Source organism: Balaenoptera ricei, chromosome 1, assembly GCF_028023285.1.
Source record: "Balaenoptera ricei isolate mBalRic1 chromosome 1, mBalRic1.hap2, whole genome shotgun sequence".
NCBI classification, from domain to species: domain Eukaryota; kingdom Metazoa; phylum Chordata; class Mammalia; order Artiodactyla; family Balaenopteridae; genus Balaenoptera; species Balaenoptera ricei.
In genome coordinates this window covers 189,784,757-189,856,845 of record NC_082639.1, presented here as the reverse complement: position 1 = coordinate 189,856,845, position 72,089 = coordinate 189,784,757, and the positions used below count along the sequence as shown (strand labels likewise).

The 72,089-nt window shown below is 39.3% G+C and overlaps 1 protein-coding gene across 1 annotated transcript; it reads left to right on the top strand.

Moving 5' to 3' along the window:
- The first annotated feature begins 23,890 nt into the window (after window positions 1-23,890).
- On the top strand, window positions 23,891-44,548 carry ATP6V1G3 (ATPase H+ transporting V1 subunit G3). Its single transcript, XM_059906080.1, has 3 exons — window positions 23,891-24,013; window positions 37,107-37,207; window positions 44,335-44,548. The coding sequence occupies exons 1-3, from the start codon at window positions 23,932-23,934 to the stop codon at window positions 44,506-44,508; spliced, it is 357 nt and encodes a 118-aa protein (XP_059762063.1). The 5' UTR covers window positions 23,891-23,931; the 3' UTR covers window positions 44,509-44,548.
- The last annotated feature ends 27,541 nt before the right edge of the window (window positions 44,549-72,089 follow it).

Genomic DNA, 72,089 nt, shown 5'->3' with positions numbered 1-72,089 from the left:
TAAATGCTCCTAAATCCTGCTACAAATTAGACTATTTGCTTTTCACTGAGTCACAAGTAGCAGTTCTCTCTTTTGCCTAGGATGAAAAATGATCAAACTAAAGAAATAAAATGGATTAAAATAAATGGATGATCCTGATTTCTTGCAAAGTCCCCCCAAAGTTAAAGCCAACACTTCTCTGTATTATCACCCTCACAAAATGACAGTCAGCCACAGCCTGAATTTAATAGAAATATACGAACATAAATAACAAGAACCCAAGGCAGTAGGAAAAGCCTAATACTCAAGGACAATCTTAAATTGCTATTTTCAATCATCATGACCTATATTACAATAATCATTAATAAACCTGCTTATTCCAACTAAATTTAATATGTGGATTTCAAGTAAGTGAGGTGAATACTCTACTCTGTTATACAGCTTACAAGTTAACACAAACAACTAATTTTTCCCAGTAAAATCTGTATAAAAAGATTCACAAGGGCATGCTTCCTGGGGCAAAATTCCACTTGCACGCTGCATGTCTGTCCCCTCCCTAGTTGTGTTATATTGGTTGGATCGCTTAAAAAATTAACAACAGAATTGTCATACAGACAAAATAGCTAGTCTATTGCCTTTTCCATCTTGGTCCTGTTGGTATCTTATATACACAGCCAGAGAGTCTTGGCAAAATCAAGGGCCCCCGGCTATAACAGAGGTCAGTAGTATAGACTATGAAATTCTGGATTCAATCACCCGTGGGCCATTAAAAGCTGACTTTATAAAATATAAATAAATAAAACCATGAATCTGTTGGCTGAGTTTTGCCAGCGCTTCTAGTACTGAACCTCCCACTCTAATCAAGGCTGTAAACCGCCTGTGATTAAATTGTTTTTTCTGTGGGAAACAAACAAAGATACATTGAAGCCGGGCAGGTAACAGCATCATTCTCCAGACTTCATGGAGCCAAATTTCGCGTTGCCAATCAATATGGAGACACACAGTTGTTTTTAAATGCCTTACCACAGGAACTGGCTTGCAGCCACCAGCGCGGAGTGATGGAAACAGAGCTGATGCGGGAGGGAGGGAGTGAATGCTTTTTGCCTCCCCAGAGTCTGTGTATTTGTATACCTTGCTAACAATCAGCATTTTAAAAGAAAGCTATAAATTTAAGATTCCCCCAAGTCAGAACTCTTGGAATATTGTTTGAGTCTAGAGAGGACAATTCTGATATGAAGCTCTTGCTTGAAATCTTGAATCACCCCACGTGTCCATCCTAACCATAAAGGGTTAGAGACCCAAAGAGCGATTTATTAAATTTTAAATATCTGGCTTGCTGATTTTATTTTATTTTTTATATTCTACCCTTCTGGAGCTCTGTATGCCCTTTCAACTTGGCGGTGTGTACAGTGCTTCCTCCAGAGAGGAATCCGGTTTTCAGATATCAAAATCCAAGGAAACAAAAGATAATTAAAACCAAGGCAAATATCAAAGGGAATTCAAGTACGTAGATTCTGCGCACTGCCTTTAGAATTCACTTTCTTGCCACAAATACGTATTTTCCGTCCTCACAAGAATGCAGTATTCTTGCTATTTTATAATGATTTTCCAGCAAATAAATCAAAACAGGTTATTTGGATTTTTTTTTTTTTTTTGGTGACAGAAGGAAATATTGATCAAAAAGGCCATTATGAGTAGCAATAGAAAGTAGAGAATTTATGTATGATTATTGCACTTGGAGATAATTTTATAAAGCAGAAAGCCAGGTTTTGGAAAATTCTATCCCCCATAAATAATCCGCCATAAATAATAGAGTATTTCCTGTCTTTTTCTGCTATATAAAATGCAAATCCCTCAGCGATACAATCAAAATATGCATTGATACTTCTCTTGTTGCATTTTTTAGCTTTTTATTAGGACTCTGGCCTCTGAAAGTTTGAGCAGGTGTATCTGGGAGTCAGGTAATGTGATGCTTCATCTACTCGACTTACTTTTCCTCATTCCAGACATATAAACGTTTATTAATTTTTTCTCTCTAGAGAACATTATATCCTCCATATATGTGCAATAAATGTCTGAGTTATCCATGGGAGGTGCATTAGTTGTTCAGATGAGGAGAGAGCAGAGTGCGGTTATATATCCAGGAGAGTCTGAAAGAGTTTCAATGTCTCAAAAGCATGTCCAGATGTTATAAATCTTTGCTAACCCTTGGAGCTAGGATCGTGCTCAGAAAACTTGCATTGGAAATACATGTTGCTTAACTGAGTTGGTGCTTCTCAGTTCACTCTCTGATGTACAGACACTATCAAGACCTGCCTTCAACCCACAAGTGGGAACGGCTGTGTGATCCAGCCCCTGCTTCTCAAATTGGGTTTATACATGCCTCTGCAGTCATCGAGGGGATGCAGGAGAGGCTGGGAAGGAAGCCACAGAATGAATCTGAAGGCTTTTCTGGAGTGGCAGTTTTACTTGAGGAAGGGGGAGAGGGAGAGTCAAAGAATTTAAAGTAAAAATTCCCACTCCTGGGCATATATCCGAAGAAAACCATAATTTGAAAAGATACATGCACCCTAGTGTTCATTGCAGCACTATTTACAATAGTCAAGACATGGAAGCAACCTAAATGTCCATCAACAGATGAATGGATAAAGAAGATGGGGTATATATACACAATGGAATATTACTCAGCCATAAAAAAGCATGAAATAATGCCACTTGCAGCAACATGGATGGTCCTAGAGATTATCATACTAAGGGAAGTAAGTCAGAGAGAGACTTACTTACAGAGAGAGAAAGGCAAATATAATATGATATAACTTATATGTGGAATCTAAACAAATGGTACAAATGAACTCATTTACAAAACAGAAACAGACTCACAGACATAGAAAACAGACTTATGGTCACCAAAGGGGAAATGTGGGGAGGAGGGGTAAATTAGGAGTTTGAGGTTGACATATACACACTACTATATATAAAATAGATAACCAACAAGGACCTACTGTATAGCACAGGGAACCTGGCTCAGTACTCTGTAATAACCTAAATGGGAAAAGAATTTGAAAAAGAATGGATACTTGTATGGGTATAACTGAACTGCTTTGCTATATCACCCCTGAAACTAACACAACATTGTAAATCTACTATACTTCAATATAAGATAAAATTTTTTAAATAAAATGAATGAAATAAAAACAAAGTAAATTTATTGGTAAGTTATTTTAAAAGATAATATTGAAGCAAACAGATAATGAAGCAATACACTAAATTTGTACAAATTTTAGGGTAATTTTAAGATACACAAGTTTTAGAGACTTCATAGAAATGTCATGCTTCAGCGGGACATGTCCAGCTACACAGAGCGCCCACAGCATCCAGGGCTGACAGTTTCTTCTGCTGTTAGGACTACTTGGTGGGAAAGTGTGAGAAGTAAGGCAGAGCAAAAGTCACACCGACCTGCTTTTCCCCCTGCAAGCGGTGTGAACTGGTCAAGTCCTGCTCAAAATATACATAAAATGACCAAAATGCTGTCACCAGCCAATATCACGGAGATTTGTAAAAAGAATCAAATATGATAATGTAGGTAAAAGCCCTTTGTAACTGAAAGATTTTTTTCACATATTTATTCTTTTATTTAGCAGACATTTATTGAGCAATTACTATGTGACAAAACTCCGCTAGGTATGGTTCTTTTTTATTTTATTCTATTTTATTTTTGGCCACACCTCATGGCTTGAGGGAGCTTAGTTCCCCAACCAGGGACTGAACCCATGGCCCCTGAGTGGTAGCGTGGAGTCCTAACCAATGAACTGCCAGGGAAGTCCCTAGGTATGGTTCTTATCTTCAAGGAGCCTCCAGGCTAAAAAAAGAGAAAGAAATGACTCAATCACTTCAATTCAGTGCATGGAGGCCAGTGATATAGTTTTCTCTGAATTTAGAGCTGACATTTAAGGGAAGGAATTCCTGATGGTAAAGAAATAGGCTGGAGAAGACAACTCGGGGAAGAGATTTCTGGGCAGGAGGGACACTCAGAAGCCCAAAGTGGGAGCACATTTTATTTATTAGAGGGATGCCGGGTTTGAGGAATAGCATTTTGAGGAATCACTCAGATATGTGTTTTTCTCCAGCAATGTTTCACATGGAATAGAACCAGTAGAATCAATTTTTTTTGAGGTTCGAAGTTTTACCAGGTGATCACAAAGAGGAATTTGAATGTATAAGCCAAGAAATGATTTAATGGAAGAATCAGGGAGTCAAAAGGAGACATGGGGGAATCCTTGGGAAAAAAACACAGCCTAAAGTCAATGGATGGGTCTGCACGAGGGTGGAGAATTCCCCGGGTGAGATGCTGAAGCATCCAGAACACATGAGGATTCGTCACAGAAAAACAGAGTTCAAAGTCAAGAGGGAAACACAGGTTACAAAGCAGTACAGTAAGTCCCCTACCTATGAACCTTCAAGTCGTGAACTTTCAAAGATGCGAACATGCGTTCACGTGTCCAGTCACGTAAGTTAGCTCACGGGTCTGGCATACGTTGTCACGTGCATGCATCCTCTATAAGTGGTGCTTCTGTGTACTTTACTGTACAGGATTGTGTAGAGTGCAGTAGTACAGTATCTTTATTTCAAGCCCAGGATGTCCAGAAGCAAGCATAAAAGCAGCCGTGATGTAGCTGGTACTACTGTACTTTTCAAGGTACTGTACTGTAAGATTAAAAATGTTTATTTTGTGTGTTTGTTTTTTATGCATTATTTTTGTGAAAAGTATTATAAGCCTATTACAATACAGTACTACATAGCCGATTGTGTTAGTTGGGTACCTAGGCTAACTTTGTTGAACTTAACGAACAAATTGGACTTACGAATGCACTCTTGGAATGGAACTTGTTCATGTGTAGGGGACTTAACTGTGTGTAGGGTATCAACCCATTTTTGTAAAACTAAATGCTCAGAAGGATGCATGACCAAATGTGAATAGCTACTGCAGGGTGACAGAATTAGGAGCCAGTGTGATTTTCCCTGTCTTCTTTATTTTCCAAATTGTCTTCATTGAACATATATTGCTTTTGTAATTGAGAGAAAATAAAAAGTAGATGTAGTAGCACAGAAATATGGGAGTAAAACCAAACAGGTAATCGAAAAGAGTCATTCCCAGACCGGAGGAAATGGAGAGTGTCACTGGGCACCCAGTGTGTCTCCGAGGTGGACAGACGGGCCACACTGACTGTCTCCACCCCGCAGCCAGCTTCGCCTCACTCACCCGGAAACACACACGAAATCTCACACACACAGTGAGAAACTCACAAGCCGGCGCTCACGCGCGCACACACACACACACACACACAGACTCACTCCTGCACTTCCTTTTTCTTAAGATGACAGGAAGCCGGAAATACCATTCACACAGGCGACCATGCCCAGAGCATCTCTGCACTTCTCTGCGCAGCTCTGGATGGTTTCGACTGTGCCCTTTGGTGTCACATGGTAGGCTTTGGGACAGGTTCATGTAGGGGGAAGGTTGATGTAAGTCGGGAAAATTGAAGTAAAGGAAATTAAGTAAAGCTGTTTCCCTCTCCTGTCTCCATCTTTCCACTCCTGTCTTCCCTGTTTCCCTGAGTAATTTGTCAGTGCCAAGATCCAGGCAACTGGAGATTTCTTTCCAAAAGATCATCCTGGTGAAATCCATGAACTTTTCCCTTATATTCTGGCAATCCCTGCTACCCGTGATTCTAGGGCCATGTCCACTGCATTACAGCACATGAGACTGGCTACTTAAACATTTTTATCTTCAATTCAACTCAAACAAGTAGTAATAGATACAAACCATGTGTACATCAACTCAATCTTCTTTATGAACTCTTTTTTGGTATCTCCTTTGCCTCTTCGAATCCTCCTCTTGGAATTCCATTCATTTTGGGCTGGTTTATTTCTCCTCATCCAAGGGCTACGTTTTTGCTTTAGTCCCACGTTGGTCCTTGGAAAGGCAGAGTTGTTTGGTTGAAGGAGTAGGTCCCATTTTCCATTTCATGTAAGCAGGATGTATCTTCTCCTCAGCCAGATGGGATCTTGTAGGTTTGTGGCACAGAAGTTTCCTGACACAATGTTGGTTTTCTTTCCCAAACCCTTCAGCTGCCATTCTGTGGTGACCTGCATTATTCATTCTGGAAAACGCAGGACACATGAATTCAAGAAGCACTTGTGACCTTAAAGGAAGCCAAGGTAGTGTGTACAGGGAGTCCTGGTAGCTGAGGCGGTGTCTGCATGAACAGGAATGATCTGCACTGACTCAGACTGTGTCCAAATTCTTCTAGAGTCACTTTTAGCTGTACAACCTTTAGAGAATCAAGTATTTGAACACTAATTTCCTCAACTAAAAATGGGGTTCTAATCATCTAGCACGGTCATTCTGAAGTTTTAAGGAGCTTATGAGGGGCTACACAGCTCCCAGCACAGAGACTGGCAACAACGCACAGACATTTCCTTGCCTTCCATCGGGGACTGATTGTCTTTTCATCCGTCAGACGTCAGCCGTAATATTAGCACACCTTTAAGTTAACTTAAAAAGAACACGCCCCAGGGACCAAACGTTTTTGAGAGAGAAATATTGTCCTGCCTAAGAATTCAGATGAGAATGACCACCATTCCAGCAGAACCACAACTTCTTGGGAACAATCTAAGGCCTACTCAAGGGCAGATTCAAACATCCAATTGGTTCTAGAATCAACCTGATTTTCTTGGGTAAGAAAGAACCTCCTCCAGGTCCTTTACAAGCCAAGCTCAGCAGAGACTCCTGGAATCATTCCCAGCCTGGGACAGAATCCCCCAAAAAGAAGAAGGAAGAGGAGAAGGGGGGGGGGAAGAGGAGGAGGAGTGGGAGAAGGAGAAATGAAGAAGAGAAGAAAGAAAACAGAATTAGCTGAATTTCTTAGAGGAGAGAGAAAAAAAATCATTCTGTTACTGTTCACCTCTGGACCCCTGTAATGCTGTCTTACACATCCAATGAAACCATCAACCTGTAGAGACACAAATCTCTCCGACAAAATAAATCATTTCTACGACTTCATTTAGACTTCAGTAGCCTTCCAAAGTGATCAACTTTTCTAAATGACCTAAAAAATCAGAATCTGCCTTTGATCATATTTTTTTTAGTGTAACCTCTCTCTCTTCTCTATCAGTGCCCATTTCTCTCTCCAACTCTTCTTTTCCCTAAATTAAGAAAGGAAAGCCTCTACCAGAGAAGATGCTCTCAGAAATAGCCCTCCAGATAGACCCTTCTGAATAAGAAATCAAGGAGGGATATCAAAATTAACTAAGAGTATAATCTTCTTGTCTTTGGATCTGCTACATTTTCTAACTTGCTGGTTTAGAGGATGCCCCATTTTCTTTTAGGACTTGGCTTTTGAATTGGAGCACGCTGAATTTTCCAGATTGAGTGATGAGGGGTGTCATGTGTTTATCTCCTTGTTCCTACTGAGATCACAGGAAACACCAGGAAGAGGAAAAAGAAATTGAGGTCCATTCTGGCAACAGACCCAGCAAGCGGTGGCGAAGGAACTAGGGTTGTGAAAGCGAAACCTTCAACACATGTGCCACAGTCAAGAAGTCTGCTTTCCTTTCATTAAATATTTAACTTTCCTTAATAAATCTAAATTCTAGAAAGCCACAGGAGATTCCAGGAAGGGCTAAGGTAAATTTTTCTGAGCGTTTCTTTGCCAGATCTAATGCTGGTAATCTCAGGCTGAATAGTCTGGAAGGTCTTTGGAGTCAGATGGGTTTTTCAACGTTGGAAGCTTAGGGCCAACAGGGAGAGTCAGTCCTGAGACCAACCTGTTCTCATGAATCCTTCAGATTGCAGATCACCGGTAGACAGGGTTACCTGCGTTCCCAACATTCTGCATTGCATGGGGTTTACTGGTCCATAACAGCAACCCTGGCATTGGCTTCCTGGCAATGGGAGACAGAGCATCATGGACAGGTAATTTTACCTAAAGCTTTCATATCTTATAATAATGATAATCACCTTGTTATATTCTTAACACCTGCTATATTCTTAGTGCTTATCACATAGTAATAGATACTTGCTGAATGAATGAATGAATGTAGTGCTTATATGATGATAGACACTTAGCTTAACTACTTTTTGTGCACAACTGCATTTTAATTACAAGCTCACACTCACCCTACAGGGCATTAGGTATGACTGTTCCAATTTTACAGATAAAAAGATAAGTCTCAGAAAGGTTAAGCAACTTGTCCAACCTAGAAAAAGAGCTGTTTGATTCTAAAACTCCTGTAACAATGCACCATCAACTCATCTCATCCTCAGTCTTAAAAGCAAGGATTATTGGGTTTCCCTGGTGGCGCAGTGGTTGGGAATCTGCCTGCCAATGCAGGGGACACGGGTTTGCGCCCTGGTCTGGGAAGATCCCACATGCCGCGGAGCAACTAAGCCCGTGAGCCACAACTACTGAGCCTGTGCGTCTGGAGCCTGTGCTCCGCAACAAGAGAGGCCGCGATAATGAGAGGCCCGCGCACCGCGATGATGAGTGGCCCCCACTTGCCACAACTAGAGAAAGCCCTCGCACAGAAACGAAGACCAGACACAGCCAAAAATAAATAAATAAATTTATAAAAAAAAAAAAAATCAAGAATTATTAAGGAACTATTTGTAATGGTCCTAACGGCAACAAACTAATTATCTCAAATTATTCTAAAATACCCTTTCCAGAAAATTTAACGTCCCTACGTTTATTCATGCATTCAGGCAACATACAAGGACACTGCCAGGTTCTGGGAAAATGGACAAAGAAGGCTTGAGTTCCTGTCCTCGGAGATCTAGAGAGACTCACACAAAAGTGGAAAATCACAATACAGAGGGTTGAGCATCATGTTAGAGAGAGGTACAGGGTATTAGGGCACATGGAAGAAGGAGATCTGTGCCCCCCTTCCTCCAAAAATGTCAAATGCATGAGAAGAAATAAGAAGCATGAGCTTGAAAGCACGTAGCTGGTGGCAGGGATGCACCTGAGACAATCATGTAACAATGCCCGTGTTCACTTGTTAGACTCATGGCCTCGGTCTCATTTGTCATTTCCAATTTTGGTAAATTGTCACTCATCCCTTTCCCAGTTTAAAAACTCTGTGGGTTTTCATTTTAAGGGCTAAAAAACTCTTGTGTCAAAATGCTTTGCTTTCAGGTATTTTATTGGCTAATCCTTTCATCATTTTTGCTGTTTTTCTCTATATCCATCACATTCGTTTTAAATTATGGAGTCAAAAATTAAAATCAGTTCCCCCTAAAAAGCATTGGAGCAATGATACATATCACATAAAAGAGAAACTCTCCTATGATTCTACTCCTGTTTATATATCCCAGGGTGTGTGCATAGATTTCTACGTGTGCAAGCAATTCTTGAATCACATATCATATTCTTGATATCCTGTCAAGTCCCTTAAATTACAGCAACTGCAATTTTTCTATTTCCCCTTTTTCTTTTAATCACCCTCCTCCAATCCAACCAGAGCTTTCGGATCTTCCGTCCTTAGAAGTGTCCACATGTTATAGGTTTTAGGCTCACTTCTAAGCAAATTAAAAGTAGTTTAGGAGAAGAAACTAGCAAAAGGAAACACACAAATAAGTTGCAGATTCTAATTAAACAACTCACAAATTCCAATGTAATTTTTTCTTATTTACAGTAAACAACCAGAAACATTTGTCTGTTTATACTACAATGCGGTGCTGTACCTGCTGGACCCTGCTTTGTGTGTTTAGTGTCATTGCAGTCACAAAACAAGAAAGCTCTATGGGAGTTCACGTTTTTAAAAGATTGTGAAACTATTTTGAGAGCTAATTGAATTATTATTATTCCATTATCAGCAATATACTTTAGATGCTTTCCATAGCTACAACAGTTGGCTGGAAATACAGAAATGCATTCCAATTCAACCCCTTTCTAAAGGTTCATCTCTGATTTGTAACTGTAGCTCACTGAAACTCTTTTGTGAAAGAAAGGAAGAAAGGAAGGAAGGGAGGGAGGGAGCAAGGAAGGAAAGGAGGAAGCAGGAAAGACAGAGAAAGAAAGAAAGAAAGGAAGAAAGAAAGAAAACTGTGATAAAAGCATTTCGTAATAGTTAATGCTTTTGTATGTCACTCTGGTGCTACACATACAAATACAAATGTATTTGTTATAGCTGACTGATAGATAATAGCTAAATTTTCTACATTGCAAATATTTTTCTAAGTGCTTTTCGTATATCAAATCATTTCATCTTCACAACTCAATTACTTTATAGTTGAGGCATTGCAGGTACAGAGAAGTTAACTAACTTCCCCAAGGATACACAGCAAATAAATGTCAGAACTGGGTTCAAGGGCAGCACTGTCCAATACAAATATAACATGAGCCACATATGTAATTTTAAACTTTCTAGTAGTCACATCAAAAACAGTAAAGACGCATAGCACAGGGAGATCAGCACGGTGCTTTGTGACCGCCTGGGGGGGTGGGATGGGGAGGGTGGGAGGGAGGGAGATGCGGGAGGGAGGAGATATGGGAACGTGTGTATATCTGTAGCTGATTCACTTTGTTATAAAGCAGAAACTAACACACCATTGTGAAGCAATTATACTTCAATAAAGATGTTTAAAAAAAACAAAAACAAACAAACAAACAAACAAAAACAGTAAAGAGATGGATTAAATTAATTCTCATACATTTTATTTCACCCAGGACATCCAAAATATTATTTCAGCATGCAATTAATTTTACAAAGAGATGTTTTTACATTGTCTTATGCACACTACACTCTCAAAGTCCAGTAGGTATTTGCGTTTATAGCACATCTCCTTGTGGGCTAGCCAGCCACATATGTGATCTCAATGGGTGGGTATGGCAGATGGCTACCATTTTGCACAAAGCAGCTCTACAGTCTGGGCTTTTTTTTTTTTTTTTTTTTTTTTGATGTTTGACATTGATCAATGTCAAATGATGAATCTTTGAAAATGATGAACCTTTCCACTGGGTTAGTGGATTTAACTTCCATGTACGTAACATCAGTTCTAGATAATAATCCAAGTACTTTATGTCTGTCTTGACTTCAGAGGGTGCCTGATGCACACAGCTGAGGGTTAAGGACCGCCTACCTTTTACGAGAATAGGAACCTATTTCATGCAGATGAGCCCAGGCTTCCCCTCGCTGCTCCCATCCACCCCACAAGCTTCAGTTCCACTGCTCGTCACCAGCCCCCTCCTCCTCCTTCCCCCACAGCTACCCATTTCCTTCTTTTTTTTTTTTTAACATCTTTATTGGAGTATAATTGCTTTACAATGGTGTGTTAGTTTCTGCTGTATAACAAAGTGAACCAGCTATACATATACCTATATCCCCATATCTCCTCCCTCTTGCATCTCCCTCCCACCCTCCCTATCCCACCCCTCTAGGTGGTCACAAAGCACCGAGCTGATCTCCCTGTGCTATGCGGCTGCTTCCCACTAGCTATCTATTTTACGTTTGGTAGTGTATATATGTCCATGCCACTCTCTCACTTCGTCCCAGCTTACCATTTCCTTCTGATGGGTGTGCAGCTCCTTCTGCCTCGGGATCTTCTTCCAACCAACCCTTCTTTCTCTGTGTGAGTTCCCAATGCAGAAGAACTTCTCGAGCTCCCTAATCTCCTTGAACTCTCTTTCCTGATGCTCTCTTTCATCCTCTATGGTCGGGTGCTTCGCTGGCCAAGGGGACATGGTGTCCTGGGAGCCAACGTTGCAGAACTGGGACTGTCCCAGGACCCAGAAGGTGTGCATGGGGACAGTACCTATTCCTGGGGAAAGGCTGCACCAGGCAGCCCCTTCTCTAGGTCTGCTCCTGGGCATTATTATTATGATGATGATTTTTAACCACCAAGCAATATGGAACCTTTATTTTAATGTGATTACTTAAACTCCTATGGATTCACATCAAATACCAGTTTGGTTTTGTCAGTAATAATTCTTCTAGTAATAATTCCATTTGTAATAGGGTTACTCCTGGGCACTTTCTCCCTGACACCTTACCTCCCTTTTGCTGAGGTTTCCTGAACATTCTTCAGGGTCACCAAAGTTTAGCTCAGTGGTTGTTCCTTGTTTCCCTCTCCCATATACCCATAAAGCAGGAATTAGGTTAAAGGAGCATTTAGGCAGTCCTAGAAGATAAAAAGGGCAGCCTGGGGCGAGGGTGAAAGGCAAGAGGGAGGCCGCCCCCCTCTTTGCCTCCCTGTGGAGTTTCTGGTGAGGCGGTCATGTGAAGATGATGTTGTGTGGTCTCAGTTCTCTATAAAACAAGCTGGGAAACACCCTCTTCTCCCCAGTCTTGTGATGTCCTAAGTCACCCAGGGGCAATTTTTACGCCGACCAAGACCATGGGGTCCCCAAGGGCTACCTCATCAATTTCTTTGGTTCCAGCCCAGGGGTGACTCAACCCCATTTTACCTCAAGGAACCACCTCAGAGGCTCTGCATCTTCAGATTCCACCTCAAGCTTCCTTGCTGCTTTCTTTTTCTTCTTTTTTTTTTTTTTTTTTGGCTGCGTTGTGTCTTTGGTGCTGCACACGGGCTTTCTCTAGTTGCAGTGAGTGGGGGGGCTACTCTTCCTTGCAGTGCACGGGCTTCTCATTGCAATGGCTTCTCTTGATGAGGAGCACGGGCTCTAGGCACGCGGGCTTCAGTAGTTGTGGTGCACGGGCTCAGTAGTTGTGGCTCACGGGCTCTAGAGCGCAGGCTCAGTAGTTGTGCTTCACGGGCTTAGATGCTCCATGTCAGGTGGGATCGTCCCGGACCAGGGCTCGAACCCATGTCCCCCGCATTGGCAGGCAGATTCTTAACCACTGTGCCACCAGGGAAGCCTGTTCCTTGCTTCTTTCTTCACTTTGCTGATGGTGGCAAAAGGCACAGGGAGAAGATAACTCCAGTGGTTGTCAATGATGGATGTCCACAAAATTTTGGATACCATGCCCACCTCCAACCACCTCATGCCACATACAAACAATCCAGTTTATCTGCAGAATACCCAGTCTTTTCCATGCAAACCCAGGCATACTTTATTCCTAAACCTCTTAAGAGTAAGGCAGCATATTAAGTAGAAAGAATATTAAAAGTCAGGGTCAATGTCAAATCCTGGTCCTCACTTGACCTTTCAGGAGCCAGATAACTAGGACCAATCTCCTGAACTCCCTGCATCTTAGTTTCTTCATCTATAAAATGGGCAAAATGATGCTTGTTGTGCCTACCTCACGGTGTCATTGTGAGATTCAAAGGAGGTAACACATACGAATGTGCTCAGCAAAGTGTCAAGAACTATGTATATATTATGACTGTGTCAAGTCCTCTATCTTATTAACATCACGTGAGCGTGGGTACTCCTTTGCTGCAGAGTCCACTGTGGTTGCCAGTAGCACAGTGAAATTTATGGAGTTCAAGTCAACTAATTTGCATCACAAAAGGTTCGATGGAGGATTGATTGATTTTCCAAAACCTGTAACCTCTAGGCTGGTCCAAAATAGGTCAGATAAAAAAATGCATTTTATACCATTTATTTTCCTTTGATCTAGAGCTACCTCTGGAAGATCAAGGGTGAAGTCTCAACGTAAGTCTACTGGCCTGACATTAAAATCTAACTCAGTGACTATCTCCTCCATTATCTTGTTTGATCTTCGCAAAACCAAGCACATCTAATGGCATATGTTATGGTTAGAAATTAATAGTAAAACAGAGTAAAGCCAACATTCCAGGCAATCAGGAACAGTTCCCAATTGTCCAACCCACTCCACTCACCATTAACCATTTGATAGTTGTCCGAAAGCCAGAAAAACTGGAAAACCCAGATACTCTCTCCTTTCGTTCTTCCCTTCAGTTTATGTCAGTGGTTTTTAAACTTTGGAATTCAAGGAATTACTATCCACAGGTTTTTTTTCCCTAAGCAAATTCAAGTAAACCAAACTTCACAGGACTTCAAAGGTTTTCATTCGTATCTTGACATGGGCAAGCCATAGACTTTAGGACCTAAAATGGCTTTATAAACTGCAAGTCGACCCCAGGACTCCCAGTAAGACTATTTTTTACTTCTGCCACTGCTATTTCCTTCATTTGAGCACTCCAACAGCTGACACTGATAACTACCATTTGCCGGGAACCATCTCTATGCCATTCATTACAATAGGCATCTTTTGTGATTATCTCTGATATGTACAATGACAGAAAAAGGTGGATGTAACTATCACCATTTACAGAAGAAAAAAGAGACGTTCAGCTAAGGAAAGCAACACTTTGGAGGTTCCTTGGCTAGAAAATTGTGTTGTCAAAACCTAAGCCCGAGGTGGATCCAATGTGTATGGCTCTTTCCACTAGGATGTACCACAGTAATGATGACCTTAAAAGGACTGCCCGGTTCAGAAGTCTGCTAGACAGAGTCACTGTGATAACCCATGCCGTGTAAAAGTCAGGAAGGTTGCACATTATTTCTGCTTTATCCAAGGGCTACCAATAATAGCAACACTTACGGAGTGCTTTCTCCATGACAGGCATTTCTCACACTTGATGCAATTTAATCTTCAAGATATACTCATGACACAGGTACTGATTTATCTAATGTTTCATGGATCAGTCTAAATAACTTGCCCAAGATTACCAACCTTATCAGTGACAGGGGTGTGGCCCTAGTGTCTTGAGCTTTGGGTGGCATTTCTGAGCCACTGTACACCCTAAGAAGCCAGGGTCCAGCTGCCAGGGGTTCAGCCTTTGGAGCAAGGGATTCGGAAGCAAAAAGCATGTAGCGTATCTTTGAAGAAGAACTCCACTGAAATCTGCCCTTTTAGTTGGAATACATTTCAAACGTTGAGGACTAGAAAATATCTTTAATAAAAGTGTCTTGCTTTTCTTTCAGCCCTTCCCTGGAATCCCATTTAAATCCTTTTATCTTATCTCTGAATTGTCTATCTGATAGTGAGAATTCTTGCTTGAAAACAGAGTTTAGCAATGTATCTTAGCTAATCCAAACCCTAATTTTTCATAATTAGAAATCAATAGAGGTTCTCACAGCAAAATTAGGCCAAAAGATAGGACTTTTTACTGTTATAAGTCACAAAATGAAGCACTGTATCTAGATCATTATTCCACAGACAATTCCTTTTAGCCACAGAAGTTTGTCTTGAGAACAAAGATTCTACTTGAAATAATAAATTTGATTAAAAAATAAATACAGTAGGTCCTGGCAGAGTAGGGAAGTGAGTTCTCTTGGTGGGCAGATAGCAAAATCATAAGGATGTGAGCTGTGAGGGTGATGAGATAAAGGGACTAAATGTAAGGTTTTGAACACTTTTTATTTAATGATTCAATTTTTAAACATGTAGCAGTAACTTGTGCTAGATACTATTCTAAGTGCTTTATAAATATTGATCAGTTTAATCTTCACAACAGCCCTGTAAGGTAGGTACTGGCTTTATCTCTCACTTTCCAGCTGAAGAAACTGAGGCACAGTGAGAGGAAGATCTGAGCTGGGACCCAGACTAAACTCTCTGCTCCCAAGTCCCTGCTCTTAACCAGCTTTATGCTGTTTTATTAGTGGTGATGCATAGTCCTAACTAGACAGTGAGGGCGTGGAAACTAAGATATAGTCACTTAATGCCTTGACCAACAATTTTGGAATATATTATAGTACAGGTTAAATCTAGTTGAATGTCTTCTCAAAGAATGATTGTACAGTAAATTTTTAAAACATTGCTTTTCCTCCTGGTAATAGAAACCTTGATCTACCTAGTTTATTAAAAAGAATCTCTCTTCTCTCTTTCCTTTTCTCTCTCTTCCTTCTTTCTTCCCCTCACTCTTTTCTGCCTCATTATGCTTTAGGTCTGTGGTTGATTAATATGTACAGGACAGGGAGTAAAGCGGTAACGTGGTGGTGAATGTACTTTATGAACAGACCTCTTACACAGAAACATTCACACTTACTATGGGATAGACCAGTTGCAGTCGTCATACTCTCCCTGGAAGCCCCATATACCTTTGCTCCTGTAGCCATATTTGAGGACATACTGTTTAGCAGATACAGTAAGTCTCCTACATACGAACAAGTTCCGTTCCGAGAGTGCATTCATAAGTCCAATTTGTTCATAAATCCAACTAAGTTAGCCTAGGTACCCAACTAACACAATCAGCTATATAGTACTGTGCTGTAATAGGTTTATAATACTTCTCACACAAATAATACATAAAAGACAAACAAACACACAAAATAAACATTTTTAATCTTACAGTACAGTACCTTGAAAAGTACAGTAGTACCAGCTACTTCACTGCTGCTTTTATGCTTGCTTCTGGACATCCTGGGCTTGAAATAAAGATACTGTACTACTGCACTCTATACAGTACTTTACAGTAAAGTACACAGAAGCACAACCACTTGTAGAGGATGCACGCAAGTGACAACGTACGCCAGACCCGTGAACTAACTTACGTGATTGGACACGCAAACGCATATTCTCATCTTTGAAAGTTCACAACTTGAAGGTGCGTATGTAGGGGACTTACTGCACTGTTATAGAAACTAAGTGTAAAGGAATGAATTAAACAGGTAATATCTGTGCCTTCATGGAATGTATTATTCTAGAGGGAGGAGATGGGTAATAAGAGAAATAGAAAAACAAAATGTGAGATGGTGCTAATAGCTATGGCGTAAAATAAACAGAGAAGCAGAGTAGTGAGTGTCTGGGAAAGGGAGGAAGCAGGGCCTGCAGATTCAGATGGGAGGTCGGAGAAGCCCTCCGTGAGTCAAGACAGGAAGTGGGAGGACCCAAGCCAGCAGATACTAGGGGAAGCACTGCAGACAGAGGAAAGGGCAAGGGCAAGGGTTCTGAGGCAGCAGCGTGCCCGGAGCGGGAGCCTTCAGATATCTTGGTTAAGGATCTGATTTTTTTTTTTTTTTCAAAGTATGTCCTTTTTTAAAATATTTATTTATTTATTTTTTTGGCTGCTTTGGGTCTTCGCTGCTGCACGCATGGGCTTTCTCTAGTTGCGGGGAGCGGGGGCTACTCTTCATTGTGGTGCGCGGGCTTCTCATTGCGGTGGCTTCTCTTGTTGCGGAGCACGGGCTCTAGGCGCATGGGCTTCAGTAGTTGCAGCACGTGTGGGCTCAGTAGTTGCGGCTCTCAGGCTGTGGAATGCAGGTTTAGTTGCTCCACGGCATGTGGCATCTTCCCGGATCAAGGATGGAATCCTGTCCCCCGTGTTGGCAGGCGGATTCTTAACCACTGCACCACCAGGGAAGTCCCAAGGATCTGATTTTTACTCTAAGGGCAACCGCTATAAGGCCTTGAGCAGAGGAATGACATTGTTCTGGCTGTTTTAATAGGATCACTCTCACTGCTGCACTGAAAACAGATTTAAGTGGAACAAGAACAGACATAGAAGAACAATTCGTAGACTAAGGCCCATCATCCATCTGAGATGATGGTGGCTTTGCCCAAGACGATGATGAGAAGCAGGTGAGAAGTCAGATTCTGAATTTATTTTGAAAGGAGAGTCAACAGGTTTGCTGAAGAACTGGATATGGGCAAGGAAAGAAAGAATGACTCTGCCTTGATCAAATATGTGAAGGGAAAGACCATTTTCTTAAATGGGGGAAAATGTAGGAGGAGCACGTTTGCTGGGTTTCAGGAACTCTGATTAGGACTTGTTAAATCCAAGATGACTTTTAAACACCCAAGTGAATACGGGGATGGTATTCAGGGCAGAAGTGCAAAGTGGAGATTTCATTTATGAGTCAGCAGCATGTAGATGGCATTTAAACCCGTGAGACAGGATGAGATCACACAGGGAGGGAATATAGATAAAAAGGGAAGTGGTCCAAAGACCAAATCCTGGGCAGCTCCAAAACTTACAAGAAAATGGGAAGGAACCAGAGAAACAGACAGAAAGGGAGCAGCCAGAGAGGTGGAAGGAAGATCAAGATTGTTGGTGTCCTTCAAGGTATGTAGAAGGAGGCTTTCAAGTGATTCAACCAGGAGTCATGGCCAGAGATGCCCATGCCTACCCTTCAAAGCAACATGGGGTACTGAGGACTGTATCCTCCATCCTTTTGAATAAACACTCAGATACTTCAGTACCAACAGTTGTTGGTAGAACAGGGAGTAGAGGCGGTGGTAGACAGTTACACAACATTCTCAGGACAATTTCCTTAGACTAGAACCATCAAGATTTTTCACAGAATCCATCCCAAGAAGCAACATCAGCTTCACAGGGGATGGGGAAGCCATTAAATACTGCGAAAGACACGGAAAGACATGAGTGACAGCACTGTACGTTTCTCACAGGAAATAGGGTTATTTGTTGTACTGCATATGAACGAAAGTGTCAATGTAATAAATATATATATATATGTGAAGTGAAAATATATATGTGAGGGCAAGTGAAGCTTGAGAAATGCCCTCTGACAGGTCAGCACAAGGTCCTGCAAGGTGGAGAAGGGATCAGTGAGGTCTGAGAGGATCCAGAAAGTTTCGTTCTTTCAAGTTGACATTGGAAATGGACCTTGAAGGCTTTGTTTTCCAGGCAATACAAGAAAGCTATTCCAGGCAGAAGGAAGAGTCTGCATAAAGGCGTGGAGGAAGGTTTCTGGGGGTGGGAGAGAGGATGAGTAGTAGGGTGAACGAGCTAGAGGAAGAAGAGGGTCAGAGGAGGAGAGACAGGAGTCAGGAGGGCCGCCTCCCTATCAAGTGACAGATAAAGAAAGAGAAGAGGATCATATTGGATTGGTATTTGTTTTATGTATCACTGCTCAGCTATAATGAATACGTGATGTGAATAATGATTCTGGGTTCTGTAGAAGCCTTCAGACCAAGTCTTGGTGCTTTGCCTAAAAAATTGCAGCTTACAGTTTTGAAATACCTAGAAGCTCCAGGCCTACAGGAAACCAGGAATTAAGCTACTTTTCACTATTATTCAGACTCAGGGACTAAACCAACGTGGGCAAAAGGAGGAAGCATCATATAATTAGCTGAAATATGCAGGGGATGGATGGATGGCGAGAGGAAGTCTGAGCAGAAATGAAACTTCAAACGAGAGAAACCAAAAAATATAGACTGAACACTCGCTAAATGTATAATTTAGCTATTCAAAACTTTCAATGCTACATTTTTTTCAAGCTAAGTACAAGCAAAACTAAGAGGTATTTCACTGGAATCCTTCAACATTCAACAGTGAAACATTTTCAAAGGGCACATGTTTTGTTTTTAAGAGTTTGTCATTTTTTGTACCTTTTTTTTGCATTCTGCGCTAATAAAAAAGAAATATGAAAGTATTTAGAAAAGAGAATCAAAGAACAAAGACCTAAATCTACACTACACTAATTCTTACACTTCCTTTTTACAAAGTTACTGAGTGCTATGTCTGATTTCTCTACCTCATCTGAGAAACCAAATCACTTCTACTCTTTGGAATTTGTATAAAAATATATAACTTAAATATTCAATTTATTATTGAAAATAATAATAAATAAGAATAAAATAACATCATATATATAATCAATAATATACATAATAATAAGTAATAGTATCAGTAAATTGTGTTTCTTATATGGTTACACATAGAAATCAACATTAACACAGAAACAAAAAATGATTCATACCACTCAAATTAAAGAAAACTGTATTATTTGGTTTAATTTTTAGGCATAAAAGGAAAGATAAAAGAGAATAGAATAAACAATAAGACCAGAACAAGTGGTCCCAAATAAATAGGATAGGAAGAACTCTAGCTGCCTAAAACAAGTATTTCTGAGGAGGAAATTTTCACTAATCAAGGAGATCTAAATTAAGCCAAATCCCACTTTGTTTTGATATCTTTGTTTTCAATTGTTAGAGCACCTAGCATTTTGTTTGATCCATATTTTGATCGTGTTTTATACAGAGGGAGATGCCAATTGATAGGCTTGTTTTCTGTTCATCTTTTTCATGAAGAAAAAAGAAATACGGAAGGAAATTGTTCCTGGGAAGAGAGAGGATTGGTGGGTGGGGTGGGAGGGAGATAGTTGACCTTGAGATCAGTTCAGTCCTTCCACTTAGGAGCCCCTGACCTTGGGGCTGCCTCTCAGATTTTCTGAGCCACAGTTTCCTGACACTAGTCTTGCTTATTTTATAGATGCCCTAGTCTCTTTACTGATTAAATCGATGTGATATGTGACAACAATACCCATTTCCAGGACTACCCAGAGAATCAAATGGGTGAATGTAAGGAAATATGCATTGGAATTGTGAAGTCTCAGACCCAGTTTTGTTGCTATTTTGCTGGTGAACAGAAAAAGAAATGCTTGTCCATTAATGCCTCAACAACACACAATATTTAAAGAACAACTCAAATCTGGGTTATTAACAGATAAAATGTTTAAAGTATGATTATCCTCAAAATGTTAAATTTTATAAATGAAAAGTCACATCTGGAATTCACTTTGATTTTAAAAGGGACTAACACAGTTACAGTAAGTAACCCATTCGTATGAAAAAAACGAATCCCCTCCATTTATGATAAAGTTCAGATTCCCCTCCCAGGCTTCCGGCGCTGCCCACCTCCACACTGCCCACTTCCCCTGGACTTTACCTTCCCATTTATTCTGCAGTTTAGATTGTAAGCTCCTGTTCAGCATGGTTTTATTTCTACAGAAGATCCTGTTAATATACCGTCAAATCTACACAAGTGTAGGCCTGTAGTTCCTTTTTTTTTTTAACCCAGAGCCCAGGCTGAGATGAGATCTTTCTCTGCTTATGAGTAGATTTTTCTATCCCTCCTTCTAACTGGGACTGTGACCCTTTGAGAGTCAGGGGAAGACAAGATGGAATCATTCTAACTCCCTACTTTGAGCTACACTCAAAGCCCTTTTCTCCTGTGTAAGTGGACACCTCTCCCAATATTCCACTTTTCATCCTTTTGTCAAGAAGGATCGTGCAATGTCCTGTTGGTATTTCTGGTCCCGAGAAAGACTCCTCTATTAATTAAATGAAGAGAAGGAAAACTTCTGTCATAAAATTTAAAATTATGTGTGAGATCTTAAAGGAAATATGATACAATTTTCTGCCATGGATATGTTCACTGTAAGTTACAGGTATTTCGAAAGTATCTGACAGTATTATTGTGTTAGTAGCATCTAACAATGGGTGATTCCTCTGTTCTGACTGAACATCTAGGTTATTCAAAACTTGTCATTACTACAATATACAGTTGCCATATGATCCAGCAATCCCAATCCTGGGCATATACCCAGACAAAACTATAATTCAAAAGATACATCCACCCCTGTGTTTATAGCAGCACTATTTACAATAGCCAAGACATGGAAGCTACCTAAATGTCTACAGACAGAGGAATGGATAAAGAAGATGTGATGTGGTACGTGTATACAAGGGAATATTACTCAGCCATAATAAAGAATGAAGTAATGCCATTTGCAGCAATGTAGATGGACTTAGAGATGATCATACTAAGTGAAGTAACTCAGAAAGGAAAAGACAAATACCATATGATATCACCTATATGTGGAATCTAAAATATGACACAAATGAACTTCTCTATGAAGCAGAATCACAGACATAGAGGACAGACTTGTGGTTGCCAAAGAATGGGGAGATGGGTTTGGAGTTTGGGATTAGCAGATGTAAACTATTATATAAGGGATGGATAAATGGCAAAGTCCTGCTATATAGCACAGGGAACTATATTCAATATCCTGTGATAAACCATAATGTAAAAGAATATGGAAAAGAATATATATATATGTATAACCGAATCACTTTGCTGTACAGCAGAAACTAACACAACATTGTAAATCAACTATACTTCAATAAAAATTTTAAAAAGAAGTTATCATTATTGCTATCAGAGTTTACATACAGGATTCTGATAAGTGTTTGAGAACTTTGTAGACCAAAATTCAATCAGGGCATTGATGAGTTCTGAGTGCTTGAATTTCTACAATTAGTCCCAATGTAAATCACTGGTGGACATCACTTTGTGTTAGTGGCAGGAAGTGGTGTTGAACACCTTTTGTATTTCACATAATACATATTTTCTGTACTAAGTTTCTGAAAGTAAAATGTTCTCCAAGTTGATTTAAAACACACACACATTAATATTATATTATTTGGGCAAACTGATTTGAATGAAAAAAAAAAAAAAATGAAACACCCAGGAAAGGAGTCTTAGAATCAGGCCAGGAAGGTGTTTATTGTGGACCAGAGATGCCTTTGCTGGTGAGAATCTAGCTAAGTACCTTGTTCAAATGATGACAAAGTCATAGCTGTCTCTTCAAGCTTTTAGTATTTTTCTATGCTAGTATTAAAAAATCATCTTTCTTACCTAATTCCTCTCCTGTAATCTCCCTCCAGAATCACCCTTTCTCTGTAATTCAAGATCTGATTCTCCTGAATTGGCCTCATTTGGTGCAATGCATTCAGGAGATAGTCAATAAACACTGTTGGTATAAGATTAAAGCAAGTTTCTTATAATGACCTCCACCTAACCATTCACTGAAATCACTGATGATCTCCATTCTCTCAGTTAGTAAAAAAGTACTAAAACTGATGCCTAAGACAGACCAAACTTGAAGCCAATGAACGAGTTTCTAGTTCGCCTTCAGTCTTCTGCTCTTACAATTGAAATCTGCGTTTACCAAGAGCTGTGTTTGTTCACATATCTGTTTATCCCAGTTGGATTGTAATTATGCAATAAAAATTAAATTTTATGAAATGATTAAATATGAATGCAAAAAGAAAGAAAGGTGCCCTTGTGAAAAAGACCTTTTTTTTTTTGTTTGGAAAGATTTGTACACATGATGTACACCTGGTGCTTTGATACAGGTATGGACGATGAGATATTTTTAAACTGTTAGGAGGAAGCTAAAATCTTAAAAGATTTAGCTCTCAGAATGTATTCTACTTGTCTTTAAATTCATTCATCTATTGAAAGAAATTGCACCTGGTATTTACAGATGAGGCAACAGAGGTGTAGTTTATGAAAGCAATAGTACATGACACTCCACTCTGCTGATTATAAAGCCTTGGCTATATGTCAAAAGATTAACTTTTCACTTCAAATAAAACTCTTAGATATGTGTGAATGATATTTTATGATCCTCTACTGTGATGAACGTTCCGATTTGTCCAATCACTAGTGGACTGAATCAAATCAAATATGATGGATTTTATCGGACTGTCTTAGGACAACCCCCAATGCAAGCACAAAGCAATTAACATAAAATGCATGTTTAGATGATTTTAATTTAAACTCAAAAGCTTCAGTAATATTTCCCTTAATGCTGATTTAGTCACTGTACTAAGATCGAACTCTAGCAAACAGCACTGCTACAGAACAACACAAAGCCCCAAAGAATCCTTTTCTTTCCTATCACCTGAGGCCTAGGGAGAGAACAGAATAGATGTCTATCATAAACCCAGGAAATCCCCTTTCCTCCCCAAAATGTTAATAAATTTGTCCTGAGGAGATAATTGAATCACTAGAAATAAATAAAGACCTGAAACTAGAACCACCAGGACAAAGAACAAAGAAAGATGTTGTAACTTGAAAGAAAAAAATCAGTAAATAAGTCAGTATTCCTAGGAAGGATAGGGACGCTGATCTCCCTAAAGACATCTTACTCGCTCTTTGTAAGTAGATGCAACACCCCTTTCATAGAAAAGAGCTAAAGTTGGCAGAAATAAGTTCTCAACTTCCTTGACTTAACTTGTTCTTCTGGATTCCACCCTTGGGCTCTCCTTGGAGCCCAACTAGCCTACTCACTCAGGCCATCTTGGAACCCACAGCTGTGCTTAGAACTCACTGTTGACACAACAATTTGAGCTATGCGGTGATTTCTCTAAGGATAAATAGATCCATCACTTCCCAGAGTCACAGAAGCCGCCTGACTTGGAGCCGCCGCCATGACCAGCCAGTCTCAGGGGATCCACCAGCTCCTCCAGGCAGAGAAAAGGGCCAAGGACAAGCTCGAGGAAGCTAAGAAGAGTAAGTCTCCATTCTGTCTGATTTGTGAGGGTTTTGTCACAAAAAGGGACGAGGGGGGCGCAGTAGGATGAGCACGGATCTCAGGGGCAGGCAGGCTCTGGTTAAATCCTGGTTCCACCACACTCCCTGGGAGACCTTGGCCAGTTCATAGAAACTACCCAGTTGTCTGTCTCCCATCACTGTAGTGGGGATGGATTTTGCCAACTCAGATCTTTTGGACAGGCCACCTGCTAAGTGAAATGATAATGGACATTGAAGTTATGGAGACACAAGCTCAAGCTTTGCCTCTGCAAGTTCCTTCACATTGCCCAGCCTCAGTGTCTCAATATTGTGACATGGTTCAGAGACAGACCACTGGGAATTCCCTGGCTGTCCAGTGGTTAGGACCTGGTGCTTTCACTGCCAGGGCTGGGTTCAATCCCTGGTTGGGGAACTAAGATCCCACAAGCCGTGCAGTGTGGCCAAGAAAAAAAGAGAGAGAGAGAGATAGACAACTTCCAGATTGAATCTTCTTACTAGGGAGTGAACTTAAGCAAGTGACTTAACCTCTGTAAGCATCGGTTTCTCTTTCTGTAAAATTGTGATCATAACAGTTAATGTCTCATTCTCCTCCCTCTCTGGATAGCTTTTAATTTCTAATCTTTAAAAATATTTCCATTTTATTCTCATTTTCTAATATTCTTGCTATTTAGCCCTGCATCTACTGACTTAACAGGTAAGATGTTCTCAATAAACCTCAACCCCCTTCCTGTTCTCCTTGATACTCACAACAACAACCATATGAATTAGGTATTACTATTATTTCCATTTCACGTATGTAGAAACTGAAAGTCCATAATTTGCCATAATATTTTTTAAAAATAGAAAATATCATCCAAGCACCATGCTCAAAGCTTATCTTATTTACCCCTCACACAAATCTATTTTGCAAAAAGGGGAAAGTGATGCTTAGAGAAATTATGCCCCTTTCCCAAGGTCTCACAGAGGGTAAATGGTAGAGACTGGATTTGGATGGGGTCTGATTACCCAGCCGCGATCTTAACAACTGCATGGTACAAAACGTACATGATTTTTATAATGAATAAACTAAGATCGCAGATCTGCAACCCAAATTCAAGTTCCCTGGGCCAAGACCTCTGTTTTTCCCACTGTCCCATTTCATATCACATGATGACTTAATCTATAGCAAGGTATGTCGTTTACCTTCTCCCTGATCACATGCCCTGTCTCTGCAATTAGATTCAAAGCTCTGCGAGATAGGGATCATGTCTTAAAATCGTTGCTTGTGTAAGTCGTTGGATGTATGGAGTGATAGGAATAGGGTGATACTGGCAGAAGCTAGTTTCAGTGCTAGTTCAAGTGCATGAAAGGCAGGCACAGGACATTACAATGAGAGAGAGGAAATCGGGCTGAGGCACTGCTCTGTCCCTTGGGGTTTTCTACCGCAGGCAAAATCATTTTCCTTTCTTAAGATAAATTGATTTCCTGAACACTCAGCAAGGTGGGCACCAAAAACAAAAAAGAAAAAGACCCCATGTGGGGGAACTAGAAGAGAACAGGACGGCGAAAGATAATGAAAAAGAAAACTTTACCTACTTCTCCATTTCTTTTTCTATAAGAAACCATGCCAAGGATGGCAAAATGGTATGAATGCAGAGTACTTGTACAGGAAACAAAGCAGCCCGGGACCTGCCAGCTGAAACAGTGTAGAAAACTCCCTTATTTTTTATTCAGATTTCTTTACCACATTTAAAATATCCAGAACAGAAGACCAACTTATTTTAAGATGTGATCATTATGTTATCTTTGTTTTCCATTATGGAAGAAATGAAACAATGATAAAGCACGTACAGAATTGATGTTATCAATAAACAGCAAGGTCCTACTATACAGCACAGAGAACTATATTCAGTATCCTATAATAAACCATAATGGAAAAGAATATTTTAAAAAAGACTGTGTGTATATATATATATGTATGTATAACTGAATCACTTTGCTTATACAGCAGAAATTAACACAGCATTGTAAATCAACTATACTTCAATAAAAAAATAAGTAAACAACAAATGAGAAACCAAAAAAAGAAAAAAAAAGAATCAATATTATTATAGGATCCAAATGATTTTTACCAACTACCTCTCCTTTTTCAACATCATTAGAGAAGTACTGTGAATCATACAAGTTGTTTGAAAGTGGGAACCAGTCAGAGCAATCTAAGCTCAGATTTCATAATAAAGATAAAAGCCAAACTTCTTTTCCTTTCCTCAAGTACGTATGCTGTCCTTGGGCAATCTTTCCTCAGAAGTAAGTACTAGAAAATCCATACTGTATTATTCGTATACAAAATGTTCATTTTGTTTGCCGGTCACTTGAAGTACTTGTGTACTTTTTTTTTTCTTCGTCTTTGTTCTTAAATATTCAAGCAAATATCAATCAGTAATATTAAATACCCAGACCTTAAAAACATTTTGGAAAATATGTTTCCAAATGTTATTTCAACCAACAACCTCTGCACTCAATTTTACAGAGAATGTCTCTCCTCTGCCTCAAAGAGCTTTGAGAACCATTTTCACTGGATAGAAGCTGTTTTCTTGCCCAGCTATAATTGGGCATCATACTTACTTCTCAAGCATGCTAAGGCAAAATAAAATAATACCTTTGCTACCTGGTATTTTGTAGCTTCTCTCATATTTCACTATGTTTTATTTCATTCATTTATTTAATTCAGTAAGTACTTATCGGGCACCCACCATTTCCAAGCCACTCTAATACATATGCTGATGAGTAGACCTAGACCTTTCCTTAAAGAATTCCCCAGTGACATAAATGTAAATGACATGAGAGGTACAGATAACCATCATTTTTATAAACCCATATGTTTCACTTTATTTTTTTCCATAAAGAGATTTATTTGAAAATCTGACATACGAAGGCAGAATAGAGATTCAGAATGAGAACCAACAGATCACGATAGTGAACACCATTGTAGAAGGTCTAGAATCACCATTTCTTTCTTAAATCCAGTTATTTGAAAGTCCCTCAGAAACTTACACATAGAGTCTCTGCTAGAAAGAGACTTGGGAATATTCATTTTAAAAGGGAGAAAGAGAGGGAGGGAGAGACAGAGAAAAAAACAGCAATTTACATGTTAATCCTTTTAGAAAAATATAAGATTAATAAGGTGGAAATGTTTAATATTATGTTGCAAAAATATTGATTTATTCCATTAAGGAGGCTGCCTCAGATCCCGGTGAAGCTGTTACATAATCCAGTAGATGGTATAAATAAATGTTAAAAAAATAAAGGTTTTGCCTAAAGGGGTACAGATTAGGGGTTGGAGGCCCCGTGTATAAGGATCACAGGTCCCCACTTACCAGCTGCTGAGACAGATGAGTCTTTTTGTTTTGTTTTGTGGGAGGGGGAGTGCGGGGATGGGGGTGAGTGAACAGACTTAAAAAGTGAGGTAACAAAATAGAAAAAACATTGGCTTTTTCTTGTTTCTTTGTACAAGTTATTGAGCATCTCTGAGTTTCAGTTTTTTCTTTTCTAAAATATATAAATATCTTTTATATTTCTTAACATATAAAAATATATAAGAATAAAATATTATATATAATATTTATATTATATATTATGTTTATAATATTAAATATAAATATTATATTTTATATAAATATTTAATACATATATGGCCAAATTTTTTTAACGATCAGAAAATGATGCCTAAGGCAGTAGAGTACAAACTAAATAGTTATTGTTGTTTTTAACTTATACTATACATATTGCATATTACTATAAGTAATAACAATAGAAGAATGAAATAGAAGAATAGAATACACAGTCTAATTTCATTCTTTTTTACAACTGCTGCAACTTCTGGGTCAATTTTTCTTATAATGGGGGAGACTGGGTCTGCTTCTAGATATTTACCTCTATTCACTGATTATGGATTCCATTGTATTTATTCGTTAAAATCCTTACCTAAATTTTTATTTGAAGAACTCAGATATTTGCCTCTATTCACCGATTATGGATTCCATTGTATTTATTAGTTAAGACCCTCACCTAAATTTTTATTTGAGACACTGTTTGGTTGAATTTAGATGGAATCACAGTAGGTTGACACTATTTTAAATAATCTTACTTGAAGTTAATACCTTTTGCCTAAAAGTTGTTCATCAATCAAACATCAAAGTGGGCGTGTTGGCCGAAGACAAACTAAATACATTTTTGCAACAGAACTGGGACCTATCCTGGAGCCCAGGTTTGGGGAATTGAACTGCATCTTTGATCAGAATTAGAATAGAAATTCAAGGTACCATTATCAACAAGATGAATAAGGACTTGTGTTTCTTTGGAATATGATTTTTTACTTTAAGTTATGACCTTTTATGAGAGCAGTATTTACTTCACGTATACCACTGCAATCTTGGAAAGCGACACACCCGCAGGGGTTGCAACCAGACAATGTGGGCTGAGCCTCCAACTGGCTGGGTGGCACTGGGCAGGTCGTCTCTTAGGATCCTGATGCTTTGGCTTGCTTAGCCTCAAATTGGAGGAACAGTATCTACCTCGTGGAGTTGATGTCATAATCAACTGAGCGAATGCTTATAAAGGACTTAAAACACCCCTTGGTACCCAGAAGGGGCTGCACAAGAATTAGCTATGAGTATTCTTCCACTACTTAATAACAAGGATTCTGAGTTCAACTGAGTTCCCCTGACCTCCTCAGCATCTTTGATGAAGTCCCCATTGAATTATACTTTAGTGCAAAATAAATAATTTAAATATTTCTACTTCTTACTTAGATAACACATCAGTGAATACAATAATGCAGGTTTGTTTAGATCTCTAGGAGGCCTATCAACAATATTTTTGTAAATCAACATTTTTAATTGTTTATTTGTTTCCCAGTATACAGATATTCCAAGTTTATTTAAACAAGCACCTTGATTTCATCAATTTTCACTATGCAAGTGTGTGTTCTGATTCATGAAGATACGACTTCTACTGAACTAATAAAATAAAAATTGTTACAGTAAAAATTCATGGCCCTGTTTTGTATGTTTTGTAGGCTTGTAAATTCTTCCTTTTTCTTTATAGTCCACAGACTAATGGGGTATTTGTAAGTATATTGGACTTTCATTTCTTTGAGTGGGTCATGTTAAAATAATAACCACACAACATTTTCATCTCTTAATAACATTTGGTTATATTCAGTCCAGGATCTACACAAAACTACTTATGATATATATATATATATATATATATATATATATATATATATATTTTTTTTTTTTTTTTTTTTTTTTTTTTAACAAGGAAAGAACAAGTAAAAGAAAAAGCAAAGTAACTACAAGGAGGTAGAGTAATGAAAGGAGAGATGAGGGTAGGCACCAGAAGAGAGGAGCTTCTTTGTTTCCTTGGCGACTTCACTTTTTCCAATGTTTGTAGTAGGTGAGCCAAATAAAAGCATTCTTCAAACCAGGTTGGTTATATCATAATATTAACAACCCCCCAAAGCCAAGAAAACTTTTTTCTTTTTTTCTTCTACGTGGTAGAGCAGAATAAAAATGTTATTAGCAACAGATAGAAATCTCCAAGCAATCCTCAAGTGCACTTTGTGTTTATACCAAATCAAGGTGACCTCTGCTCTGTTTGTTCCTATTTTTTTTTCATTTGTATACCTACTCTTTGTACCACACTCAAGTATCTGACTTGGTTTCCAAAGCTCAGCTAACATTGTTTCTCTGATTCTCTAAGCCACTATATTATCTTCCTAGGGCTACTGTAACCAATCACCACACACAGCGTGGCTTACAACATCAGAAATGTATTAACTCCAGTTCTGGTGGCCAGAGGTCCAGACACAAGGTGCTGGCGGGGTCGCTTCCTCCTGGAGACCCTCAGGGAGAATGTGTCCCGTGCCTCTCTCCTAACTTCTGCTGATTGCCAGCAATCCTTGGCTTTCCTTGGCTTGGAGTTGCATCCTTCTAATCTCTGCCTCTGTAATCACATGGCCTTCTTCCCTGTGTGTCTGCTATGGGCCCCTATGCGTCTGTCTCCAGATCTGCCTCTCTTTAGAAGGACACCAGTCCTCAGATGTAGGGCCCATCTCAATCCAGCATGACCTCATTTTAACTTGATTGCATCTGCGAAGACCTTCTTTCCAAGTAAGGTCACATTCGCAGGTACCAGATGTAAACATATTTTGAAGGACACAATCCAACATCCTCTAATTGTCAGATTCACTTGGCTGTCCTGAGTCCTTACCTTCTTAGTCTGTTTCTGTTAGTGAAAACGTCTGAAAGAAGTTGCCTGTATTCCCCGTGTCTACATTTTTTTTAACTCCATTTTCTCCTGAACCCACTCTAATCAGACTTTTGTCCCTCCAACTCCACCAAAGCCCCCCTTGTCAAGACCAGCAAAGTTGTTAAATCCAATTAATTAACTATCTCAGTCCCAACTGAATTCCTCTTTCATCTCTGAAACTCTTCCTTCACTGGACTATACAGCCCTGCTCTCATGCTTGGTTTTCTGTCATTTTCCAAATCTCTACGGTTGGGGCCCCAGGTGGGACTTGCTCTCTTCTGTATCCACAGATACTTCCTAAGTGATTACATCTAATTCCATGACTTTAAATCCTGGCTCCAGGCGGATGATCCCCAAACTTAATATTTCCAGCCCGACTTGCTTCCCTGATCTCCAAATTTATATAAACATCAGCCTTCTCTCCATCACCACTAGATGTTTAATGGGCATCTCAATTAAACTGCTCTCTTGACTCTGCCCCAAAATAAAATGATGGAGCCAGCATTGACTCATCTGTCTCTCCTGTTTATCCATCAACTCTGTCTTCAAAGTATATAGAACTTCTTGTCAATTCCACTGCTGCTTTACTATTTCTAATCATCATTAACATTTGTCTAACCTATTGCAGTAGATTTCAAATCGATCTTCCTGTTTCTCCCTAGCCCTTACAATCTATTTTCACCACACTAGCCAAAGAAATCCTTTCTTGTGTTTTTTTTTTCTTTTTTCTTTTCTGGTCAATATGCGCAGCATGTGAGATCTTAGTTCCCTGACCAGGGATCGAACCTGTGCCCCCTGCATTGGAAGCTTAGAGTCTTAACCACTGGACCACCAGGGAAGTCCCAAGAAATCCTTTTAAATCAGAAGTAGTATAACGCCACATTGTGGCTAAAAACCCTTCATGGCTTTAGCACCTCAGGGATCCAAGTCCTTATCAACCCCATGAGGTCTCTGTGACCTGGTCCCACTGCTGCCTCTCTGATATCATTTCCTAACATTCAACCATTCTGCTCTCTTTGACCTGTGACCCAGCCAGGCGGATGCTTTTACTGTTCCTTGAACCGCTCAAATACCCTTCCCCCTCAGGGTCTTTGCCTCTGCTGTTCCCTCTGCCTGGAATGCTCTTCCCTTTCAGGCATTTGCATGGCTAGTTGTCTCATTCCTTGAAGTCTCTGCTCATGTATCCCGTCCTCTGAAAGGCTTGCGCTATCTGTGTCAGCGCCCACTGCCGTCTCTCTGTCCCCTAGGCGCCTTGATTCGTCAGCACAGCGCTCATCACCCCTGCCGGGTCGTATCCTTACTGCCTGTTTCCTATCTCTGCTTCTCCCTCTTACATCCAGAGCTCCACGAGAGCAGAAATTTTGTCTGTTTGGGGTTCTCACTGCTGTATCCACAGACCTAGAAGAGTGAGGGACATGGTAGATAGACAGGACTATTGGTTGGTTAAATGTCTCTTATTTCCACTCCGTGGAACATGCGTTGGCCACCTCCTCCTTGCACTGCTCTGTCCTCTCTCTTGGTTTCCCCTACTTCTCCGACGGCTACTCTCAGACCCTCTTGAGGCTCCTCTTCCTTTCTTCATCCCCCAATGCTGGCGATCCCTAAGTTGAGACCTTAGCCCTCTTTTCTTCTCATTCCATACACCCCCACCGCCACCCTGTCCCCTGGCGTTGCTTTCAGTGCAAACCCGCTGTTAGGACTAGTACACGCACAAACTCAGATGACTAACAAGCAAATCTCTGTCTCCATTTTAGACCTTTCTCCTGAATTCCAAAGATGTCTGTCCAGCCGCCCTCTGGATATCCCCATGTAGGTGTCCTCAGGGAAGCCTACAGAGGCTTCTCTTTTGATGGCATCCTAGGGACCTTTCCTCCAGCTCATGCTTTACTCGCTGCCTTCCTTCTTAGCAAAAGGCCCCCAGGAATTGGAATCTGTTTTCCTAACAATGATTAGAAATTGTTGCATATTCTTACAATCACGTCATATACAATTTTTAAAATCCTTCCAAAGACTCTTTGCAGTAGATTCTTAAATCTGTTTTATAGATGAGAATACTCAGGTTCAGAAACTCTAAATAAAGTGGCTCAAGGTTACAAAGCTTCTAACATCTTATTGTATCAGGGCCTACTGTATCATTCTGATTTCCTTCTGAAATGATCAATGTCATCTTGTCTTCCCACCAGAACGAGTTCCAGAACCAGTTTAGCCGTACAACCAACAGAGTGTCTCAAGGGCCCATCAGCGTCTTGGGACACTCAGTCCCTTGGCCTCTTCTAGCCAAGAAGCCAGGCAGGATGCAGCTGTGAGCCTTGCCCTCTGTCCCCACATAGAGTTCAGGTTGTAACCTGCCCAATTTCTTAATCCTTTCCCCACAAATCACCTAAAAATCAATCCAAACATCTTTCTCTCCTACTTTTCCTCCCACAAAACATCCTATGGAATAGATCCCAATAATGGCTTGTTGAATGTAGGACATTTCTGTGTGACAAACCAAATGTCTAAAAATGAGTGACTTCACAGATGGAGACCAGACTTGTGGTTGCCAAGGGGGAGGAGGGGTGGGGGAAGGATGGATTTGGAGTTTGGGATTAGCAGATGCAAACTATTATATAGAGGATGGATAAACCACAAGGTCCTACTGTAAAGCACAGGGAACTGTATTCAGTATCCTGTGATAAACCATAATGAAAAAGAATATGAAAAAAGGAATGTATCTATATGTATAACTGAGTCATTTTGCTCTACAGCAGAAATTAACACAACATTGTAAATCAACTATACTTCAATAAAATAAGTTTTAAAAAATAAGGGAATTCCCTGGTAGTCCAGTTTTCCCAAAAATATCTCAGAAAAGATTGTTTTGTATTTTTTCTAATCTCAAAAGTAGACAATTCATTCCCATTTCTGTCCTGGCTAATAAGTCTATTCAGCTTAACGTTTCCTCCTCAGAAGTCTTCCCTGACCTCCCCTAGCAGCATTTTCTGAGCCCCTTACTCTACATGTGTGGGTCTATTTGTTTATATTTTTCACTTCCTCTGTTACCAGAAGATGCAACATGACACTTGGGTGAAGGGGAAGCACAGGCTCTAGAATTTTCATAGTAGAAGTTTCCATAAATGTTGTCATTTTTAACTGTCACAAAACAAATAGAACTAAGATTTCTGTTTCATTGCTTTCACAGTTGATTTTGTGTATCCTTCACAATTTTATGCATTTTCTAATTTTCTTCTTGGACGTTGAAGCAGCATGTACATGTTTCCAAAATACACCATATTGGGACTTCCCTGGTTGTCCAATGGTTAAGACTCTGTGCTCCCAATGCAAGGGGTGTGGGTTGGATCCCTGATTGTTTAAGGAACTAAGATCCTGCATGCCTCGCATCGCAGCCAAGAAAACAAAAATACACCATATGTACCTCAGCTAGAAGCAAGGACCATATCATATATTTTTCTGTTTCTAGCCCCGTGCATAATAAGTAGTACATGTTCAATAAATATTGAATGAATAATGGATGAATAAATGAAAACCATCCTTTCCTGCACCACCCTGAAGCACCTGCTTTAGCAGTATTTAAAATCGTGACACGTGAGATCACCACATTCTCTAAAACAAAAATTAGAACATTCAGCCTAATAAGCCTGTGTAATCTTGGAGGAAATTTGGGACAAAAATTTGACTGTTGTATTTAAAATCTGGACTGTCCCATAGGGTCGCCCTTGTGTTTGATAGAGAAAGTATTGAGAAATAAGAAAATGAACCCCTTTTGGTTCACAGCAGCCATGTTTTTAATGCTTAAGAAGAAAGAGGTGTAATTTTTTTTATGCTGTTATTTCTTTTAATTTTTACTTTATATTGGACCATAGTTGGTTAACAGTGATGTGTTAGTTACAGGTGTAAAGTGATTCAGTTATACCCATAAAGTATCCATTCTTTTTCAAATTCTTTTCCCATTTAGGTTATTACAGAGTACTGAGCAGAGTGTCTTGTGCTATACAGTAGGTCCTTGTGGGTTATCTATTTAAAATATAACAGCGTGTACATGCCAATCCCAAACTCCCAATCTATCCCTCGACACCCCGACACATTGCCCCTGGTAACCATAAGTTCATTCTCTAAGACTGTGTTTCTGTTTTGTAGATAAGTTCATTTGCATCATTTTTTTTAGATTCCGCATATAAGCGATATCAAATGGCATTTGTCTTTCCGAAAGAGGTGTAATTTTAAAATGTGGAAATCTCCCGCACAGGCAGAGAAGCCAGCTAGAGGTTAATACAAGTGGATTTGATGCATGCATTTTGCTTCACCTCCAGCGAGACAGCCAGCGTGAGGCTCTAGTTTCTTGCCCTGGATGAAATCAGGTGGAACATATGCAAGCTCTCACAGGCGGCAGCTGCCCAGTCCTTCCAGAAAATTGCTATGCCAGCAGCGACTTCCCTGTGGCTCTCCTCTTTAATTGAATGAGAACCAGCAGGTGACTGGTGCCATGAGGAGGGGATCAGACACACTCTGAGCTTGTCACTGAGTGATGGAGCTAATATGCAGCCTCTTAAGTGGAATACTGGATTCTTCCCGGCGGCAGGGCACACGGAGATTTTCTTCTTTCTATTATTATTTTTATGTGCTAGAGTCGTGACTTTGAAACCAGTATATTTTACATAATTTGCAATTAAGGTGGAAAGTCAAGATGTTTTATGTGGTTGGTTGGATAAAATCGTATCCTACAACCCATCATTATGTATCCTACAACCCATTATAACTAAGAAAATGTTAATACATCTTAAATATATTTTTGTCCTAATGTGAATGATGAGCAGTGATAAGAAAGTGGGCTGCGGATCCAGCAACAGCTTTCCTTGCCAACATATCTAATTGTTCTGCGGATAGCATGTGTTTGGTTGCCACAGAATGGTTAGAACTATAGAGAATAAAGAAATCTGTATATGCAAAATGGTAAGGAGCATTAATTAAGCAGGAAAAAGGTAAGCATTGCTGTGAATGTTCCATTAAGCCTCAAGCATCAGAAGACCGTTAATTTATATGAGACCTTGGATTTTACAGAGAATGTAGACAGATTCTGTTCTGAATGAGGTCAGCTCAGTCCCATTCAAGGGTAATACATATTCAAAGAGACACATCTCAATTTATAACTCAGCGATTCTCTTTATCCCATCTATATACAGTGACTGGCAAAGCAACTCATACGCAGCAGGGAGAGAAATTTAGACACCATCTACACTCAAATACAATGAAGGTACAGAAAGACGAAACCATGTAAAAACCTGTATCTAGATTGACACATAGATAAAAATTTAAGATTTTTTAATGCTACTTAATGAGAACATATTTATTTATTTATTTATTTATTTATTCATTATTTTTATTTTTATTGAAGTATAGTTGATTTACAACGTTGTGTTAGTTTCAGGTGTACAGCAAAGTGATTCTGTTATATATATATATATATATATATATATATATATCTGTGTATATTATATATATCTGTGTATATATATATATATATCTGTGTATATATAATATAAATATATATTCTTTTTCAGATTATTTTCCCTTACAGGTTATTACAAAATATTCAATATAGTTTCCCATGCTATATAGTCCTTGTTGGTTATCTATTTTATCTAATTTACGTTTATATATAGTACTGTGTATATGTTAATCTCAAACTCCTAATTTATCCCTCTTCCCCCCTTTCCCCTTTGGTAGCCATAAGTTTGTTTTCTATGTCTGAAAATACACTTATTTCGTTCAAAGTCTACACTATATAACAAACCCTTGACAAAAATTAAAAACAAAAGCTTGAGACCGTATCAGAGAGAAGAAACTATGTTAAATGGGCAAAAGAATAAAGGCATTTAACTAAAATAAAAAGACGATAGATTCCAAGACAAATTAATTTTAATACAGTTGAGAATTTCTTTAAAGTTTTAATGATCACAAAGCATTAGTATCTGAAGGTGGTCGTTGGTGAGTGCCCAGCGGCTATGACTATTACTCTATAACCCCCCAAACTTACTCTGGTTGTCAAAAAAAGTCATGTGCTTACCTAATGATCTCCACAGCTTTGTGTTTGAAACTTTCATCTGCATTGCTGTCTGCTGGCTTAAGGCTTACACCTTTGCTCTTAATAAAAGAAAAGAGAGCTACTTAACTAAATCTCCTAACCATTAAAAACAGTTGGTTTTACAATCACTTTCAAGTCCCCCTCAGAGAAAGCTACTACAAAAAGTATCTACTTTGATGTGCTCTGGGGCTTAATCAGACTTTCTAGAGTCAACAAATGGCAAGGAAAAAACCCAATAAAATGCTTTAAAAAATTGTTAGTTGGTTTGATAGAGTCTGAGCTGCATGTTTGTGCATTTGGAGATCTGCCAGTATTAAATAGAATCCAGTTGGTATGGACTGAAGGATTCCTGGCAGCAAATCAGGACAGAAAATCTGACCAAATAATGTCTTTTTGACTCAGTGACAGCTAAAATCTGTTCTCTGGCTGGTACTGCTGTGAGTAAATGGGCAGATATTTTATTGAAACATGGAGGTGTGAAAGAACGTTGTCATTTCCATGTTCTAAAGAATCCAGTTGAAAAAAAACAGGAATTTTTCAATATCTATCGTTTTTTAATGCAGGATGTCATTCTAGGAAAAAAAAAAGCATCAAAAAATAATGTAAGACCTCACCCATATTTTTAAAAATCAAGTTGGAAATTCCAGACGGGTTGAAAAGAAATAGCGCTCCTTCTATGCCACTGTTAATTTTCAGGAAAAGCCAAGCGTTTGCGTCAAGCCAAGGAGGAAGCAATGGCAGAAATTGACCAGTACAGAATGCAGAGAGATCAAGAATTTCGACAGAAACACGCTAAGGTAAGTAAGAAAGTCAGCACTGATTTTTTGCCGCATAGACTATAAGGTATGAATATTCATTAATAATGATAAGATATTAATCCTCATAAGGTGTCATGCACACAACCAGGAGAGAAAAATACACTGGATGGAGTGAATATAGTTCAACCAAGGCTGAATAGCAAGCGAAATCTTAAATGTTACAGAATTACTGATTTCACATTTTCACTTCCAAGGCTTTTTGATTTGTCATAGAAAGTGACAATCGATAGTTATTGTCTAACACAGTGTAGATTAAAAATCGTATTCTCAAACATACAAGTGTATGGAATTGGTTAAAGTATTATTCTTACAACAGATTATTTTTTTTAATTAATTTATTTATTTATTCATTTATTTTTGGCGCGTTGGGTCTTTGTTGCTGCACGTGGGCTTTCTCTAGTTGCGGCGAGCGGGGGCTACTCTTCACTGCAGTGCGCAGGCTTCACATTGAGGCGGCTTCTCTTGTTGCGGAGTTTGGGCTCTAAGTGCCCAGGCTTCAGTAGTTGTGGCCTGCCAATGCAGGGGGCACTGGTTGGAGACCTGGTCCGGGAAGATCCCACATGCTGTGGAGCAACTAAGCCCGTGTGCCACAACTACTGAGCCTGCGCTCTAGAGCCTGCGAGCCACAACTACAACAGATTATTGACTAACACATTTTAGAAAGAAAGAAACATCAGAGAACATTTTTGTTGCTGTTGTCTGTTAACGTTTACTAATAGAATCAATAAAAAGTGTTGTACAATGTTCTACAATGAACTTGTTAGGCCAAACTTCCTTTGGTGGATTCAAGATTTTGGAATGACCCAAGTAGATGTTGTCATCTATTGCTGAAAAGTCTTCTGGTATTTCCTTATGATTTCCTTTTCAAATGGCTGGCTTCATTCAACAAATCTTTTAGGAAAATATAAAGAAATGCTTTTTCTTACACTAGCACTTAAAAAAATCTGCAGTTTACAGTAAAAAAATATATAAGCACATGAACTTTTCAGAGCTGATTGCAATATGGCTTAAATTCCATGTGCCATAACTAAAGTTTATATATTTTCTTTTTGCCTCAGCAAAAATACAAATAAAGCTCTGTGCAGAAGCCTGACATTGCTAGATGAACTACAAGCAGTTAGTAAATCTCTCTGTTTACAGCTTTGACTTTAGTGGCAGTAGGTGCAGAGCTTATGTGGGGTCAGGTAAATTGGATTACACGGTAGGAAAAACTTTTCCAATGGGCTGTTTCTTAAAATAAAAAGCCATTTCTAGGACAAAGTGGACCACTCAGCAAAAATAAATTCTTCTTATCGATATTTGGAAAAAGGAATCATAAAGTCCCAAGTCCACACATGCATATATGCCCTCTATGATTGGCCCTTGGCTATCTCTCTAAACTGTCAGCTCTGAAAATGTCATGCACTTACCTTTTACTCTGAACTGCAGATATTTTTTAAATGTTAAGGTAGGACACAGCATTGCTTTATATTTTCATGAAAGATTTATGGAATGAAGCCAGCTAATTGAAAAGGAAATCATAAGGAAATACCAGAAGACTTTTCAGCAATAGACGACAACATCTACTTTGGTCATTCGTAACATTTTTTACTACTTTTGTCCCTACTTGTTCTGTTCTCGCCATATGTCTCCCTGTTTTTCCCCAGAAGAATGAAACAGGCTGCTGCCACAGGGCCTTTGCATATGCTCTATCCATTCCAAGGATCTTCTTCTTTTACACACATTCATCTCTCCTTGAGCTCTGTTTAGTTGTTAGCTCTTCTTCCTGATCACCTTATCTAAAACTGTGTCTCTCATAAAAAAAGAAAGTAAGTACCCATTGTAGTCATAGCATTTATCACTACTGGATATATTATATATTTACATATTTTGCTTATTGTTTATCTTTCCTTCTGGACTATAAACACCAAAATGCAGGTTCTTTGTTTTGTTCTCTGTTGCTTTCCTTGACATTGGTATGGAGTCTGCTCCACAGTAAGTATCCAATAAGTATCCAGTAAGAATGAATAACTAAACATCTCTTCCATGCCTTTATCTTTCCTATTGAGTTCTGTCATAGCCATGCCATATTAGGACCTGAAAAAATAATCATTCTTCACACCAATCAGCTCTTTTGATCCTGTGTTGGATATTTCTAATATATGCATTTTTAAGTAATTACAAAACTGACCATCATTTTAGAAAGTGGCTGGGTTTAATCTCTTGAAATATTATTTCTCCAGAAGAATCTGCTAAAATGTAAATCTGGTTCAGGATATTTGTTCTCTGCGCCGGAGAATAATTAAAATTCCTCATTACTCTCATAATTAGAGCTCTAAGCCAATCTTACAGCTAGTTGATCAAAAGCTTACATAAAAAGGTCAGCATGTTTAGGCCTCTGCTACCTCAAGCATATTGTCAACCATGAGCATAGATCTTCTTTCCTGGCATGACCTCCATATGTCAGACACAGTGCTATTCCAGTTAAAGCGCATCATCGTTAACCCAGGGCATGTGGGAGGTCTGGGAGGAGACCCAAGAAACCAGTTTTCTGCCTGCTGTGGGTGTTGCTCCTTGATGCTACTTTTTTGGTTGCTTTTTAGCTCTTGTTAATGGCTGGGTTTATCCAACTCCCCTGAGTTGTCAATAGAAGTGAGCATCCCAATGTGGGCTGTATATTAAAGAATATTTTTATAACAAAGATTTACTGATCCCTTGTTTATTTACTTATTCCTTGTTTCACTTTATCCCTTGCTAGAATTTCATACCACTCAGCAATGAAAAAGACCAAACTAAAAATATATGCAACAGCTTGGGTGACTCTAAAAAAGGTGCTATGCTGAGCGAGAGAAGGCCATCATTTATACTGTATGATTCCATTTATATTGGATACGAAGTATATACTGTATGATTCCATTTATATGATAGTCTCAAAAAGACAAAACTATAGTGATGGAGTTACTGCAACCATCCTGTAGAACTTTGGAAAAGTCCTACAAAATAACATCTTCTACCGAAGAAGATAAAAAGAAATCTGGACTACTACAGGGGAAAAATTAAATCTACTGTTAATGCAAGTAAAAGTTAGATGCACCATTCATCTAAACCAAAGACCTGAAAATGGTTGCCCTGGGCATATTGAAGATTTTTGTCTTTAATCTTTCTTCCTAAATTCATATCATGAAAACATTTTTGTTTCCTTGAAGCAACCACAAATTGAGAACGCAAAACTGTGTGTGGGATCTGAACCTCTGATTGCCCTTAAACTGGAACATGTAAACAACTTAAAAAGAAACTTATTGAATGCTGAAAGATTTCACCAACACCATTGGTCATTAAGCTGTAAAGCTATACACATCAGTCTCAACACTGAAGGTTTGAAAATACACATAGAGAAGTCTTTAAATTGTACCCTTTGACCAAATGTACCATTACGTGTCACTTAATTATCAACTTCTAATTTATACAGTGTCCCAAATATTCAAGCAGCAGGCTTTGGCCAAGAAGAGCAGTAGAACAGGTAATAAGTTCTCTGTAACACCTGGTGATCTGCTCATTCTATTCTGTTCAACAAATATGTATTGAGCATCTACTATGTGCCTGGCAATGTTTGAGGCAGTTATAACTCATCAGTGGACGAGATGACACTTATCCCTCCCTTTGTGAGCTTACATTCATTCATTTAAGCTCCTACATGGCTTAAAGCAGCACTGTCTTCAGATACAAATGCAATTCTTCCCAAGGAAGACCATTTAAAATGGTGTATGGTGAGTCACGGTACGTACCATCTAGGAAACAGTGCAGAAACTCAAATTATTGCAGATCAAATAAACTCAGAAATAATGTGATATAATTATGCAGGATGAGACATAGGAGTATGGGTTATTGACAAGGGTATTCCAATGTTTCTGAAAGTTTAAGATGGATTATACAAATTTTAAAGTACAAGCAACACAGTGAGAAATCATAATAATCATTACTAACATTTACTGATTACTTGCTCAGTGCTAAGCTTCTGTGCTAAACACCGTCTTCATAATAAATATCTTCAGAAAATTATCATGTTGCCTTAACAAAGCGCCTTAAGAATATAACTAATACTAGTGGCTGTCATCTGCCACCCTAGACCTGCACTGTCAAAAATGATGGTAATTCTCATGTAGCTACCAAGCACTTGAAATGTAGCTAGTCCAAATTAAGACATTCTATAAATGTAAAATACATACCAGATTACAAAGACTTAGTATGACAAACAATAATGCAATAATATTACACTGTATATTAAAATAATAGTATGATTATATTGGGTTAAATAAAAATATTATTCAAGTTAATTTTACCAATTTTTTAAATACAACTCTAGAAGATTTAAAATTACTTACATGGCTCACTTTGGGGCTATTACATTTCTGTTGGACAGCACCACTTTGCACTCATGAATCTGGCTGACTTTTTAAAATGATCCCATCAAATGGGTGATGTTATCCCCATTTAAAAAATAAAGAGCTTAACGTTGAGAGAGTAGCATTGACATATATACACTACCATGTGTAAAATAAATAGCTAGTGGGAAGCTGCTGTATAGCACAGGGAGCTCAGCTCAGGGCTCTGTGATGACCTAGATGGGTGGGATGGGGGTGGTGGGAGGGAGGTTTAAGAGGGAAGGCATATATATATACATATAGTTGATTCATTTTGTTGTACAGTGGACACTAACACAACATTGTAAAGCAAATACACTCCAATAAAAAATAAAGAGCCTAAGGTTGAGATGAACTTTTCCAAAGTCCTTCAAGACAGCTGCAGTAACTTAGCCTAATAATAACTATTTTTAACACTACTCCAAAGAAAAGTAGGTAATAGTTTCATAACTGTGTGTCTTTTAAATTTTTCACTGCTTAAGACATTGAATTTAGAAACAATAATTTTTTTTTTTGAGTTTGGTAGACTCTAACAAACTCAAAAAAAAAAATCCAATATTGGATTTAGAGGAAAAATTTTATTTTGGTAGAACTATTTTGGTAAGTAGTTCTCTTCTATTTTTCATATCTTTGTAGCAAGGGAATTTTCATCCACATGTCTGTGCTTCTTGTATACTCACTCATCAAAATGTTGTTTTATAAAAGTTATTTGATGTCTTAGGAGCTATATCACCTCAAAATGATTTTCTTTGAACTAGGAAGCCCCAATTGCCTGGACTATAAACAGAAAAGAACTTGAACCTGATCGCCTCAATTGCATTTGATTTCAAGTTTGGGACCCAGAAAGATCATGTGGATTCTAGAATTTAGAATAGCCTTCTTTACCTTGAAGTAAAAAATCAAGCATTAGTGAAGTCTCTTGGACTAAATTAAATGCATACTTTCCATAAACACTCATGGAAGAGAAAAACAAACAAACAAAAACCAGCTGTGCTGCCTTCGCCATGTCCTGTTCAAGAAAGGCTGAGTTTACAACAGAGATAAAATTAGGACTTGTCTGTTTGCTTTAGCAAAGGATAACCTTACAAAGGGTTTCTCTGAAGAATCCCTTTAAATTGGTAACTCCCCTGGTAAAATTATATTTCAGTCATATCATTACTTGACAGAGAGGCTAAGAGATAGAGGAGGTACTGGGAAATACTGGGAATCACTGCCCATGAAAGACCAATCAGAAAGATAAGTTAAACAGAGTCTAAAATTACAATGGAACTAAATGGACAAGTACAGATCTTCCTCAGTTTATGGTGGGGTTACCTCCTGATAAACCCATGGTAGGTTGAAACTATCAAAGTCGAAAATGCATTGAATACACCTAATCCACCCATATCATAGCTTAGCCCAGCCTGCCTTAAATGTGATTGGAACACTGTCATTAATGTACAGTTAGGCAAAGTCATCTAACACAGCTGATCTTGTAATAAAGTGAATATCTCATGTAATTGATTGAATACTGTACCGAAAGTGAAAAACCAAATGGTTGTTTGGGTACAGAATGGCTGTGAGTATAAGGGTTGTTGACCCTTGAGATCGCTGGGCTCACTGGGAGCTGTGGTCTCCACTGCTCAGCAACACAAGAGAGTATCATATAGAATATCACTAGCCCAGGAAAAGATCAAAATTCAAAGTACAGTTTCTACTGAATTTGTATCACTTTCACACCATCAAAAATTGTAACTCGAGCCATAATAATTAGGGACCAAATGTCTGTACATCCCAATTTATACCAAAATTTTCAAGATTATATCTAATACCTAAAAAAAGATACACCTGTGCATGTGAAAGTATCTTATTGAGCATACTGTGGCTGTATCTTTCTAAAAAAAATTAAAAGATTTAATGAGTTCAGATAATGTATTTTAAAAATTGACAAACCAGGTATTTGCTCTTTAAAGACCAGCAAAATGGGTTTAATGATGTCTTTCAACTTTATTTTCCAGACTTTTAATACAGAAAGTAAGCAATAGGTAAGATACAGGAACTCAATGGAAACTATTATAAATATCAATACATGAAAAAATTTCTGAGCGTGGTATAATGATTGTGAACTTGCATTCAATTTGCACTGTGTGAAGGTCAATTTAGAAGTAGAAGTCACCTGTTGTGGCCAGCTTCCTTTTTTTTTAGTAGTTGGTTTACAATATAGTTTCAGGTGTACAGCATAGTGATTCAGGTTTGACTTTTTTTTGCAGAGAATATTCTTTTAGAAAAGTGTATCCATCCCACTCATAGCACTGGTGATCTTACCCATTCTCTGAAAAAATTCTGGAAAAATAATGCATAATGTAAGTGACAAACAAGCCAAAATGAATTTAACTTACAAAACAATTAAAATTTTTAATAGATATTTATTGGAGTATAATTGCTTCACAATACTGTGTTAGTTTCTGTTGTACACCAAAGTGAATCAGCCGTATGCATACATATGTCCCCATATCCCCTCCCTCTTGCGTCTCCCTCCCACCCTCCCTATCCCACCCCTCTAGGTGGTCACAAAGCACCGAGCTGATCTTCCTGTGCTATGCGGCTGCTTCCCACTAGCTATCTATTTCACATTCAGTAGTGTAAATATGTCGATGCTACTCTTACAAAACAACTGAATTTTAATATGATGTATAGTGTAGTGAATTATCTGTTTTATTTTGGCAGATAATGGGCTCTCAGAGTAATATCTCAGAAGAAATAGAAGCGCAAACGCTAGAGAAAATTAAAGAACTGAATGGAAGCTACAACAAGTCCATGGAAAGTGTGATCAACCAGCTTTTGAGCATCGTCTGTGACGTGAAACCAGAAATCCATGCGAACTACAGAATCGCCAACTAAATGTGCACCCCATTGTTCAATAAACTGCGTCTGCATGCCCCCTGGTTGCTTATGGTTTCATGTTTATATTAAGAGATTTGAACTGTACATCTTAAATTTACTAGACATCTACAGATTATAATGTGACATAATTCATACATGAATACTGAATTTAAAAGCAAACCAACAAAAAAGTTGTTACAGCTTTCCTGGTAATACTTATGACCTTGTCTTTTAACTCGGAGTAAGTCAGGAATGCAGGGCAACATATTTTTTGACACTTGAAGAAAAAACATGGACTTGACCATTTTTTAGTGGGTGTAGGTTTTTTTTTTTAATTTCCTCTCCTTTTTATCAGTATAGAAAATGTGTTCTTAGTTGCAGTTGTTAAAAGATCATTGTTAAGGGAGATATAATCATGACTCTGATACAGATATAAAATGAATATATGTTAAGGATTTTATTTAATTCAATAATCAATGAGGAAACCAGTAAGATGTTATCACTAGTTCAAAGAAGACTAGGAACTTCATAGAAAGAGAGATGATAGATAGACAGATAGATACATAGATACTTAGATACTTAAAGAGTAATGGGTTACATAACCATCCTCTCTGCCTAACCTCAACAAACCAAATATTCTCTCTTTCTAGCAGAAATGTTAAAAAAAAAGTAAATGACAATTAAATAAGTTGCTAGCATACATGTTTAGGCTAAAAAAACCAAAAATAAACAAACAAAATAAACAAAATAACAACAACAAAACCTCCCAGGAGAAATAGTAGGTTAGTATGTATTATGAACTGAATGTTTGTATTGCCCCAAAATCCATAGGCTGAAATCTAATCCCCAATGTCATGGCATTTGGAGGTAGGGCCTCTGGGAGATAATTAAGTCATGAGGGTGGCACCCTTGTGAATGGGATTCATTAGTGCCCTATTGAAGGAGGCCAGAGGGCGCTCACCCTCTTTCTGCCATGTTAGGATCCAATAAGCCCTCTGCCCGTGGCCTGGAAGAGGGCCCGCATCAGAACCTGACCACGTTGGCACCTTCATCTCAGACTTCCAGCCTCTAGGACTATGAAAAATAAATTCCTGTTATTTATAAGCCACGCAGTCTGTGGTACTTTGTTACAGGAGCCTCCCCATCAACTCCAATGGGCTAAGACAGTGTGCCATTAGCCCAGTTGCCTAGAGAGTCACAGCTAATTTCTTGTTAAGTACCAGGTACTTTAAGTGCAATGTATAAATTATCTTGATCCCATTGTGGTGGGCAGTATTAGCATCCCCATTTTACACAATGGGAAACAGAGATTAGGAAACTTGCCTAGAGTTGCTTGAGAAACACTGACAATTTGGGGCTTCAATCTGGAAATATGACTCCAGTGTCCCCATGCTTCAGTACTGGCCCTGCTGCCTCTCTGAAAAGTTTCTACATTTATATCATTAAGAATCCTAGGTACTCTGATTTTCCAATAATATATGCAGACAAATTTTAATTCCGCTGCAAACAAAATTTAATTAGGAAATTTTCATTGTTACCAAATTATGTGTATAATCAATTCCAAATACAAACTGTAATGATTCTAACTGATCATTGTTTTAGATTACTAGCATCACTGTTTCCTTTTAACAGACAAAGTTAAAATTTTACCATAGTTTTAGATCTCAGAAATATTCAATCATACATTCACATTAGGTTAATAGAAGAAAATTTGAATTCCATTTGTATTCCCAACTTTGGGGGCCATGAAAACCAAACAGGTTAGCTTACTGGTTTTATGTGGAAGATTTCTCCATTTACCGGAAAGAAAACTGATTCCCCAATTAATGACCAGAAAGGTATCAACCTTTCCTAGGACACTGCCCCTCATTTTTTCAGGGGGAGGAGAAGATTGGAGAAGGAGGTGAAAGCATCAAGTAAAGTTACCTCCATAAAATGAGGGTAGCCATGGAGGATTTCCAGCTCAACACAGATCTGGAGAATTCAATTACTCTATCCTACAGATCAAGACATGTAAAACAATGAGTAAAACAGCACGTTTGAAAAGTTATCATGTGAAAAGATCATTTTGAAAACCACAGCCTTGTGATTTGCCTTGAATATCTAATCTCATGAAAAATATCTTAAATACCCTGCCTCATGAAAACCATTAAGATGTCAATTTTCTGGATGTAAAAAGCTCATATAGTGTCCAGAACACCCACGTTAATAAATTCCTGCAGAGGAGATAGGATAATTTTTTAAGCCTTAAGCACGACAGAAACACACTAAAATCAGTACAAGAGTTTTCTCAGCAGTAAAGTAGCGCCCAAAGCCAGAAGACAAGGATGAAGATTGGGTGAGTCTGGTCCTGGCTGTGCCCCAAGCTTTCTATGTCCTGTCTATGTCTATGTCCTGTCTATGTCCTCTCTATGTCCTGTTGGGCTTCAGATTCTTTTTTAATGGCTTAATAGACAAAATGGTGTTGAACTAAACGATCCCTATAGGCCTTCAACATTTAATTCCACCAATCAAATCAAACCAATTTCAAAGAGCAGTACCCACTACATGGCATTTTCTCATCTACCTCTGTAGTATTTGCTAATTTTTCCTTGACCCCATATCTACCCTACATGCTATACTGGCAGTAGTATGTGCTGATACCCAGCTTTCTAGATTCTCTGTAACTCACACAGTTTTACATTCAAATATGGTTTCATGTCTTTGCCTAACTGAATGAGTCATTGTCCTAGAACTCTTATACTCTCACAGAAGGTAGAGCCACCAGGGTTTATTTTATTTACATATGAAGAAGGTTTTACATATTTCAGAGATAACTCGCCTATCTCTGATAGCTTTCTCAGTCACAAAAAAAATTAACCTTTTTGCACATGTCCTTATCCTAAAATGTTTTTTCTGTTCCCACAGGTCTTCATACAGAAATGGAATAACCTAAGGATGCTTTGAATCCTCCTTTATTTTTGTTTTGCTCCTTTGCAGCATGAAAAATGACTCCATTAAGTTCTTACTCATTTCCATTGTATCTGAAAACAAAACCATGCCATTTACAGCAATGTAGAGGGATAAAAATATTTCAGATTCTTTTCCTCTATATTAGCACACAGACACACACAAAATCACAAATTGCCACCAGTAAATCAGCCTTATTACCTTACAGAGGGACTGAGCTAGAATAGAGCTGGCCAGAGTATGCAAAGCTGCCAATGTTGAAATTTGCAGCTGAGGCCATCCTAGAACCAGCCAACCCACAGCATGTAAGAACCTAGCCTAGATCAGCAGAACCACATTACCTGCACTTGACGATCACACTTGAGTGAGAAAAGAAGAGACCATATAAACTGCCCAGAAGACCCATAGACTCACGAGCAACAGTAAACTGTTATTTTAAGCCACTGAGTTTTGGTGTGATGCTTTGGGAAGCGATAGCTAACGGATAGACCCATTCGGTATTGTTTTTAAAAAGGAGAGGGTAATCATCTGTCTTGAATGCTGCTGGGAGCTCCAGTGAAATAATACAGAGGTGAGACTGTTAGATTCAGGCATGAGGAGGAGGAGTTTAAGGGGAGAATGTGTGGTGAGCAAGGGAGAGATACCAGCTACAGATAACCCTAAAACTGCAAACACCACCAGAGACATGGAAATGCAGCTTGAGGGAGATGTTGATGCGGAAAACTCACATCTATGCACTGGTGCCTAATCAAATCTCGGAGACAGAGTTTTGGGTAAAGCAGGAAAGAATAGCTTTATTGCTTTGCCAGGAAAAGGGGAACACAGAAGGCTTGTGCCCTCAAAAACGGTGTGTCCCAACCCGGGGGGATTTGGTGAGGGGTTTTATAACAATGGTTCAAGGTTGGAGTTGCTGATAAGGATCAGGGTGTGTGCAGGGCCTGCATTCCTTTAATCTGGCCTCAGGCGGTCTCTTGATGAGCTTCCATGGTTCTCGAAGTTATCAAACTGTGATCTTCTCTCTGGAATGAAGAATGCTTCATCAAGTAGTTAATATCTCTCATTTGTTGGGGGTTTTAGTTCTGCAGAAGAGCTCAAAGACATTGTTATGCGTATCCCTTGAGGCGGAACCAGGACCCTGCCCCAAGGCTGCACTCTTGTTTTTTGGCTGCTACACCTGTTGTCTCTGCATCCCCTCCCTTCCCTGCTTAGCAACTCTTTGAACCTGCCCTTTGGAATTCGGGGCAGGTCTTGGAGGCTGAAGCCTATTTCCTACAAACAAGAAACAGGGGACACAGAAAGGCTTCCATGCCCAGGAGCCCCACGGGGTCCTGCTTGGTTTCAGTGTGTATCAAACATGTGTTCTTTTTTTGGGACAGGACACGTTAGAGCATATTCATACATTGACTGAAATTCCACTAAAGAGGAAAAGATGGTGATGCAGAATAGAAGAAAACTATTGCAGAAGCCACGTCCCTGAGAGGGCAAGAAGCATAGGATTCTGATTAAAGCAGAAGAGTTGGCCTTAGATAAAAGTAGGGACTCTTGTATGAACAGGAAGATGGCAGTGGGATTGCCATACAAATGGGTAGGTAGATTTAATGCTAGGAAGATGAGAAAGTTCCTGTCTGATCTGCTGCTGCTGCTGCTGTTTGTTTTAATAAATAGGAGGAAAATGATTAGCTGAATGAGAAATTTTAGGAGACTTAGCAAGACAAAACAAGGGGGGAAATGATCATTTTGGAAAGTATGAAGATGGCTATGCTAGGGAAGTGTAATAGGATTGCCAACAGTGTTGAGTGTCAAAATGAGATATAGTACATTGCCATCCTTTTAGAATGAGATGACGCCAGTCATGTGCTTTTCTCTGGTGATAGCGGGATTCAGGAGTGGGCAGAGGGTGGGCAGATGGTCTCGTTCCACCTCTAGGTTCATCAACAAAGACCTGAGATCAGCTCTCTTGTCCTGCTTCCTTCAGCTCAAAAGTTGCACTGGGAAAATTCTCCTCAAAATGGTTATTGTAGCCCTAGACTTAAAGAAAACAAGATCGCTGAAAGAAAAGCACTAAAAATAAACATAGGAATATATTCTTTTTTTTTTTTTGCCATGCCACGTGTCTTGTAGGATCTTAGTTCCCCCACCAGGGATTGAACCCGAGCCATGGCAGTGAAAGTGCCAAGTCCTAACCACTGGATGGCCTGGGAATTCCCTAAAGGAAGGAATCTAGAGGTCATGGAAAATATTATGGCTTTATTTTATCAGCGAGAGGGAATGCAATTGCTGCTGTTTCTAGCTGGTTGTCCTGTTTCCCATTCTTCCATCTCCATCCTCCTGGGACGGTGGGATCCTGGCATTGCAGGGAGTTACTGGTGTAGGGAATTTCTTCACTCACTTCACAGAGTGCCTGAAGGATCTTCTTGCCAATGACATAATGGAGATCTTACATCCTGTGCAATAGTAATCATTCATCCCCTCATTCATTTATTCAACCACGATTGCTGAATTCCATTAAATCACACATTGGAGATGGGAAATATATCCAGGGCCATTACGGTAATTGACAAGTCCATGTTCTTACTTCTCCCACCTCCAGTGACCCAAGTGCTCACTTCCAGTGTAAGAGGGGGTACTTGGAGGGCATGGGGTTCCTATGTCCTCAAGTCAATTAAACTCCTGCTATGACACTGTGAAGAGAAGCATATTGACTATGACCGTGGCTAGAGAGATCGTGTAGCACAGTATTAAAGGGCACCATCCCTGCAACTAGACTGTGTGGACTCATATCCCAACACCAGCCGTTACTGACTCTGTGACCTTGAGCATGTTACTAACCTCTCTGTGTTTTAGCTCCCTCATTCCTCGAACAAAATAGTAATGGTGTTACCACAGAGAGTTCTTGTAAATATTAAATAACTAGATACCCATAAAATGCTCAGAATGTTACCTGGCACATGATGTGAGATATATAAGAGTTTATAATAATAATTATCATTATTATTATTATTATAGTAGAAAAAGAACTAAGCCACATCAACTGATTTAAGGACAGAACGATTGTGGTATGGGGTGGTGAGGTGGGGAATGGCAGAAAACCCTTGTAATTTACTTCTGCAGCCAGTTTAAATAGACTATTATGAAATTATCTCATTTTTAGAGTAAGCTGTTTATCTTCGGTGAAGTAGAATCCAGTAGCACAGAAGTTTAATGGAGCCTGTTTTATCATGCTAGCACTTCCACTGAAAAAGCATCTACAAGTGTTAACTTGTTATCATTTTTATTAATGTGTAATCAATTAATAAGAACATATGTGTTCCACAGACCAACCCCAGAGGTATTTCAATAGAGCTTACAGTGAATATGAGAACCTTGCCAATATTCTAAAGACCTGTTTCCTAGTGAATTCACAGTTTGCAGTCACAGTTTAGAAAGATGCTTTCCTAAGCAAAAGTGTAAATATGCCCAAACACCCCAAATAAAACCACCAGCACCGAATGTGATGTACATATCAGTCTACACAAGAGGCAAGAAGTTTCCCACAGTGATCCTATCAGAGTCAGCAAAGTTTGAAAGAGCTGTGATTTTGCTGATTGAACATTGGATAGCCCACCATTCGTGAAAGAAGTTTCCAAATCATCTGTGATCACACAGAAGGGAAAGAGAAACCCTCAGGCAATATATATATACACCAACACAATACCACTCCCCACCCCAGCTGTGAAATGAGTAATCGCATCGATAGTCTATAGTAACCTATACCTCTCTCTTTCATTCAAGTTAAGGCCTTGCTAATGGTGAGAAAGTCAAAACAACAGTCTTAGCAGCAATATTAACAAATGAAAAATATTAAGGCCAGTTATTATAATAACTTGCCATTCTCTTTGTCTAGAGTTTCTTTTCTTTCTTTCTCTATCTGGCAAATTCTACTGGTTTTTCAAGTCAGTGATGCCGAAAGCTTGGCCTCTGTGCACCCGTGCCGAATAGAATCTCAGAGACCGAGCTTTGGGTGAAGTAGGAAAGAATAGCTTTATTGCTTTGCCAGGTGAAGGGGGACACAGTGGGCTCCTGCCCTGAAAAACTATGTGTCCCAACTGGGAGGACTTGATGCGGAGTTTTATAGCAATAATTCAAGGGTGGGGTTGCTGATAAGATTAGGGTGTATGCGTGGCCTGCATTCCTTTAATCTGGTCTAAGGTAATCTTCTTGAATGGTCTTCTCTGGTTCCTTTAATGTAGCCTCATGTGGTTTCTTGGCTGCTCCTCCCTTGTCTTTGTATCCCCTCCCTTCCCTGATTAGCAACTATTCGAATATGCCCTTTGCAACTCAGGGAAGGTCATGGAATCTGAGGTCCATTCCCTACAAACAAGAAAATGGGGTACAGAAAGGCTTCCATGCCCAGGAGCCCCACAGGGTCCAGCTTGGTTTCACTAGGGTTAAAGGTTTGTTTCATTTGTGAATTCTTACTCAACTCCCCTAGGAAAGGTGGCCATTACCATTTTGGTGATTTTATAGCTCTATTATAACACTTCCCATGTTGTAGGACATAGTCTATTGGTCTCTCCCCATCCCCTAACTGTGATTCCTCCAGGTCAAAAGCTATGTCTTACTAATCTTCATCTCCTAAGGCCTAACTCAGTGTTTGGCCCTGGATTGGTTAGTGATTAATTAATAAATTTAAAGTTCATAGTAATCAATAGTTCTTATTATGATATGAGAATAGATCCTCATGAACACTGCAACAGGAATTTCACAGAATTAGAACTTAGAACATTTCTTAGAATCTATTTTTCTGCTAGGAAAAGAAAAAAAAAAAACCAAACACAAAGTTGATTAGGAGGTAGCCTGGTAAATGTGGGAGGGTGGGAGAATGGTACAGCTAGAGAGAAGAGCACCCACAAAGGCAAGGAGATGTAGAAAGCTAGAGAACTGCATTTGGGAGAAGGCTTAAATGGCTGTTGGAGAGGCTAGAAGGGTGGCTTATGAAGGGCCTTCGAGGCCATGCTAAGAAGTTTGTTCTTTACCTGAAATGATCAGGAGCCACTGAGCAGCTGTAAGCAGTAAAGTAAAATAATGAGAACTGCACATGTATTGATCAGAGTACCTCCAGCAGATTAGAAAGGGGGACCGGACTGGACACCAAGGCATCTGTTAGGAGGCTATTGTTGGAATCCAAGTGGGTGATAAGTAGGTCCTTATCCATAGCAAGAAAAGAGACAAGAGGATAGAAAGAGAGACAATAAAGAGGTAGAAATGACCTGAGAACTCAATGGATATGAAAAGAAAACATGATAGAGTTCTAAAAAAAAAAAAAAGAAATTTAAGGAGAATTCAAGGGAAAAAAAGACTGCGGACACTGAGAAGAAACAGTCCTGAGGACAAAGGGGAGACCCAGATGTTAACAGTCCTGCAGAAGGAGACTGAGCACATATTCTGGCTAGTTCCTGCCAGACAGACAGACTCAGTTTATACCTGTTTTCCTGGTAGACTACAGAGAGCTCCCTCTTTCATTCTCCCAGTTGTCATCCTATGCAGAAATCAAGGTTAAATCAAAATAATATACCTGAAATCCTGTGGAGTTCTACATTATCTTTACATCTACCTGCCACTACTGACACCCCTTCGCCCCACCAGAATCTTGACTCTCAGATTTTGTCCAGCTCTCTCCATCTCAATCCCCTTATATCGTCCAGCCCCCGCCATTGTCTCCTTCTCCTCCCTCCCAATAACAACACAAAACAATATAGAGAGCCTGGAGATCTGGGAGGATTGGTAGGTGTGTGAAATATCCTAGTACCTACTATACACTCATCATTGTGCAGGATGTACAGCTGTTCATGCAGGCAAGTGCACTCTATTCTGAGTCATGATGACCTGGAGTCAATCTCATGCCATCATAGGCTTTCTCAAGAGAGCTCATCTCTCCAAGCTCATCTCTCCAAGCATATTATGGGTTTTATACTTTTCCTGAACATTGATGGGGTCAAAGGGATTGTTCATGCCCTAGCATGCAGCATTTCACTTGAAAATTCTCTTTTGCTCCTGCCTTTCCCCCAAGGTCTCTCTAGCCATTCTTTCAAGCAGTCATGCTTCGCCAACCTCAAAAACATGGAAACCAGCCACCTAGTCTCTTTCCTCCTGAAATTTTCCTTCTTACATTGTCTTCCTTTCTCTCTTTCCCTGCACACTTCCTTATATAATCCCTGGGGGGAAATAAAGAATAACTAAATCCAGCATCAGCTTCTATCTCCAAAATGGATATTCCCACATCCATCACTTTGCTTGGCAAACAAAGAATCATCCAGCTACCAGGATCCAACCTCTAATAAGGCAATGGGAAAGTTTAAATAACAAGCTCCAATCTTAAGGTAGTTACAGTACACAATTTCCCAGATAATCCACAAAACTCTTTCTGGTAGACACAGTTAATCTTAAATTCCAGGAAGAAATGGGAATACTGGGTTTTAAATTTATCTTCTTAAAAATGTGAATATGGCAATACCATCATAGAGAGTTTAATTCAGTAGGTCTGGGATGAAATCCAAGAATCTGCTTGTTTAACAGGCACACTTGGTGATTCTGATGCTGCACTGTCTGCAAGAGATTCACTTTAGACAAAAGGACACACACAGGCTGAAAATAAAAGTATGGAAAAAAGATATTCCATGCAAATAGTAACCAAAAGAGAGCAGAGGTGGCCATACTTATATCAGACAAAATAGACTTTAGGTCAAAAGTGATCACAAGAAACAAAGAAAAACATTATATAATGATAAATGAGTAAATTCATCAGGAGGATGTAACAAATATAAATACATATGCACCCATGATCAAATCACCCAAATATATGAAGCAAACATTAACAGAATTGAAGGCAGAAATGGACAGCAACAAAAATTAACAGGAAATCTCAATACCCCATTTTAAATAATGCATAGAACATCCAAAAAGAATATCAGTAAGGAAACAGAGAACTTGAGCAATGCTATAGATCAAATGGACCTAACATATACAAAACATTCCACCCAATAGCAGTAGAATGCACGTTCTTCTCAAGTGCACATAAAACATTCTCTAGGATAGATCACATGTTAGGTCACAAAACAAGCCCTAAAATATGTAAGACTGAAATCACACCAAGTATCTTTTCTGACCATGACAGAATGAAACTAGAAATCAAGAGCAGAAGAAAATCTGGAAAATTCACAAATATGTGGAAATTAAACAACACACTCCTGAACATCCAATGGTTCAAAGAAGAAATCAAAAGGGAAATTTAAAAATACCTTGAAATAAGTGAAAATAGAAACACAACATACCAAAACTTATAAGATGTAGCAAAAGAAGTCCTAAGAGGGAAGTTTACAGAAATAAATGCTTACATTTTTTAAAAAAGAGAAAGATTTCAAATAAACAACCTAACTTTACATCTCAAGGAACTATAAAAAGAACAAACTAAGCCCAAAATTAGCAGAAGGAAGGAAATAACAAAGATCAAAGCAGAAATAAATGAAATAGAGAATAAAAAACAATAGAAAAGACCAACAAAACTAAAAGCTGGGTTTTTAAAAATTATATCTGCTTTATTTTTATTTCAAACTTTATTATTTTTTGTTTACTTTTTTAACATTTTTATTGGAGTATAATTGCTTTACAATGGTGTGTTAGTTTCTGCTTTATAACAAAGTGAATCAGCTATATATATATATATATATATATATATATATATCCCTATATCTCCTCCCTCTACGTCTCCCTCCCACCATCACTATCCCACCTCTCTAGGTGGTCACAAAGCACCAAGCTGATCACCCTGTGCTATGTGGCTGCTTCCCACTAGCTATCTATTTTATATTTGGTAGTGTATATATGTCCATGCCACTCTCTCACTTCATCCCAGCTTACACTTCCCCTTCCCCATGTCCTCAAGTCCATTCTCTACATCTGCATCTTTATTCCTGTCCTGACCCTAGGTTATGCAGAACCTTTTTTTTTTTTTTTAGATTCCATATATTTGTGTTAGCATATAGTATTTGTTTTTCTCTTTCTGACTTACTTCACTCTGTGTGACAGACTCTAGGTCCATCCACCTCACTACAAATAACTCAATTTAGTTTCTTTTTATGACTGAGTAATATTCCATTGTATATATGTGCCACATCTTCTTTATCCATTCATCTGTCAATGGACACTTAGGTTGCTTCCATGTCCTGGCTATTGTAAATAGAGCTGCAATGAACATTGTGGTACATGACTTTTTTTGAATTATGGTTTTCTCTGGGTATATGCCCAGTAGTGGGATTGCTGGGTCGTATAGTAGTTCTATTTTTGGTTTTTTAAGGACCCTCCTTACTGTTCTCCATGGTAGCTGTATCAATTTACATTCCCGCCAACAGTGCAAGAGTGTTCCCTTTTCTCCACACCCTCTCCAGCATTTATTGTTTGTAGATTTTTTGATGATGGCCATTCTGACTGGTGTGAGGTAATACCTCATTGTAGTTTTGATTTGCATTTCTCTAATGATTAGTGATGTTGAGCATCCTTTCATGTGTTTGTTGGCAATCTGTATATCTTCTTTGGAGAAATGTCTATTTAGGTCTTCTGCCCATTTTTGGATTGGGTTGTTTGTTTTTTTGATATTGAACTAAAAGCTGGTTTTTTGAAAAGACAAATAAATTGACAAATCTAGCTAGACTTACCAAGACAAAAAGAGAAAGGACTCAAATACATAAAATTATAAATGAAAGAGGAATCATTACAACTGATACCACAGAAATACAAAGGATCATAAGAGACTACTATAAACAATTATATACCAACAAATTGGACAACATAGAAGAAATGGATAAATTCCTAGAAACATACAACCTACTACAACTGAATCATGAAGAAACAGAAAATCTGAATTAGCCTATAGCTAATTAGGAGATTGAATCAGTAATCAAAATCCTGCCAACAACAGCAAAAAGCCCAGGACCAGATGGCTTCACACATGAATTCCACCAAATATTTAAAGAAGAATTAATGCCAATCCTTCTCAAACTCTTCCAAAAAATTAAAGAGGAAGGGAACATACCCAAACTCATTTTATGAAGCCAGCATCACCCTGATATCGAAGTCAGACAAGGATACTGCAAGAAAAATATAGGCTAATATCCTTGATGAATATAGATGCAAAAATTCTCAACAAAAGTTTCAAACTGAATTCAGTAGCACACGAAAAAGGATCATACAACATGATCAAGTGGGATTTATCTCTGGAATGCAAGAATTGTTCAACATATGCAAATCAATAAATGTGACACACCACATTAACAAAATGAAGAACAGAAATCATATAATCATCTCAACAGATACTGTACAGAAAAATCATTCGACCAAATTCAGTTTCCTTTTATGATAAAAACACTCAATAAACTAGGAATAGAAGGAAATTACCTCAGTTTAATAAAGGCCATATGTAACAAGCCCACAGCTAAATCATACTTAATGTTGAAAAACTGAAAGCCTTTTCTCTATGATCAGGAACAAGGCAAAGATTTCCACCCTTACCACTTCTATTCAACATAGTACTGGAAGTCCTAGATAGAGAAATTAGGCAAGAAAAATGAATATAAGTCATCCAAATCTGAAAGAAAGAAGTAAAATCATCTCTGTTTGTAGATGATCTCATATGTAAGCAAACCCTAAAGACCCCACAGAAAAAAAACTTGGAACTAATAAGCAAATTCAGTAAAGATGCAAGACATGAAATCAACATACAAAAATAGTCTTTCTATACACTAAAAATGAACAGCCCAAAAAGGAAGTTAAGGAAACAGTCTCATTTACAATAGCATCAAAAAGAATAAAATACTTAGGAATTGCCTTAACCAATGAGGTGAAAGAGGCTTGTGCAATGGAAACAAACATTTATGAAAAAAATTTAAGATATAAATAAGTGGAAAGACATCTCATGTGCATGAATTGGAAGACTTAATATTGTTAAGATGTCAATTCTACCCAAAGATCTACAAATTTAATTCAATTCTTATCAAAATCCCAATAATGTTTTTTGCAGAAATAGAAAAACCCATATTAAAATGTATATGAGATCTCAAGGGACCTCAAATAGCCAAAACAATGCTGAAAAAGAATAAAATTGGAGGACTCCCAATTTCTGCTCTCAAAACTAACTACCAAATTACAGTTATCAAAACAGTGTGGTACTGGCATAAAGACAGACATATAGACCAATGGAATATTTGGATTCTGTATCATTTTAGATCAATAGAATATACGGACTCTGTAATACATGGGCTTCCTCTATTAAGAAAAGAAAAATTAGACTAATTGGTCTTCATGAAAATTAGAAAACAGTGCATCAAAAGACACTATCAAAGAAGTAAAAAGTCAATCCACAGAATGGGAGAAAATATTTGTAAATTATATGTGATAAGGATTAATATCCAAAATATATAGAAAATTTCTAAAACTCAACAACAGAAACACAAACAACCCAATTCAAAAATTGGCAAAAAACTTGAATAGAGGGGAGGAGAGAAGATGGCGGAAGAGTAAGACGCGGAGATCACCTTCCTTCCCACAGATACAGTAGAAATACATCTACACGTGGAACTGCTCCTATAGAACACCCACTGAACGCTGGCAGAAAACGTCAGACCTCCCAAAAGGCAAGAAACTCCCCCCGTACTTGGGTAGGGCAAAAGAAAAAAGAAATAACAGAGACAAAAGAATAGGGACGGCACCTGCACCAGTGGGAGGGAGCTGTGAAGGAGGAAAGATTTCCACGCACTAGGAGCCCCTTCGCGGGCAGAGACTGCGGGTGGCAGAGGGGGGAAGCTTCGGAGCCACGGAGGAGAGCGCAGCCACAGGGGTGCGGAGGGCAAAGCGGAGAGATTCCCGCACTTCCCGCACGGAGGCTCGGCGCTGACCAGCACTCACCAGCCCGAGAGGCTTGTCTGCTCCCCCGCCGGGGCGGGCGGGGCTGGGAGCAGAGGCTCGGGCTTCGGTCGGATCGCAGGGAGAGGACTGGGGTTGGCGGCAGGGAGAGGACTGGGGTTGGCGGCGTGAACACAGCCTGAAGGGGTTAGCGCACCACAGCTGGCTGGGAGGGAGACCGGGAAAAAGTCTGCAGCTGCCGAAGAGGCAAGAGACTTTTTCTTGCCTCTTTGTTTCGCGGCGCGCAAGGAGAGGGGATTCAGAGCGCCGCCTAAACGAACTCCAGAAACTGGCGCGAGCCGCGGCGATCAGCGCGGACCCCAGAGACGGGCGTGAGACGCTGGGGCTGCTGCTGCCGCCTCCAAGAAGCCTGTGTGCGAGCACAGGTCACTCTCCACACCGCCCGTCCCGGGAGCCCGTGCAGCCCGCCACTGCCAGGGTCCCGTGATCCAGGGACAACATCCCCCGGGAGAACGCACTGCGCACCTCAGGCTGCTGCAACGTCACGACGCCTCTGACGCCACAGGCTCGCCCCGCCTCCTCCGTACCGCTCCCTCCCCCCCGGCCTGAGTGAGCCAGAGCCCCCGAAGCAGCTGCTCCTTTAACCCCGTCCTGTCTGGGCGGGGAACAGACGCCCTCAGGCGACCTACACGCAGAGGCGGGTCCAAATCCAAAGCTGATCCCCAGGAGCTGTGCGAACAGAGAAGAGGAGGGGAAATCTGTCCCAGCAGCTTCAGAAGAAGCGGATTAAAACTCCACAAACAACTTGATGTGCCTGCATCTGTTGAATACCTGAATAGACAACGAATCATCCCAAATTCAGGAGGTGGACTTTGGGAGCAGGATATATTAATTTTTCCCCTTTTCCTTTTTTTTTGTGAGTGTATATGTATATGCTTCTGGGGGAGATTTTGTCTGTATAGCTTTGCTTTACAATAGCTTTATTTTACTTCACTATATTATAGCTTCTTTCTTTCTTTCCTTTCTTTCTTTCTTTCTTTCCTTCCTTCCTTCCTTCCTTCCTCCTTCCTTCCTTCCTTCCTTCCTTCCTTTCTTTCTTTCTATTTTTTCTCCCTCTTACTCTGAGCCGTGTGGACGAAAGGCTCTTGGTGCTCCAGCCAGGCATCAGGGCCGTACCTCGGAGGTGGGAGAGCCAACTTCAGGACACTGGTCCACAAGAGACCTCCCAGCTCCACGTAATACCAAACGGCAAAAATCTCTCAGAGATCTCCATCTCAACATCAAGACCCAGCATCACTCAATGACCAGCAAGCTACAGTGCTGAACACCCTATGCCAAACAACTAGCAAGACAGGAACACAGCCTCATCCATTAGCAGAGAGGCTGCCTAAAATCATAATAAGGCCACAGACACCCCAAAATACACCACCAGACGTGGACGTGCCCACCAGAAAGACAAGATCCAGCCTCATCCACCAGAGCTCAGGCACTAGTTCCCTCCACCAGGAAGCCTACACAACCCACTGAACCAACCTTAGCCACTGGGGACAGATACCAAAAACAACGGGAACTACAAACCTGCAACCTGTGATAAGGAGACCCCAAACACAGTAAGATAAGCAAAATGAGACGACAGAAAAACACACAGCAGATGAAGGAGCAGGGTCAAAACACACTAGACTTAACAAATGAAGAGGAAATAGGTAGTCTACCTGAAAAAGAATTCAGAATAATGATAGTAAGGATGATCCAAAATCTTGGAAATAGAATAGACAAAATGCAAGAAGCATTTAACAAGGACGTAGAAGAACTAAAGAGGAATCAAGCAATGATGAAAAACACAATAAATGAAATTAAAAATACTCTAGATGGGATCAATAGCAGAATAACTGAGGCAGAAGAAAGGATAAGTGACCTGGAAGATAAAATGGTGGAAATAACTACTGCAGAGCAGGATAAAGAAAAAAGAATGAAAAGAACTGAGGACAGTCTCAGAGACCTCTGGGACAGCATTAAACGCACCAACATTCGAATTATAGGGGTCCCAGAAGAAGAAGAGAAAAAGAAAGGGACTGAGAAAATATTTGAAGAGATTATAGTTGAAAACTTCCCTAATATGGGAAAGGAAATAGTTAATCAAGTCCTGGAAGCACAGAGAGTCCCATACAGGATAAACCCAAGGAGAAACACGCCAAGACACATATTAATCAAACTGTCAAAAATTAAATATAAGGAAAACATATTAAAGGCAGCAAGGGAAAAAAAACAAATAACACACAAGGGAATCCCCATAAGGTTAACATCTGATCTTTCAGCAGAAACTCTGCAAGCCAGAAGGGAGTGGCAAGATATACTTAAAGTCATGAAGGAGAAGAACCTACAACCAAGATTACTCTACCCAGCAAGGATCTCATTCAAATGTGATGGAGAAATTAAAACCTTTACAGACAAGCAAAAGCTGAGAGAGTTCAGCACTACCAAACCAGCTTTACAACAAATGCTAAAGGAACTTCTCTAGGCAAGAAACACAAGAGAAGGAAAACACCTACAATAACAAACCCAAAACATTTAAGAAAATGGGAATAGGAACATACATATCGATAATTACCTTGAATGTAAATGGATTAAATGCTCCCACCAAAAGACACAGGCTGGCTGAACGGATACAAAAACAAGACCCATATATATGCTGTCTACAAGAGACCCACTTCAGACCTAGAGACACATACAGACTGAAAGTGAAGGGATGGAAAAAGATATTCCATGCAAATGGAAATCAAAAGAAAGCTGGAGTAGCAATTCTCATATCAGACAAAATAGACTTTAAAATAAAGACTATTACAAGAGACAAAGAAGGACACTATATAATGATCAAGGGATCGATCCAAGAGGAAGGTATAACAATTGTAAATATTTATGCACCCAACATAGGAGCACCTCAATACATAAGGCAAGTACTAACAGCCATAAAAGGGGAAATCGACAGCAACACAATCATAGTAGGGGACTTTAACACCCCACTTTCACCAATGGACAGATCATCCAAAATGAAAATAAATAAGGAAACACAAGCTTTAAATGATACATTAAACAAGATGGACTTAATTGATATTTATAGGACATTCCACCCAAAAACAACAGAATACACATTTTTCTCAAGTGCTCATGGAACATTCTCCAGGATAGATCATATCTTGGGTCACAAATCAAACCTTGGTAAATTTAAGAAAATTGAAATCGTATCAAGTATCTTTTCCGACCACAACGCTATGAGACTAGATATCAATTACAGGAAAAGATCTGTAAAAAATACAAACACATGGAGGCTACACAATACATTACTTAATAATGAAGTGATTACTGAAGAAATCAAAGGGGAAATCAAAAAATACCTAGAAATAAATGACAATGGAGATACGATGACCCAAAACCTATGGGACGCAGCAAAAGCAGTGCTAAGAGGGAAGTTTATAGCAATACAAGCCTACCTCAAGAAACAGGAAACATCTCGAATAAACAACCTAACCTTGCACCTAAAGCAATTAGAGAAAGAAGAACAAAAAAACCCCAAAGCCAGCAGAAGGAAAGAAATTATAAAGATCAGGTCAGAAATAAATGAAAAAGAAATGAAGGAAACAATAGCAAAAATCAATGAAAATAAAAGCTGGTTCTTTGAGAAGATAAACAAAATTGATAAACCATTAGCCAGACTCATCAAGAGAAAAAGGGAGAAGACTCAGATCAATAGAATTAGAAATGAAAAAGGAGAAATAACCACTGACACTGCAGAAATACAAACGATCATGAGAGATTACTACAAGCAACTCTATGCCAATAAAATGGACAACCTGGAAGAAATGGACAGATTCTTAGAAATGCACAAACTGCCGAGACTGAACCAGGAAGAAATAGAAAATATGAACAGACCAATCACAAGCACTGAAATTGAAACTGTGATTAAAAACCTTCCAACAAACAAAAGCCCAGGACCAGATGGCTTCACAGGTGAATTCTATCAAACATTTAGAGAAGAGCTAACACCTATCCTTCTCAAACTCTTCCAAAATATTGCAGAGGGAGGAACACTCCCAAACTCATTCTACGAGGCCACCATCACCCTGATACCAAAACCAGACAAAGATGTCACAAAGAAAGAAAACTACAGGCCAATATCACTGATGAACATAGATGCAAAAATCCTCAACAAAATACTCGCAAACAGAATCCAACAGCACATTAAAAGGATCATACACCATGATCAAGTGGGGTTTATCCCAGGAATGCAAGGATTCTTCAATATACGCAAATCAATCAATGTGATACACCATATTAACAAATTGAAGGAGAAAAACCATATGATCATCTCAATAGATGCAGAGAAAGCTTTCGACAAAATTCAACACCCATTTATGATAAAAGCCCTGCAGAAAGTAGGCATAGAGGGAACTTTCCTCAACATAATAAAGGCCATATATGACAAACCCACAGCCAACATTGTCCTCAATGGTGAAAAACTGAAACCATTTCCACTAAGATCAGGAACAAGACAAGGTTGCCCACTCTCACCACTATTATTCAACATAGTTTTGGAAGTGTTAGCCACAGCAATCAGAGAAGAAAAAGAAATAAAAGGAATCCAAATCGGAAAAGAAGAAGTAAAGCTGTCACTATTTGCAGATGACATGATACTATACATAGAGAATCCTAAAGATGCTACCAGAAAACTCCTAGAGCTAATCAATGAATTTGGTAAAGTAGCAGGATACAAAATTAATGCACAGAAATCTCTTGCATTTCTATACACTAATGACGAAAAATCTGAAAGGGAAATTAAGAAAACACTCCCGTTTACCATTGCAACAAAAAGAATAAGATATCTAGGAATAAACCTACCTAAGGAGACAAAAGACCTGTATGCAGAAAATTATAAGACACTGATGAAAGAAATTAAAGATGATACAAATAGATGGAGAGATATACCATGTTCCTGGATTGGAAGAATCAACATTGTGAAAATGACTCTACTACCCAAAGCAATCTACAGATTCAATGCAATCCCTATCAAACTACCACTGGCATTTTTCACAAAACTAGAACAAAAAATTTCACAATTTGTATGGAAACACAAAAGACCCCGAATAGCCAAAGCAATCTTGAGAACGAAAAATGGAGCTGGGGGAATCAGGCTCCCTGACTTCAGACTATACTACAAAGCTTCAGTAATCAAGACAGTTTGGTACTGGCACAAAAACAGAAATATAGATCAATGGAACAGGATAGAAAGCCCAGAGATAAACCCACACACATATGGTCACCTTATCTTTGATAAAGGAGGCAAGCATATACAGTGGAGAAAAGACAGCCTCTTCAATAAGTGGTGCTGGGAAAATTGGACAGGTACATGTAAAAGTATGAAATTAGAACACTCCCTGACACCATGCACAAAAATAAACTCCAAATGGATTAAAGACCTAAGTGTAAGGCCAGACACTATCAAACTCTTAGAGGAAAACATAGGCAGAACACTCTATGACATACATCACAGCAAGATTCTTTTTGACCCAGCTCCCAGAGAAATGGAAATAAGAACACAAATAAACAAATGGGACCTAATGAAACTTCAAAGCTTTTGCACAGCAAAGGAAACCATAAACAAGACCAAAAGACAACCCTTAGAATGGGAGAAAATATTTGCAAATGAAGCAACTGACAAAGGATTAATCTCCAAGATTTACAAGCAGCTCATGCAGCTCAATAACAAAAAAACGAACAACCCAATCCAAAAATGGGCAGAAGACCTAAATAGACATTTCTCCAAAGAAGATATACAGATGGCCTACAGACACATGAAAGAATGCTCAACATCATTAATCATTAGAGAAATGCAAATCAAAACTACAATGAGATATCATCTCACACCGGTCAGAATGGCCATCATCAAAAAATCTAGAAACAATAAATGCTGGAGAGGGTGTGGAGGAAAGGGAACACTCTTGCACTGTTGGTGGGAATGTAAATTGATACAGCCACTATGGAGAACAGTATGGAGGTTCCTTAAAAAACTACAAATAGAACTACCATACGACCCAGCAATTCCACTACTGGGCATATACCCTGAGAAAACCATAGGTCAAAAAGTGTCATGTACCACAATGTTCATTGCAGCTCTATTTACAATAGCCAGGACATGGAAGCAACCTAAATGTCCATCGACAGACGAATGGATAAAGAAGATGTGGCACATATATACAATGGAATATTACTCAGCCATAAAAAGAAATGAAATGGAGGTATTTGTAATGAGGTGGATGGAGTTAGAGTCTGTCATACAGAGTGAAGTAAGTCAGAAAGAGAAAAACAAATACAGTATGCTAACACATATATACGGAATCTAAGGAAAAAAAAAAAAAAAGGCCATGAAGAACCTAGTGGCAAGACGGGAATAAAGACACAGACCTACTAGAGAATGGACTTGAGGATATGGGGAGGGGGTGGGGTGAGATGTGACAGGGTAAGAGAGTGTCATGGACACTACCAAATGTAAAATAGATAGCTAGTGGGAAGCAGCCGCATAGCCCAGGGAGATCAGCTCGGTGCTTTGTGACCACCTAGAGGGGTGGGATGGGGAGGGTGGGAGGGAGGGAGATGCAAGAGGGAAGAGAAATGGGAACATATTGTATATGTATAACTGATTCACTTTGTTATAAAGCAGAAGCTAACACACTATTGTAAGGCAATTATACTTCAATAAAGATGTTTAAAAAAAAAAAAAAAAAAAAAAAAAACTTGAATAGATATTTCTCCCAAGAAGATATACAAATGGTCAACAAATATATGCAAAAGATGTTCAACATCACCAATCATTAGGGAGATAAAAATCAAATCCACAATGAGTTTTTATCTCACGCTTACTAGGATGGCCATTAATAAAAAAAAAAAAAACGGTGTCGGCAAGGATGTGGAGAAATTGGAAGCTTTATACATTGTTAGTAGGAATGTAAAACAGTGCAGTTGATATGAAAAACAGTATAGAGGTTCCTCAAAAAAATAAAATATGAACTACCACATGATCCCACAACACCACTTCTGGGTATTTATCATAAGGTATTCAACGGTATCTCAAAGAGATATCTGCACTCCCATGTTCATTGCAGGATTATTCACAATATCCAAGACATAGAAACAACCAAAGATAGATAAATGGATAAAGAAAGTGTGATATACACATACAATGAAATATTATTCAGCCTTAAAAAAGAAGAAAATCCTGTCATATGCTGCAACATGGATGAACCTTGAGAAAACTATGCTAAATGAAATAAGCCAGTCACAGAAGGACAGACACTGTGTGATTTTGCTTACATGAGGCATCTGAAGTAGTCAAACTCTAAAGCAGAAAGTAGAATCATGGCTGCCAGCAGCTGGGGTGGAGGTAAATGGGTGTTATTGTTTAATGGGTAGAGTGTCAGTCATTAAGCTGAAAATGTTCTAGAGCTTTGCTGTACACCAATGTGATTGTAGGTAACAATACTAATACACTTAAATTTTTGCTGAGGATAGATTTCATGTTATGTGTATTTTTACCACAATAAAAAACAACAACAACAACCTAAGACACTTTGTGAAGGATGATACTTTTGGTAGATTTAGAGAGAGAAAAAAAGTACATGTGATTCAATCCAGGTGTGAGTGTGTTAAATGTGGGACATTGAGAAGGGAAAATTGAATAAGGAAGAAATTGAGATGATGCTTGGTCGTATATTCTTTATTAATAATGTACTGAATTATTAATTATAAAATACCTAGCCCATGTTGATTTTTTAGGGCTTGAACTCTTTCTATTATTAAAAAAATGTCCTGCCAAGATTTATTATAAAATATATTAATATGTGTTTCTTTCCTCACCAAACAAAACCAATAAAATTTTCACAGGACTTGCCTACTTTTTGATTTCTCTTCTTCTTCCACAGTAAGTTTTTATTCTTTGGTCTGTTATTCATTTATATGTGAGGAGGTATGTATATTTTTTTTTTTTTTTTGCCATTTCTTTATTGTTAATATTCTCAGTCTTTCTCATTTTCTCCCCCTTCACAGATCCTTTACATCTTTCCTTGTGATATATTTGCCAATAGTTTTTCTTTCCGTTCCCAGTGGCTCCAGCTGCCTTTGCTGTGGTCTCTGACAGGGCATGGCCGAGGACCAGGCAGCAAAGTAGACACTAAGTTGGACACTTCTTAGTTGAAACCCAGCTCTGTCCCACCAGATTAGCCCTCTGCAAGTTCTCCAAGACTCAGCGTGCTCATCTGAAGAACGCATGATGCTCAACTCACAAATTTGCTGTAAACATTAAAGTGAAAAGGGAATAAAGATCCTCTTCCAGAACCTGGTTCACAGTAGAAGCTCCAAGGAGAGATGACTTCCCTGGATCTCACCTTCTGTTGGGGGAGAAGGGGGGCAGCCCCTCTCCTACCTCAGGGCTCTGCTGGTTTTAACCAGCAATTTATGTAGGACATCCCACATGACATCTCTGCTTTCTCTGAGTTCTATTTCTGCAAACCTTTCAAATCTCTTCTAAATGTCCTTATGCTCAAGTCTTACATACATTTTGTTTTTACAGTATCAAGTTCCTTGATCATCCTCTGTAGCGATCCAGGTCTTCTTTTTCAAGTTGTTGACTTTTATCCTCCACTCTGCCATCTTCTTTGCCATGTCCTTTTCTTGGGTCGCCAAGTGCCCTTTTCTTTTCAAAACATTCTTTTCTTCTGAGCAGAGTATTCTATTTCCAACGTCTGATTACGTAGGAAATGGAATGCAAAACTTGACCTTGGATTGTTGGGATTCTGTCTTTTCTTAGAGATGAATCCCATTATACTATAAAGCAGTTGTATATTAGTCACTCTCAGCATCCCTGCCACACGTGTGCCCTGTTGGACCACCAACATGTCCCCGTCAGTACACAATACGGAACAATAGCAGAAGCCAGCTACAAAGAAATGTGCAGGGAAATTTGTTTTTTAAAAAAAGAACACTCATTTTATTTTCTTATGATAAATGAAAGTCTCTGTTTTTGGTTCGTCTTGTTTTCTTCTTATTTCTTCTTCTTTTTTTTATTGTATTCATCCGATATTTTTCTTAAATCTCTGTTAACAAAAGTAATATATTCTTCCCTTATGTTAATTTCCTAATTTCCTTTTGCATCTTATTCCTCCCTAATTTGAACAGTCTCACTAAAAGTCTCTACTGATTTATTTAATAGCATCATACTTCTATTTCTTCTCACTTTTATGGCTGTAATAATGTAATAGATAACTTTAATAACCAAGCATAACTTTAATAATATTTCATTTTTCATGATTCATTTCACTTTTTTATACTTTTACTGAATTTGTATTCCCCTTGACAGCTTTACATGTTTGTTCCTCATCTCCTATTTTTGCTGAAGAAACGCCATCTTTTATTCAGGAAGTGATTAGTCTCTCTATTTTACAGATGAAGAAATTGAGGCTCCAAAAGATTAAATATTGAACACAAGGTTATATAACTGTTTGATTTGCAGAGCAAGAATTTAAATGCACACCTATTGATTTCATAACCCAGTGCCCATGATGCAGACAGCTTCAGACACGGAGCTCCACCTGCAGCAAGCCTGGGGTGCAGGAAAGAGGAAGCTGCTCCCAGGAGAGTTCCTAAGGCATCTGTGGCACAGGGAAGAGTGTCCTTCACCTTATCTTAAAGGTCATTCATTTACTGAGTTCAGTCTGAGAGCCAGGATACTTTTCTTTTTCTTTTTTTTTTAAAGCAATATATTTTTTTAAATGGAAGTATAGTTGATTTACAATACCATGTTAGTTTCAGGTGTACAGCACAGTGATTCAGTTATATATAAGTATATACATACATATTCTTTTCAGAGTCTTTTCCTTTATAGGTTATTACAAAATATCAAGTATAGTTCCCTGTGCTATACAGTAGGTTCATGTTGATTATCTGTTTTACATATAGCAGTGTGTATACGTTAATTCCAAACTCCTAATTTATCCCTCTTCCTCCCCTTTCCACTTTAGTAACCATAAGTTTGTTTTCTATGTCTGTGAGTCTCTTTCTGTTTTGGAAATAGGTTCATTTGTACCTTCTTTTTTTTAATATTCCACATATGAGCAATATCATATGATATTTGTCTTTCTCTGTCTGTCTTACTTCACAGGGTGTGGAGAAAAGGGAACCCTCCTGCCCTGTTGGTGGGAATGTAAATTGATACAGCCACTATGGAAAACAGTATGGAGGTTCCTTAAAAAACTAAAAACAGATCTACCATATGATCCTACAATTCCACTCCTGGGCATATCTCCTGAGAAAACCATAATTTGAAAATATAGAGGAGAGAAGATGGCGGAAAAGTAAGACGCGGAGATCACCTTCCTTCCCACAGATACAGTAGAAATACATCTACACGTGGAACTGCTCCTACAGAACACCCACTGAACGCTGGCAGAAGACGTCAGACCTCCAAAAAGGCAAGAAACTCCCCCCGTACTTGGGTAGGGCAAAAGAAAAAAGAAATAACAGAGACAAAAGAATAGGGACGGGACCTGCACCAGTGGGAGGGAGCTGTGAAGGAGGAAAGGTTTCCACGCACTAGGAGCCCCTTCGCGGGCGGAGACTGCGGGTGGCGGAGGGGGGAAGCTTCAGAGCCACGGAGGAGAGCGCAGCCACAGGGGTGCGGAGGGCAAAGCGGAGAGATTCCCGCACAGAGGCTCAGCGCCGAGCAGCACTCACCAGCCCGAGAGGCTTGTCTGCTCAGCCGCCGGGGCGGGCAGGGCTGGGAGCTGAGGCTCGGGCTGCGGTCGGATCGCAGGGAGAGGACTGGGGCTGGCGGCGTGAACACAGCCTGAAGGGGTTAGTGCGCCACAAGCTGGCCGGGAGGGAGTCCGGGAAAAAGTCTGCAGCTGCCGAAGAGGCAAGAGACGTTTTCTTCCCTCTTTGTTTCCTGGTGCGCGAGGAGAGGGGATTCAGAGCGCCGCTTAAAGGAGCTCCAGAAACGGGCGCGAGCCGCGGCCATCAGCGCGGACCCCAGAGACGGGCGTGAGACGCTGGGGCTGCTGCTGCCGCCACCAAGAAGCCTGTGTGCGAGCCCAGGTCACTCTCCACACCGCCCCTCCCGGGAGCCTGTGCAGCCCGCCACGGCCAGGGTCCCGTGATCGAGGGACAAGTTCCCCGGGAGAACGCACGGCGCGCCTCAGGCTGCTGCAACGTCATGACGCCTCTGCCGCCGCGGGCTCGCCCCGCCTCCTCCGTACCGCTCCCTCCCCCCGCCTGAGGGAGCCAGAGCCCCCGAAGCAGCTGCTCCTTTAACCCCGTCCTGTGTGAGCGAAGAACAGACGCTCTCAGGCGACCTACATGCAGAGGCGGGTCCAAATCCAAAGCTGAACCCCAGGAGCTGTGCGAACAGAGAAGAGAAGGGGAAATCTCTCCCAGCAGCCTCAGAAGCAGCGGATTAAAACTCCACAAACAACTTGATGTGCCTGCATCTGTTGAATACCTGAATAGACAACGAATCATCCCAAATTCAGGAGGTGGACTTTGGGAGCAGGATATATTAATTTTTCCCCTTTTCCTTTTTTTTGTGAGTGTATATGTATATGCTTCTGGGTGAGATTTTGTCTGTATAGCTTTGCTTTATAATAGCTTTATTTTACTTCACTATATTATAGCCTCTTTCTTTCTTTCTTTCTTTCTATTTTTTCTCCCTTTTACTCTGAGCCGTGTGGACGAAAGGCTCTTGGTGCTCCAGCCAGGCATCAGGGCCGTGCCTCTGAGGTGGGAGAGCCAACTTCAGGACACTGGTCCACAAGAGACCTCCCAGCTCCACATAATACCAAACGGCGAAAATCTCTCAGAGGTCTCCATCTCAACATCAAGACCCAGCTTCACTCAACGACCAGCAAGCTACAGTGCTGGACACCCTATGCCAGACAACTAGCAAGACAGAAACACAGCCCCATCCATTAGCAGAGAGGCTGCCTAAAATCATAATAAGGCCACAGACACCCCAAAATACACCACCAGACGTGGACGTGCCCACCAGAAAGACAAGATCCAGCCTCATCCACCAGAGCTCAGGCACTAGTTCCCTCCACCAGGAAGCCTACACAACCCACTGAACCAACCTTAGCCACTGGGGACAGATACCAAAAACAACGGGAACTACGAACCTGCAGCCTGTGAAAAGGAGACCCCAAACACAGTAAGATAAGCAAAATGAGACGACAGAAAAACACACAGCAGATGAAGGAGCAGGGTCAAAACACACCAGACTTAACAAATGAAGAGGAAATAGGTAGTCTACCTGAAAAAGAATTCAGAAAAATGATAGTAAGGATGATCCAAAATCTTGGAAATAGAATAGACAAAATGCAAGAAACATTTAACAAGGACGTAGAAGAACTAAAGAGGAGCCAAGCAATGATGAAAAACACAATAAATGAAATTAAAAATACTCTAGATGGGATCAATAGCAGAATAACTGAGGCAGAAGAAAGGATAAGTGACCTGGAAGATAAAATGGTGGAAATAACTACTGCAGAGCAGGATAAAGAAAAAAGAATGAAAAGAACTGAGGACAGTCTCAGAGACCTCTGGGACAACAATAAACGCACCAACATTCGAATTATAGGGGTCCCAGAAGAAGAAGAGAAAAAGAAAGGGACTGAGAAAATATTGGAAGAGATTATAGTTGAAAACTTCCCGAATATGGGAAAGGAAATAGTTAATCAAGTCCTGGAAGCACAGAGAGTCCCATACAGGATAAACCCAAGGAGAAACACGCCAAGACACATATTAATCAAACTGTCAAAAATTAAATATAAGGAAAACATATTAAAGGCAGCAAGGGAAAAAAAACAAATAACACACAAGGGAATCCCCATAAGGTTAACATCTGATCTTTCAGCAGAAATTCTGCAAGCCAGAAGGGAGTGGCAGGATATACTTAAAGTGATGAAGGAGAAAAACCTACAACCAAGATTACTCTACCCAGCAAGGATCTCATTCAGATTCGATGGAGAAATTAAAACCTTTACAGACAAGCAAAAGCTGAGAGAGTTCAGCACCACCAAACCAGCTTTACAACAAATGCTAAAGGAACTTCTCTAGGCAAGAAACACAAGAGAAGGAAAACACCTACAATAACAAACCCAAAACATATAAGAAAATGGGAATAGGAACATACATATCGATAATTACCTTGAATGTAAATGGATTAAATGCTCCCACCAAAAGACACAGGCTGGCTGAATGGATACAAAAACAAGACCCATATATATGCTGTCTACAAGAGACCCACTTCAGACCTAGAGACACATACAGACTGAAAGTGAGGGGATGGAAAAAGATATTCCATGCAAATGGAAATCAAAAGAAAGCTAGAGTAGCAATTCTCATATCAGACAAAATAGACTTTAAAATAAAAACTATTACAAGAGACAAAGAAGGACACTATATAATGATCAAGGGATCGATCCAAGAGGAAGGTATAACAATTGTAAATATTTATGTACCCAACATAGGAGCACCTCAATACATAAGGCAAATACTAACAGCCATAAAAGGGGAAATTGACAGCAACACAATCATAGTAGGGGACTTTAACACCCCACTTTCACCAATGGACAGATCATCCAAAATGAAAATAAATAAGGAAACACAAGCTTTAAATGATACATTAAACAAGATGGACTTAATTGATATTTATAGGACAT

Bases quoted from the DNA above. Each gene is read 5' to 3' on its own strand.
- ATP6V1G3 (XM_059906080.1), top strand. From the start codon at position 23,932: ATGACCAGCCAGTCTCAGGGGATCCACCAGCTCCTCCAGGCAGAGAAA. The intron at 24,014-37,106 runs GTAAGTCTCCAT...GTTAATTTTCAG, and splicing joins GCTCGAGGAAGCTAAGAAGA to GAAAAGCCAAGCGTTTGCGT. The intron at 37,208-44,334 runs GTAAGTAAGAAA...TTATTTTGGCAG, and splicing joins TTCGACAGAAACACGCTAAG to ATAATGGGCTCTCAGAGTAA.